Genomic DNA, 72,089 nt, shown 5'->3' on the forward strand with positions numbered 1-72,089 from the left:
GATTCCGCCATTACAACTCCCTCGGGCAGGGAATTCCAAAAACGTATTGTCCTTACCGTGAAAAAGCCTTTACGACGTATTGTGCAGAATCTCCTCTCCTCTAACCTGAGCGAGTGTCCACGAGTCCTCTGTGTTGATCTAACCAAAAACAGGTCCCGCGCAAGCTCTGTGTATTGTCCCCTTATATATTTGTAGATGTTGATCATATCCCCTCTTAGTCTCCGCTTTTCCAATGTAAACATGCCTAGTCTTTCAAGCCTTTCCTTGTATTCCATCGTCTCCATGCCCTTAATTAGTTTGGTCGCCCTCCTCTGTACCTTTTCTAGCTCCAGGATATCCTTTTTGTAGTACGGTGCCCAGAATTGTACACAGTATTCAAGGTGTGGCCTCACTAGTGATTTATATAATGGGAGTATAATACTCTCGTCCCTAGCATCAATACCCCATTTTATGCATGCTAATATCTTATTAGCCTTCTTTGCTGCAGTCCTACTTTGGGTACTACTGCTTAGCTTGCTATCTATGAGGACACCTAAGTCCTTTTCCAGTACAGAATCCCCTAATTTTACCCCATTTAGTAGGTAGGTGTAATTTTTGTTCTTGTTACCACAGTGCATTACCTTACACTTGTCTGTGTTGAAGCGCATTCTCCATTTGGCTGCCCATGCTTCTAATTTAACTAAGTCGTTCTGAAGAGACTCGGCATCCTCCTCTGTATTTATAGCCTTACACAATTTGGTATCATCTGCAAAAATTGACACCATGCTCTCTAGACCTTCTGTTAGGTCGTTAATGAAAATATTGAACAATAGCGGTCCTAATACTGAGCCTTGCGGCACACCACTTAGCACTTCAGTCCAAGTTGAAAAAGATCCATTAACCACAACGCGCTGCTCCCTATTATCTAACCAGTTTCTGACCCAAGTGCATATTGTGCTTCCTAGCCCTGATTCTTGTAGCTTGTAGATAAGTCTCATGTGTGGTACAGTTTTGAACGCTTTGGCAAAGTCTAAAAAGATTACATCCACGTCTTTACCCTGATCTAGGTTTGCGCTTACTGTTTCATAAAAGCCAAGTAAGTTGGTTTGACAGGATCTGTCCTTCATAAACCCATGTTGATTCCTTTTAATGACCTTATTGACTTCAAGGAACTTCTGAATACTATCTCTTAGAATACCTTCCAATACTTTTCCCACTATAGATGTAAGACTAACTGGTCTATAATTATCTGGTTCAGCTTTACTTCCCTTTTTGAATATAGGCACTACTTCCGCTATACGCCAGTCTTTGGGAACCATACCTGATATAACTGAATCCTTAAAGATCAAAGATAGCGGTTTTGCCAGTTCAGAGTGAAGCTCCATTAGAACCCTTGGGTGAATACCATCGGGCCCTGGTGATTTATTAATCTTTAAATGTTTTAATTGGTCACAGACTACTTCCTCGCTTAAATAAGTACCTATCAGTGGGATATTCTCATTATTGAGATTGTGTGTCAGTCCCTGAATTGGGTCCTCTCTAGTGAATACTGTTGAAAAAAACTCATTTAGTGTGTCCGCTATGTCATTATCATTTTTGCTTAAGACTCCCAACTTGTCTTTTAAAGGGCCTATACTCTCCTTCTTTAATCTCTTGCTATTAATGTATTTAAAGAATTTTTTGGGATTCGCTTTGCTTTCCTTTGCTACTAGTTTTTCAGTTTCTACTTTAGCCGCTCTTATTTCCTTTTTGCAAATTTTGTTACATTCCTTATAGTGCTGAAATGACTCTGCTTCCCCGTCAGATTTGTATTTTTTAAATGCTCGCCTTTTCTTGCCCATAAGTTCCTTAATCTTTTTGTTAAGCCACATCGGTTTATGATTTTTATTCCTTTTTTTGCTGCTCATGGGAATAAATTTGAGTGTATTTTTAGCTAGCAGGAATTTTAGTACCTCCCATTTCTCCGTAGTATTTTTTCCTAAAAACAAACCTTCCCATTCAATATCCCTGAAAAATACCCTCATCTTTTCAAAATTTGCTTTGCTAAAGTTTAGAGTCCTAGTTGAGCCAGTATAGGGCTGTTTATGGAAACTGATATTGAATGTGACCATATTGTGGTCGCTGTTTCCTATGGGTTCCCCTACTATAATACCTGATACCAAATCCCCATTGTTTGTTAATACCAGGTCTAAGATTGCATTGTACCTAGTTGGTTCCTCAATTAGTTGGACTAAGTAGTTATCATTAAGTGTGTTTAAAAACATATTGCCCCTAGCAGTATCACATGAATCGTTTTTCCAGTTTATCTCTGGATAGTTAAAATCTCCCATCACTACTATGTCTCCTACTCCTGCTGCTCTTTCAATTTGCTTTAGTAACAATTCCTCATCAGATGCGTTGATACCAGGCGGCCTATAGCATACACCCAATACTAACTTTTGTATTCCTTTTTCCCCGCATGCAATTTCTACCCATAATGTCTCGACAGTGTCTACAGTCCCCTTCTGAATATCTTCCCGTATATCAGGTTTTAAAAACGGCTTTACGTAAAGACACACCCCTCCACCCTTTTTATTTAGTCTGTCTCTCCTAAACACTGTATAGCCCTCTAGATTGACTGTCCAATCATGAGATTCATCCCACCAAGTTTCAGTAATGCCTATAATATCATACTGTTTGCTTGCTGCAAGTATTTCTAGTTCACCCTTTTTACCAGTAATGCTTCTGGCGTTTACATACATACAACTAAGATAAGTATTTTCCCTTGCGTTAGGGACATCTTTCACCTTATGTAGCAATGATGACCTGTAATCGTCATTGTTTAGTGCTTTGGTAAAATCTCTTTTAGTACCCATGTTAGTAACCTTACCGCCTGCTCTTACCCTCCCCCCAACTTCTCCCCCATTTCGTTTACTACCGCCATCCCCACTATTCTCACTGCATGACCCGTAGTTTCTAGCTAAACCCTCCCCCCAGGCTCCTAGTTTAAAATCTCCTCCAACCTTCTAACCATCCTTCCCCCCAGCACCGCTGCCCCCTCCTCAGTCAGGTGCAATCCGTCACGACAAAAGAGATGGCGCCTGACTGAGAAGTCCGCCCAGTGTTCCAGGAACACAAACCCCTCTTTCCTGATTCTATTGAATAAAAATTACTTTATTTAAAAAAAAAGAAAACCTTTCACTTTGAGGGAGTTCTACATTCTGGCCACACAAGCCAAAATAAAAAATACATCAAGGCAACATGTAAAACATGGGTGCTGCCCATCTGGAGAGACATCACTTTCTCTTTTTTTTTCCCGCCTGATGTTCTTCTTGGCTTGGTCTGCGGAGCGACCTTCGAGTGCCCTGCCCAGTGGGATGTTCTTCCTGGGCAGGGTGAGGGGAGGGAGCCGATGTGGCTGGCTCTCTGCCACTGTGGGCAAGGGAGACAGCGATGTCCTGGAGCCCTTGCCGAATGGAATTGGCAAGTTCATGGAAGGAGGAGGCGAGTTGATCTTGTCCCTGCCTGATCTCTGCCAGACCTTGGCAGAGTTCAGCTACACCTTGCTCCACACTGGTTCTGTGCTCAGTGAGCCGGACAGGTATTTGGCTTACCTCCCGGAGCATCCTGTCCTGAAAAGCATTCAGGCTCTCACCATACCTGGCTATTTCAGTCAGGATTTCCGGGATAGCAGAGGGTTGGATGGGGGGGCCAGTTGGAATCTGGATGGGTGGGATTTGTGGTCCCACACTGCCAGACACACTAGGTCCCTCCACCTCAGCCTCAGCCACATAACCCTCTGTGACTCTACCTGCTCACCCCCCTGTGCTGTGTTATGTGCAAAGCAAATAGAAGAATGAGTGGAAAAAGAGTAGATAAAAACAATATGAGACTTTTGTATCCAAAAAAAAATAAAAATATGTGTGTAAACTTACCTGGCAAGTCATGTGCATGGAGTATTTCAGGCAGGTCCATGTCCATATAAGACACCCCAACCTCCTCCTCGTAGCTCACACAGTCCATCGCTATCTCCTATAGATCTGTGTATTCCACAGTGGCAGCTGGTCCTCCCCCTGTTGCCCGCGAGGCATTCCACTCCGCAGACCTCTTGCCCTTCAGGCGGGATTTGAAGTCGGCCCAACTACATATGTGGGGAAAAATAGGGGCAAGGTAGTGTTAAATTTTGAAAACATGCTTTAATATATAGTACACATGCTATGCATTTGGTTGCTATAGGCAACATCACATCTAAGTTACTTTTTAATAATACTTGGCACAGAAAATGGACTGGCAAGATACACTTACCGTCTTCGAACTTCCTGCGAGGTGCGGACTATTGAGCCGACTTCATTAATAGAATTAGTGATGTACCTCCAAATTCTGTCTTTGGTTGCAGCACCCATGTTTTTGGGTCCTCGATGTATTTTTTGCATGGCCTGTGTGACCAAAATCCGTAACTCCCTCTTAGTGAAGGCGGGCTGTTTTTTCTTTTTTTTGGCAGTAGCCTGTGAGCTATCATCCTGACCTTCATCACCATCTTCCTCTTCACTAGCTGCTTGTGTAGTTTGTGTTTGAGCTACTAGTCCAGAATCACCCTCAGTTTCCCCACTAGCTATGTCTGGCAGCGGATTCACTCCTAACTCCTGGGTAGCAGAAGAAGGAGATTGTATAGTACTGGGTCCTGCTATTTCAGAGTCAGCATTGGAAAACTCAAGCATCTGCCTCCGCAGTGCTAAGCTTCTGTGTGCTAAAGCTGCCATCTGCTTCTGCACCCCGTCCATCTCTGCTGCCGTCTGCTCACGAGTAGCCATGTTGCTGGTAGCATGTGTGTATGCACGAGTGTTCAGCTATTTATAGCTGCTTGCGTTTTCCGGTGCGGAATTCCGTGCAGGTGTATATTATGCTAATTGGTCCAGTAATTGCTGCACTGGCTATATGAACGCCCTGCATGCAGCCTGTGCGTGGGTGTATGCGGAAAATTACTGAAGCAAGGTGGACATTTCTGAGTGAGCACATTTCTGAGTGAGTTTTGAGAGTATTTTATATTGTTTCAGGACATTTTTATTATGTAATATTCTCCTTTTCATGTATGTTGTGTAAGATTGTTGTATCCAATGGTTATTTTTTTTTTTAAATGTTTTTATTTTATATATATGTGAAGACTAATATGTTTATGATTTTAAGCCATATTGGAATGATATGTGTGTGTTTGTGTGTGTGTGTGTGTGTGTCCGCGGGTGCGAATAACCGCCCATGAGAACTAAACAAACTGTCCTGCACATCAATGTACACATATCAATAAAGTTTATTACAGATGACACCATATATTTCCAACCAATCACATGCAACCACAAACTATAAATATAAGCCCATATATGGAAAACGCCATTGCCATGATGCGCGCAGCTGCATTCACGCGCCGCGAGCTGCTCGTCCTGGTGGCAGTGATGGACCGCCGCGTAGGCCGCGCAGGGCCCTTTGTCCCAAATAGGGTAAAGCGCGAGGCCTACGCGGAGGTACGCCGTTTATTGAGGTCCAGCGTCCGCAGCAGGTGGACCATCATACAGCTGGAGAGATGGTGGAGCGACCTCCGCAGGCGTACGCCGGACCTGTTAACGGAGCTCCGCCAACAAATCCGTAACTTACGTAGGCGCAGTAAGTAAAATATTACAGTACATAACAGATTTTTGCCATAAACTTTGCCTACTTTCACTAAGTGAGAGTGTGAAAATTAGCACACTTACAATAAACTATTGTAGAATACACATGACAGTGTGTGTGGGTAGGGCAAGCAGTACTGACTGTGTATCAAGGTGCTTCTGCAAAAGTGAATGCCTCTCCAGCCCACACCCCCTCTCCAGCCCACACCCCCTCTCCAGCCACCTCACCCTCTCCAGCCCACTCCCCCTCTCCAGCCACCTCACCCTCTCCAGCCCACTCCCCCTCTCCAGCCACCTCACCCTCTACAGCCCACTCCCCCTCTCCAGCCACCTCACCCTCTCCAGCCCACTCCCCCTCTCCAGCCACCTCACCCTCTCCAGCCCACTGCCCCTCTCCAGCCACCTCACCCTCTAGGGCCCACACCCCCTCTTTCCCAATCCCCCTCTCCGGCCCAATCCCACTCTCTTTCCCAATCCCCCTCTCCAGCCCAATCCCACTCTCTTTCCCAATTCCCCTCTCTGCCCCCCTCCCCCTCTGTTTCCCAAAAAACCACTCCACCGCCCTCACCCTATCATTCACAAACCCCCTCTGTAAGGACCTCCCCCTTCCATACGCTTACACAATTAGACCCTCCCCCCATCCTGCCTCCTTCCCCCATCCCCCATCCAGCCAACCTCACCCATCCAGCCTCCATCCCCCAGCCAGCCACCTTCGCCACCATGTGAATGGGCAGCAGAGGCCCCGGAGCCACTTGAGGGAGGTGGGCAAGTGGCAGAGGAGAGTAAGTTCACACACATTCCTTAATTTTTATTTTGGTTCAAAAACGACACATTCAAATAAATGCAGTGTTGTACTGTGGCCAATCTTTTATCAAGGTTAAATGCTTGTCTTCTTCATCATGGTATGGATGATGCATTTACATTTGTGTAAGGAACATTATATGTACAATGTCTACATCTGCAATGTTGAGGATGGCCACTCTGGGTCGCCAATCACTATGTCGACAGGTTTGGCTTCACAACAGGGTTTGTATGTGATACATTATATGCAAAACATTTAGACCTGAGTGGTACTTTTTGTGTGGTTTGACTTTTACAACTGTGCATGGGTATTGCAAGATTTTCAAATTAAAGTCGCAGGAGTCACTTTGTTAGGCAGGCTAAGGACACAGTGATTTGTGTTGTGAAAGTTACACTCCTACTATTTAGGATTTATACATTTATAAAGCTGTTTGACCTTATGTTGTAAGGCAGGCTTTCATGGAGTGTGGGCATGCTACGATATGTGGTCCTTCTGAAGATGTTGATATGCAGTGTGATGATGCAGGGCAAACACCTAAAAATACAAGTCTGCTTCACTCCAGATGTGAATTAATCCCAGCATGGGGTTACATTTACTAAAATGGGAGTTTTAATCCAGATGCGATGTTGCCCATAGCAACCAATCAGATTCAACTTCTCATTTATTGAGCAACTTCTAGAAGATATGTGTAATCTGATTGGTTGCTATGGGCAACGTCCCATCTTAAATAGAACTCCCATCTTAGTAAATGTACATCATGGTGTGGTACACTTTCTAACTTTGTAAATTAACAATAACAAACATTGCTGAGCATGCTTGTGTGTTGGTATGGTACTGTTTTAACATTCAAACATCCATGATGTAGTCCCTTTGCCATTAAAGTGTGCTTTGTGCCTTGCTTGTATAATAGGTAATGTGAGTAAGTTTGTAATGTTTATTTTGCCTCTTCATTTCAGATGTTGCAGTTGGAGATCCCACAACTTTGCCAGGAATTGTGGCCAGGATTCAAAACAATTTGAGGGCCGTGCTGGCCAATTTTGAATTGTTAGAATAATTTTTCTAAAAATTTATTTTACATTTTTGTTTTATACCAAAAAAGTTATTTTTCGTTAAAAAAATAAAAAAATAAAAATAAAAAAAAATGTTGTTCAAGTTATGCGGGTGTTGTGTTTATTAATGCTATAAAAGAACAGCAGATTGGCGTGCAGAAATTGGTGACGTAAAACAGTTCACACATCTTACTTAAGATTAGTATTTTAAATGACACCAAAACAAAATAATTTATGACAGTTAGGAGCTTATTGATTTGAAAAACATGTAAACACATTTATTCACACAATACACCTCTACACCAAAAAACTAAAAAAAAAATAACATTAGCCCAGGCACATTTACATCTATTTCTTTTAAATCAAAGCAAAAAAATGTTGATGGCCAATTATGCCTACAAAGTGTTCTGCAGGTATTCTTTGAATACTTAATTGGTCATGACCATTATCATTCATTACACTAATTGGATTCGTAATTGAGGAAGGTTTGTGGAGTTTAAACTGAAAGGTGTAATTTAACTTTAAAGGAAAAAAAACCCATTGCTGTGCGTTTTTTTAGCTAAAGCGTGTGCAATTTTAACAGGAATGTGTAAATCTACGATAAGTTAGGATTTTTACGATGAGGCTGGTGGTAATGCGATGGGTACGCATTAGTGCGATGTAATTTGGCATACGCCTACTTTATGTAATACTGCGTACGAAAAAACAGACGCACGTTGAGGGCGGATATTCGCTATTTTGCTACATGTTCGCAATTTTGCTCATACCTTGTGAAAACGAAAAAAATAGCGAACAACTCGGAATGAGGGCCATGGCTTTGCCCAATTGCTAACAGAATTCCTGCTGCGATCAACTTGGAATTACCCCCCATGTGCACTGCAGGGGGTGCAGATATAACATGTGCAGAGAGAGTTAGATTTGGGTGGGGTGTATTCAAACTGAAATCTAAATTGCAGTGTAAAAATAAAGCAGCCAGTATTTACTCTGCACAGAAACAAAATAACCCACCCAAATCTAAGTCTCTCTGCAAATGTTATATCTGCCCCACCTCCAGTGCACATGGTTTTGCCCAATTGCTAACAAACTTGCTGCTGCGATCAACTCAGAATTACCCCCTACATACCATATATGCTACACTACATCAGTGCACTACATGTCCCTACATACTGCAATACATTATTACATTACATACCCTATAAAGTACACTGCATCACTACACTACATCCCCCAATAAGGTACACCACATCAGTGCACCACATGCCCCTATATACTGCAGTACATTACTACACTACATACCATATATGGTACACTACATTACTAATACCCTTATATGCTACACCACATTAGTGCACTACATGCCCCTATATACTGCAATACATTACTACACTACATACTCTATATGGTACACTACATACCCCTATAAGCTACACCAAGTCCCCCCATCTGGGAGGCAAAGCCGAGGTTGATACTGCTAACTGGGAGCCCAGTGCCGATAATGAAGTCTGTCTTTAAACTCCCCACAAAGCTGCTGCAGTGATACTCGGTGAGAGTTGGAGGTTGTCCAGGCTCTTAGTTTCCACTATCGAGTGGATAGCTAGCAAAGTGAGCCTTTGATATCTGTAACATCGGTGACTGCACCTGTTAACAAGCTAAAGACTTTTGTTCATCTTGGATGACATCTCGCCACCTCAAACTTAATATTTCCAAAATAGAGTTAATTATATTTCCACCGGACAATAGCAGTTACCAACCTGATATCTCTATCACTGTTGATAACTCAGCAATCATTCCTACCGAGGTGTCATACTTAACTCTGAACTGTCCTTTGTTCCCCACATTCAATCTGTCTCAAAATCATGTTACATGCATCTGAGAAACATATCCAAAATATGACCATATCTTACATAAGACACAGGAAAAACCCTAATCCATGCTCTCATTATCTCCCGCATTGATTATTGCAATAGTCTTACTGGTCTTACTAAGAAGAGACTCTCACCACTACAATCCGTTCTGAATGCAGCTGCGAGGCTAATCTTCCTCGCTAGACGTTCATTGTCTGTAGATCCACTCTGTCAGTCCCTCCATTGGCTACCTGTATTCTACCGTATTCAATATAATATACTGTACTTACACACAAGGCTATTAACCAAACTACACCAACTAGGGCAGTACAGATGTGTAATGGTTAGCATTACTGCCTCACAGCACTGAGGTCAAGGGTTCGATTCCCACCATAGCCCTAACTGTGGGAAGTTTGTATATTCTTCCCGTACTTACGTGGGTTTCCTCCGGGTACTCTGGTTTCCTCCCATAATCCAAAAATAATAAGAATTTACTTACCGATAATTCTATTTCTCATAGTCCGTAGTGGATGCTGGGGACTCCGTAAGGACCATGGGGAATAGCGGCTCCGCAGGAGACTGGGCACATCTAAAGAAAGCTTTAGGACTATCTGGTGTGCACTGGCTCCTCCCCCTATGACCCTCCTCCAAGCCTCAGTTAGGATACTGTGCCCGGACGAGCGTACACAATAAGGAAGGATTTTGAATCCCGGGTAAGACTCATACCAGCCACACCAATCACACCGTATAACCTGTGATCTGAACCCAGTTAACAGCATGATAACAGAGGAGCCTCTGAAAGATGGCTCACAACAATAATAACCCGATTTTTGTAACAATAACTATGTACAAGTATTGCAGACAATCCGCACTTGGGATGGGCGCCCAGCATCCACTACGGACTATGAGAAATAGAATTATCGGTAAGTAAATTCTTATTTTCTCTAACGTCCTAAGTGGATGCTGGGGACTCCGTAAGGACCATGGGGATTATACCAAAGCTCCCAAACGGGCGGGAGAGTGCGGATGACTCTGCAGCACCAAATGAGAGAACTCCAGGTCCTCCTCAGCCAGGATATCAATTTTGTAGAATTTTACAAACGTATTTGCTCCTGACCAAGTAGCTGCTCGGCAAAGTTGTAATGCCGAGACCCCTCGGGCAGCCGCCCAAGATGAGCCCACCTTCCTTGTGGAGTGGGCATTTACAGATTTTTGGCTGTGGCAGGCCTGCCACAGAATGTGCAAGCTGAATTGTACTACAAATCCAACGAGCAATAGTCTGCATAGAAGCAGGAGCACCCAGCTTGTTGGGTGCATACAGGATAAACAGCGAGTCAGATTTCCTGACTCCAGCACTCCTGGAAACATATATTTTCAGGGCCCTGACAACGTCTAGCAACTTGGAGTCCTCCAAGTCCCTAGTAGCCGCAGGCACCACAAATAGGTTGGTTCAGGTGAAACGCTGAAAACCACCTTAGGGAGAAACTGAGGACGAGTCCTCAATTCCGCCCTGTCCGAATGGAACATCAGATAAGGGCTTTTTCAGGATAAAGCCGCCAATTCTGACACGCGCCTGGCCCAGGCCAGGGCCAACAGCATGACCACTTTCCATGTGAGATATTTTAACTCCACAGATTTAAGTGGTTCAAACCAATGTGACTTTTGGAACCCAAAACTACATTGAGATCCCAAAGTGCCACTGGAGGCACAAAAGGAGGCTGTATATGCAGTACCCCTTTTACAAACGTCTGAACTTCAGGGACTGAAGCTAGCTCTTTTTGGAAGAAAATTTACAGGGCCGAAATTTGAACCTTAATGGACCCCAATTTCAGGCCCATAGACACTCCTGTTTGCAGGAAATGTAGGAATCGACCCAGTTGAATTTCCACCGTCGGGCCTTACTGGCCTCGCACCACGCAACATATTTTTGCCAATTGCGGTGATAATGTTTTTGCGGTAACATCCTTCCTGGCTTTGATCAGGATAGGGATGACTTCATCCGGAATGCCTTTTTTCCTTCAGGATCCGGCGTTCAACCGCCATGCCATCAAACGCAGCCGCGGTAAATCTTGGAACAGACAGGGTCCTTGCTGGAGCAGGTCCCTTCTTAGAGGTAGAGGCCACGGATCCTCCGTGAGCATCTCTTGAAGTTCCGGTTACCAAATCCTTCTTGGCCAATCCGGAGCCACGAATATAGTGCTTACTCCTCTCCATCTTATCAATCTCAGTACCTTGGGTATGAGAGGCAGAGGAGGGAACACATACCCTGACTGGTACACCCACGGTGTTACCAGAGCGTCTACAGCTATTGCCTGAGGGTCCCTGGACCTGGCGCAATACCTGTCGAGTTTTTTCCAACGGTTTATAATCATGTGGAAGACTTCTGGGTGAAGTCCCCACTCTCCCGGGTGGAGGTCGTGCTGAGGAAGTCTGCTTCCCAGTTGTCCACTCCCGGAATGAATACTGCTGACAGTGCTATCACATGATTTTCCGCCCAGCGAAGAATCCTTGCAGCTTCTGCCATTGCCCTCCTGCTTCTTGTGCCACCCTGTTTATGTGGGTGACTGCCGTGATGTTGTCCGACTGGATCAACACCGGCTGACCTTGAAGCAGAGGTCTTGCTAAGCTTAGAGCATTGTAAATGTCCCTTAGCTTCAGGATATTTATGAAGTGATGTCTCCAGGCTTGACCATAAGTCCTGGATATTCCTTCCCTGTGTGACTGCTCCCCAGCCTCGCAGGCTGGCATCCGTGGTTACCAGGACCCAGTCCTGAATGCCGAATCTGCGGCCCTCTAGAAGATGAGCACTCTGCAACCACCACAGGAGGGACACCCTTGTCCTTGGTGACAGGGTTATCCGCTGATGCATCTGAAGATGCGACCCGGACCATTTGTCCAGCAGGTCCCACTGGAAAGTTCTTGCGTGGAATCTGCCGAATGGGATTGCTTCGTAGGAAGCCACCATTTTACCCAGAACCCTTGTGCATTGATGCACTGAGACTTGGCTCGGTTTTAGGAGGTTCCTGACTAGCTCGGATAACTCCCTGGCTTTCTCCTCCGGGAGAAACACCTTTTTCTGGACTGTGTCCAGGATCATCCCTAGGAACAGAAGACAAGTCGTCGGAACCAGCTGCGATTTTGGAATATTGAGAATCCAACCGTGCTGCAGCAACACTACCTGAGATAGTGCTACACCGACCTCCAACTGTTCCCTGGATCTTACCCTTATCAGGTAATTGTCCAAGTAAGGGATAACTAAAATTCCCTTCCTTTGAAGGAATATCATCATTTCGGCCATTAACTTGGTAAAGACCCGGGGTGCCGTGGACCATCCATACGGCAGCGTCTGAACTGATAGTGACAGTTCTGTACCATAAACCTGAGGTACCCTTGGTGAGAAGGGTAAATTTTAACATGAAGGTAAGCATCCTTGATGTCCCGAGACATCATGTAGTCCCCTTCTTCCAGGTTCGCAATCACTGCTCTGAGTGACTCAATCTTGAATTTGAACCTCTGTATGTAAGTGTTCAAAGATTTTAGATTTAGAATCGGTCTCACCGAGCCGTCCGGCTTCGGAACCACAACAGTGTGGAATAATACCCCGTTCCCTGTTGCAGGAGGGGTATCTTGATTATCACCTGCTGGGAATACAGCTTGTGAATGGCTTTTCCCTGTCAGAAGGAGACATCGGTAAAGCCGACTTTAGGAAACGGCGAGGGGGAGACGTCTCAAATTCTAATTTGTACCCCTGAGATATCACCTGAAGGATCCAGGGGTCTACTTGCGAGTGAGCCCACTGCGCGCTGAAATTCATTGAGACGGGCCCCCCACCGTGCCTGATTCTGCTTGTAAAGCCCCAGCGTATACTGAGGGCTTGGCAGAGGCGGGAGAGGGTTTCTGTTCCTGGGAACTGGCTGATTTCTGCAGCCTTTTTCCTCTCCCTCTGTCACGGGGCAGAAATGAGGAACCTTTTGGCTGCTTATCCACGAAAAGACTGCGCCTGATAATACGGCGTCTTCTCATGTTGAGAGGCGACCTGGGGTACAAACGTGGATTTCCCAGCTGTTGCCGTGGCCACCAGGTCTGAAAGACCGACCCCAAATAACTCCTCCCCTTAATAAGGCAATACTTCCAAATGCCGTTTGGAATACGCATCACCTGACCACTGACGTGTCCATAACCCTCTACTGGTAGAAATGGACAACGCACTTAGACTTGATGCCAGTCGGCAAATATTCCGCTGTGCATCACGCATATATAGAAATGCATCTTTCAAATGCTCTATAGGCAAAAATATACTGTCCCTATCTAGGGTATCAATATTTTCAGTCAGGGAATCCGACCACGCCAACCCAGCACTGCACATCCAGGCTGAGGCGATTGCTGGTCGCAGTATAACACCAGTATGTGTGTAAATACATTTTAGGATACCCTCCTGCTTTCTATCAGCAGGATCCTTAAGGGCGGATAGAGCCCTTACAAGCGTGTGAGCGCTTTATCCACCCTAGGGAGTGTTTCCCAACGCACCCTAACCTCTGGCGGGAAAGGATATAATGCCAATAACATTTTAGAAATTATCAGTTGTTATCGGGGGAAACCCACGCATCATCACACACCTCATTTAATTTCTCAGATTCAGGAAAACTACAGGTAGTTTTTCCTCACCGAACATAATACCCCTTTTTGGTGGTACTCGTATTATCAGAAATGTGTAAAACATTTTTCATTGCCTCAATCATGTAACGTGTGGCCCTACTGGAAGTCACATTTGTCTCTTCACCGTCGACACTGGAGTCAGTATCCGTGTCGGCGTCTATATCTGCCATCTGAGGTAACGGGCGCTTTATAGCCCCTGACGGCCTATGAGACGTCTGGACAGGCACAAGCTGAGTAGCCGGCTGTCTCATGTCAACCACTGTCTTTTATACAGAGCTGACACTGTCACGTAATTTCTTCCAACAGTTCATCCACTCAGGTGTCGACCCCCTAGGGGGTGACATCACTATTACAGGCAATCTGCTCCGTCTCCACATCAATTTTTCTCCTCATACATGTCGACACAAAAGTACCGACATACAGCACACACACAGGGAATGCTCTGATAGAGGACAGGACCCCACTAGCCCTTTGGGGAGACAGAGGGAGAGTTTGCCAGCACACACCAGAGCGCTATATATATACAGGGATAACCTTATATAAGTGTTTTTCCCCTTATAGCTGCTGTATAGTTAATACTGCGCCTAATTTGTGCCCCCCTCTCTTTTTTAACCCTTTCTGTAGTGTAGTGACTGCAGGGGAGAGCCAGGGAGCTTCCCTCCAACGGAGCTGTGAGGGAAAATGGCGCCAGTGTGCTAAGGAGATAGGCTCCGCCCCTTTATCGGCTGCCTTATCTCCCGTTTTTTTATGTATTTTGGCAGGGGTTAAATGCATCCATATAGCCCAGGAGCTATATGTGATGCATTTTTTGCCATCCAAGGTGTTTATTATTGCGTCTCAGGGCGCCCCCCCCAGCGCCCTGCACCCTCAGTGACCGGAGTGTGAAGTGTGCTGAGAGCAATGGCGCACAGCTACCTTGTTGAAGACAGGACGTCTTCTGCCGCCGATTTTCCGGACCTCTTCTGCCTTCTGGCTCTGTAAGGGGGCCGGCGGCGCGGCTCTGGGACCCATCCAAGCTGGGCCTGTGATCGTCCCTCTGGAGCTAATGTCCAGTAGCCTAAGAAGCCCAATCCACTCTGCACGCAGGTGAGTTCGCTTCTTCTCCCCTTAGTCCCTCGATGCAGTGAGCCTGTTGCCAGCAGGTCTCACTGAAAATAAAAAACCTAAACTAAAACTTTCACTAAGAAGCTCAGGAGAGCCCCTAGTGTGCACCCTTCTCGTTCGGGCACAGAGATCTAACTGAGGCTTGGAGGAGGGTCATAGGGGGAGGAGCCAGTGCACACCAGATAGTCCTAAAGCTTTCTTTAGATGTGCCCAGTCTCCTGCGGAGCCGCTATTCCCCATGGTCCTTACGGAGTCCCCAGCATCCACTTAGGACGTTAGAGAAATACTGGTAGGTTAATTGTCTTCCAATGAAAATTAACCCTAGTGTGAATGTGTCTGTGTGTACATGTGATAGGGAATATACAGTATAAACTCCACTGGGGCATGGACTGATGTGAATGGACAAATAATCTCTGTACAGCGCTGCGGAATATGGGTGCACTATATAAATAACTGGTACGTAATAATAAATAATAACATGCATCTCTTCGCTTATCTCAAAATATCTCCCAACCCGGCCCCTTCGCTCTTCACAAGATCTGCGTCTCTCATCCACACTCATTACTCGCTCCCATGCACGATTACAGGACTTTCTTCGGGCTGCAACCACTCTGTGGAATGCCCTACCACATACAATAAGACTCTCCTCTAGTCTTCAAACCTTCAAGCGTTCCCTGAAAACTCACCTATTCAGACAAGCCTATCAAATTCCAGAACCGCTCACATTACCTTCATAGCTCTCCTATCCAATAATATCCCCACAGTACAGTACACACATATCATCCACATATTTTCTTTCTTTACTCTCCCTTCCTCCTGACCCTGGCTCATCAATGCTGTGATGTGATATCGGGGGTAATTCTAAGTTGATCGCAGCAGGAAATTTTTTAGCAGTTGGGCAAAACCATGTGCACTCTCTCAATGGTGTGTAGCCGGCAGCTTGTTATCGGTTGGTGCTGGGCAGGCAGCCAGAATCATAGCCTGCTGAAAAACACAGCACCAACAGCTCACTTCTATAGCTTGCTTCTATAGCTTGCGCGGTGCACCGCACGCTAGTCGCAGAACTGCGTGTCAAAGAAGAGAGTTTAAGACAGTAGCTGGCAGGTTCTGGAGCTCATCCGCACAACGTCGGAGCCAGCTGCTGGCAGACAGGTGAATCAGAGACACTGCCCCGGGAGCCATCTGCCGTCTCACTGGAGCAGCACAGCACTGCTGATAAAAAAACAAAAAACCCTGCTCCTCTGTTACTCTTCGGTGCCCCCTCAAATCCAGCACCCGGGGCGTTAACGCCCCCCCCCCCCCCCCCCCCCTAGTTGCAGCCCTCCTTAACGTGACCTTTATTAAATGTAAAAAAAATTCATTATGTAGGAAATAACTATTATGTAAGTGCAGATTAAAAAAAGAAAATTATTTTAATCGGAGGCTTTTTAGCAGAGGAGGGGACCCCCTCCTCTCCACGGCATTGTGCCGGAGTCTACAGCGCATTCGCAGGTCTCCGTAAACATGGCAATCACTGACATATATGTATCCTGAGGACGGAGCTCTGGTAGCATAGAAACGTTGATAGGTAAATAAATTATCACTATATTTAAGAGGAGTCCCAGAGTGCTGTGTTGTGTATTTGGGAACCTGCACGTCGCCAACAGCACCAACATGCACCAGCACACCTATCTATTCATCACAAAGGCACCCAGGCAGCTGAAGCAGCATAAGTGAGTGCCGATCCTTACCACTGCTATAGGTATATAGGTGTATATATATATATATATATATAGTTAAGGACATGGCCGCACTCGCACGACACCCATAGAGGGAGAATAAATCATGTGGCGAGTACAGCGAGCCACCTTGCCTTCAGCGTGGCGAGCGCAGCAAGCCTGAAATGGGCTTGCGAGCACTCGCCCCGCTGCCGGCATACCCGTGGTCAAGATCCCGCTGTCGGTATACTGGCGGCCGGGATCCCGGGTTTACATACTGATCCCCCTCACAGCACTCACTGTCTCATTTACTGCCCTCTTCACAGCACCCATTTCCCCCTTCAAAGTCCACCTCACAGCATTCCCCTATCCTTCACTATACACCTCACAGCACTCCTAGCCCTCGCTGCACCCCCTGGCACCTTCAGTGTCCACCTCACAGTACTCCCAGCAGCCCATTCACTTCCACCTCACAGCACTGGCCATGATACCCGAGCCCTGCTCCAGCCTCTTCTGGTGGGGAGTGAGGGCTGCATGGTATCTACTGTGCGGTGTTCAGGTCTAGGTACTGGGGAGTGCAGAGCAGGTGAGACTCTCCCCGGAGTAATGGTGCCCATACACTTGTGAGATATCTGGTACAACCCTTCGATTTCTACCGCATCGGTGCGATAAATCGCAGGATTGTATGCACATAGAATGTGTCCCCCGATGCGATGCGCGGGTACGCTGGTCGAATCTCGCATCTCAAGATATTATGTGCTGCTTTTAATATTTATCGGATCACACGTGCAATCGCATGCTGTTTTTACCACATTCGATTTATCACACTGTGATGTGAGATCTGTAAGGTATTTAGCTCACTTCCTGGACACTCCCCTCCACCCATTTCTGGTCACACGATTTCTGGTTGCAAGCAGCATGCGATAAATCGCATGATTGTATGTGCATCGAATACACCAAAAAGCACTTTCCATGTGATTATCGCATGGGGAGTTTCAAGGGAAATCGAAGCGCGATATCGCACAAGTGTATGGGCACCATAAGAGTGGCTTGGTGAGGGGATACAGGGATGGGGTGGGGGAGCTGGGAATGCAGCATGGAGTCATTGGGGAGAGACACACTGTGGTGTGTGTGGGATGAAGGAGAGAGGGAGACAAAGTCTGTGGGGTGTGTGGGGGAGGAAGGAGAGATATACATATTCATATATGTGTATAGATAAATAACTACATATTTATTAACAGTTTATTATACTGTGCAGAAAATTCCATTGCGCTTTAATATATATATTGCCAGCCCTGGCTGAGAGGTGTAGTTTCCAGCACCAGAGGCACTATTAAATGGCCCATTGTGCTGCTGACTCCTCCTACACTGTAACTGGGGTTGGCATCGTTATACCGGTGCCCGTCATTGGCGGTCAGAATCACCACCTCGGGTGCCGGAATGCCAGCAGCTGGGGCGAGCACAACAGAGCCCCTTGCAGGCTCGCTGCGCCACGGGCACGGTGACGCGGGGTGTCGTGGACATGCCAAGTGGGAGAATAGGTGTCGGTATCCTGGCTGTCGGGATCCCGTCGGCGGTATGCTGTGCGCCAGGATCCCGACAGCCAGGATATTGCATGCGTCCCCTCTAACTGCAATCCAAGACCTACTCCTAGGAGACAAGTGTCCATTTGAAAATGATCAGAGGCTTTGCAGAAAAGCAATGTCCGTTGATGTTGTTTATGACCACTACTAATAAATGTGATAAAAGCCACACCTTCCAATGTTTACACGATGGTGTGATTATGCATCTATAGACATGGATACATTACCCCTAATATGGCTTAGCTAAGGATTGTTCCCCTGTGAATGTGCAACAGTTGTCTGAGAATAAGGGGGTGATGTAGCAGTGACAAGAGTGAAGACATTGACCAATCAAGAAGTTGCCTATAGCAACCAATCAGCTTTGAGGTAGCAAATATCAAGTACTTCTATAAAATGATGCTTAGAAGATCATTGGTTGGGCAGCTTCTGCTTCTCCACTGGTCCTTCACTCTTTTTGCAGTTTGATACATCAGCCCGTGAAGTCTTTGCTGTTAACATTCTAATTGGCTAGATGTGTTTCTAGTCCCGCCCACTTCCTGCCTTGTTGCTTATGCCTAGGTTTGCAGAACAGTACAATAGGCAACTATGACCCAAGTCATGAAAATCATGCTGTCAGTAACAGAAGCATCACTTACAGTAACAGAAGAATCATTACAATAATAAAATAAAATAAAATAAAAATGACATATTATTACATCTCACATCGTGATTCCAGAGAAAAGTGAGAGTACTTCCCAGGACAGAGCCGCTGACTGGCTGGAATAACAGATAAATACATGTGAAACAACTCACGTCCTGCGCTACAGGAACAATACATCACCTTTATATATGCACGTTTTTTCCACAGTTACAATATGTATATTTTTTTTATTTTATTAAAAGTGGGAGTTCATCTGGTATTTAATTAGAATCATATCCTCAACAAGTTAACATTTCAAAAGCTGTTAAGATGACAGATGGCACATATTCGCATGACTACTGCTATTACTGTCAAACAGTGGGCTTTTGATGTAGGCTGAAGGTTACATATGGGTAGGAGCCATGTCAATTTTCCTGAGAAGGGACCACTTGGTAAGCTTGCTATGGAATGCCTCCATTGGCTGAAGATCTATAGATGTCTTGTCCACAGCTGTGTACAAAGGGACCCCTGAGGACATTTTCTGTGTTCCTCCAATAACTGTGATGCTATAAACTCCAGGTGGTTTGGGATTTATTCCACTTCTTTTCCTGAATAACGTGTATGTTTTCTGTGACTTTACTTGCCAAGGAGAAAATGAAGCAGACATGTACTGTAGGAACATATTTAAATAGACTTAGCTGAGAGTTTATGTCTGTTTAATGATTTTCACATTGGCTGTATTGGTAAAGAATAACAGTAAATACAGAGTACACTGCTGGTGTAGCCTGAAGAGCACTGTATGTGATGCTTGAGAATGGCAGAAAATGTTGACATCTCACAGTGTAGGTACAGTATGTGACAACGCTGAATCAGATGGTCCACGTCTTTCAGCTCCTATGCCCACATAATGCCCCTGTACCACTAATGGGCCCTACACACTAGGCGATCTGCCACCAAGCTGCCCGACGGCGGATACGGCCGGCGAGCTACACGGCGGCGGGGGAGTGAAGGTTCTTCACTCCCCCCGTCACCTGGCTCCATAGCACTGCATGCTAATATGGACGAGACTGTCCGTATTGGCCTGCATGTCTAAGCAACGGGGCACCAACGATTAACGAGCGCGGGGCGGCGCATAGTTAATCGTTGGTGCATACACACTGCACGATATGAGTTCTCGTTCATTAATGAACGAGAACGTTCATATCGTGCAGTGAGATCAGAGCCGGCGCTAACCGCTCAGCAGCTCCTGCAAGGCAGGGAGGCGCAGGTCGGAAGAGGCGCTCTCCCCGCTCTGCTGTTGCTGCTGGCTCCTGCGTCTGTCACACTGTATGACAGACGCAGGCAACGTGAAGTGCGGCTCCGGCTCCCTCCCTCCTGTTTCCACCACCTCATGGCCGTGGCTAGGGGGGCATGTCACCTGGGCGCCTGATAGGAGAGGGCGCTGATCCCCCCTAACGCTCCCCTCCCTATGCAGCAGCCGTCGAGATGAAACTGAACAAAAACTACATCTCCCAGCTAGAGATGAGCGGGTTCGGTTTCTCTGAATCCGAACCCGCACGAACTTCATGTTTTTTTTCACGGGTCCGAGCGACTCGGATCTTCCCGCCTTGCTCGGTTAACCCGAGCGCGCCCGAACGTCATCATGACGCTGTCGGATTCTCGCGAGACTCGGATTCTATATAAGGAGCCGCGCGTCGCCGCCATTTTCACACGTGCATTGAGATTGATAGGGAGAGGACGTGGCTGGCGTCCTCTCCATTTAGATTAGGAGAGAGAGAGAGAGATTGACCTGAGGCTGATACTGTAGAAGAGAGTGCAGAGTTTAGTGACTGACCACAGTGACCACCAGCAGTGCAGTTGTTTTATTTAATATATCCGTTCTCTGCCTGAAAAAAACGGTACACACAGTGACTCAGTCACATACCATATCTGTGTGCACTGCTCAGCCCAGTGTGCTGCATGCCTGCATCATCTATGTATATATTATATATCTGACTGTGCTCAGCTCACACAGCTTATAATTGTGGGGGAGACTGGGGAGCACTGCAGTGCCAGTTATAGGTTATAGCAGGAGCCAGGAGTACAAGACAGTCACATACCATATCTGTGTGCACTGCTCAGCCCAGTGTGCTGCATCATCTATGTATATATTATATATCTGACTGTGCTCAGCTCACACAGCTTATAATTGTGGGGGAGACTGGGGAGCACTGCAGTGCCAGTTATAGGTTATAGCAGGAGCCAGGAGTACATATTATATTAAAATTAAACAGTGCACACTTTTGCTGCAGGAGTGCCACTGCCAGTGTGACTGACCAGTGACCTGACCACACTGACCACCAGTATAGTTAGTAGTATACTATATTGTGATTGCCTGAAAAAGTTAAACACTCGTCGTGTGACTTCACTTGTGTGGTGTTTTTTTTTTTATTCTATAAAAAACTCATTCTGCTGACAGACAGTGTCCAGCAGGTCCGTCATTATATAATATATATACCTGTCCGGCTGCAGTAGTGATATATATATATTTTTTATATCATTATTTATCATCCAGTCGCAGCAGACACAGTACGGTAGTTCACGGCTGTAGCTACCTCTGTGTCGGCACTCGGCAGTCCATCCATAATTGTATACCACCTACCCGTGGTTTTTTTTTCTTTCTTCTTTATACATACATACTACTACATCTCTTTATCAACCAGTCTATATTAGCAGCAGACACAGTACAGTACGGTAGTTCACGGCTGTGGCTACCTCTGTGTCGGCACTCGGCAGTCTGTCCATAATTGTATACCACCTAACCGTGGTTTTTTTTTCTTTCTTCTTTATACATACATACTACGACATCTCTTTATCAACCAGTCTATATTAGCAGCAGACACAGTACAGTACGGTAGTTCACGGCTGTGGCTACCTCTGTGTCGGCACTCGGCAGTCCGTCCATAATTGTATACCACCTAACCGTGGTTTTTTTTCTTTCTTCTTCATACATACATACTACGACATCTCTTTATCAACCAGTCTATATTAGCAGCAGACACAGTACAGTACGGTAGTTCACGGCTGTGGCTACCTCTGTGTCGGCACTCGGCAGTCCGTCCATAATTGTATACCACCTAACCGTGGTTTTTTTTTCTTTCTTCTTTATACATACATACTACGACATCTCTTTATCAACCAGTCTATATTAGCAGCAGACACAGTACAGTACGGTAGTTCACGGCTGTGGCTACCTCTGTGTCGGCACTCGGCAGTCCGTCCATAATTGTATACCACCTACCCGTGGTTTTTTTTTCTTTCTTCTTTATACATACATACTACTACATCTCTTTATCAACCAGTCTATATTAGCAGCAGACACAGTACAGTACGGTAGTTCACGGCTGTGGCTACCTCTGTGTCGGCACTCGGCAGTCCGTCCATAATTGTATACCACCTAACCGTGGTTTTTTTTTCTTTCTTCTTTATACATACATACTACGACATCTCTTTATCAACCAGTCTATATTAGCAGCAAACACAGTACAGTACGGTAGTTCACGGCTGTGGCTACCTCTGTGTCGGCACTCGGCAGTCCGTCCATAATTGTATACCACCTACCCGTGGTTTTTTTTTCTTTCTTCTTCATACATACATACTACGACATCTCTTTATCAACCAGTCTATATTAGCAGCAGACACAGTACAGTACGGTAGTTCACGGCTGTGGCTACCTCTGTGTCGGCACTCGGCAGTCCGTCCATAATTGTATACCACCTAACCGTGGTTTTTTTTTTCTTTTTTCTTCATACATACATACTACGACATCTCTTTATCAACCAGTCTATATTAGCAGCAGACACAGTACAGTACGGTAGTTCACGGCTGTGGCTACCTCTGTGTCGGCACTCGGCAGTCCGTCCATAATTGTATACTAGTATCCATCCATCTCCATTGTTTACCTGAGGTGCCTTTTAGTTGTGCCTATTAAAATATGGAGAACAAAAATGTTGAGGTTCCAAAATTAGGGAAAGATCAAGATCCACTTCCACCTCGTGCTGAAGCTGCTGCCACTAGTCATGGCCGAGACGATGAAATGCCAGCAACGTCGTCTGCCAAGGCCGATGCCCAATGTCATAGTACAGAGCATGTCAAATCCAAAACACCAAATATCAGTAAAAAAAGGACTCCAAAACCTAAAATAAAATTGTCGGAGGAGAAGCGTAAACTTGCCAATATGCCATTTACCACACGGAGTGGCAAGGAACGGCTGAGGCCCTGGCCTATGTTCATGGCTAGTGGTTCAGCTTCACATGAGGATGGAAGCACTCAGCCTCTCGCTAGAAAAATGAAAAGACTCAAGCTGGCAAAAGCACAGCAAAGAACTGTGCATTCTTCGAAATCCCAAATCCACAAGGAGAGTCCAATTGTGTCGGTTGCGATGCCTGACCTTCCCAACACTGGACGTGAAGAGCATGCGCCTTCCACCATTTGCACGCCCCCTGCAAGTGCTGGAAGGAGCACCCGCAGTCCAGTTCCTGATAGTCAGATTGAAGATGTCAGTGTTGAAGTACACCAGGATGAGGAGGATATGGGTGTTGCTGGCGCTGGGGAGGAAATTGACCAGGAGGATTCTGATGGTGAGGTGGTTTGTTTAAGTCAGGCACCCGGGGAGACACCTGTTGTCGGTGGGAGGAATATGGCCGTTGACATGCCAGGTGAAAATACCAAAAAAATCAGCTCTTCGGTGTGGAGGTATTTCAACAGAAATGCGGACAACAGGTGTCAAGCCGTGTGTTCCCTTTGTCAAGCTGTAATAAGTAGGGGTAAGGACGTTAACCACCTCGGAACATCCTCCCTTATACGTCACCTGCAGCGCATTCATAATAAGACAGTGACAAGTTCAAAAACTTTGGGTGACAGCGGAAGCAGTCCACTGACCAGTAAATCCCTTCCTCTTGTAACCAAGCTCACGCAAACCACCCCACCAACTCCCTCAGTGTCAATTTCCTCCTTCCCCAGGAATGCCAATAGTCCTGCAGGCCATGTCACTGGCAATTCTGACGATTCCTCTCCTGCCTGGGATTCCTCCGATGCATCCTTGCGTGTAACGCCTACTGCTGCTGGCGCTGCTGTTGTTGCTGCTGGGAGTCGATGGTCATCCCAGAGGGGAAGTCGTAACTACTTCCACCAAGCAATTGACTGTCCAACAGTCCTTTGCGAGGAAGATGAAATATCACAGCAGTCATCCTACTGCAAAGCGGATAACTGAGGCCTTGGCATCCTGGGTGGTGAGAACCGTGGTTCCGGTATCCATCATTACTGCAGAGCCAACTAGAGACTTGTTGGAGGTACTGTGTCCCCGGTACCAAATACCATCTAGGTTCCATTTCTCTAGGCAGGCGATACCGAAAATTTACACAGACCTCAGAAAAAGAGTCACCAGTGTCCTAAAAAATGCAGCTGTACCCAATGTCCACTTAACCACGGACATGTGGACAAGTGGAGCAGGGCAGGGTCAGGACTATATGACTGTGACAGCCCACTGGGTAGATGTATGGACTCCCGCCGCAAGAACAGCAGCGGCGGCACCAGTAGCAGCATCTCGCAAACGCCAACTCTTTCCTAGGCAGGCTACGCTTTGTATCACCGGTTTCCAGAATACGCACACAGCTGAAAACCTCTTACGGCAACTGAGGAAGATCATCGCGGAATGGCTTACCCCAATTGGACTCTCCTGTGGATTTGTGGCATCGGACAACGCCAGCAATATTGTGTGTGCATTAAATATGGGCAAATTCCAGCACGTCCCATGTTTTGCACATACCTTGAATTTGGTGGTGCAGAATTATTTAAAAAACGACAGGGGCGTGCAAGAGATGCTGTCGGTGGCCAGAAAAATTGCGGGACACTTTCGGCGTACAGGCACCACGTACAGAAGACTGGAGCACCACCAAAACTACTGAACCTGCCCTGCCATCATCTGAAGCAAGAAGTGGTAACGAGGTGGAATTCAACCCTCTATATGCTTCAGAGGTTGGAGGAGCAGCAAAAGGCCATTCAAGCCTATACAATTGAGCACGATATAGGAGGTGGAATGCACCTGTCTCAAGCGCAGTGGAGAATGATTTCAACGTTGTGCAAGGTTCTGATGCCCTTTGAACTTGCCACACGTGAAGTCAGTTCAGACACTGCCAGCCTGAGTCAGGTCATTCCCCTCATCAGGCTTTTGCAGAAGAAGCTGGAGACATTGAAGGAGGAGCTAACACGGAGCGATTCCGCTAGGCATGTGGGACTTGTGGATGGAGCCCTTAATTCGCTTAACAAGGATTCACGGGTGGTCAATCTGTTGAAATCAGAGCACTACATTTTGGCCACCGTGCTCGATCCTAGATTTAAAGCCTACCTTGGCTCTCTCTTTCCGGCAGACACAAGTCTGCTGGGGTTGAAAGACCTGCTGGTGAGAAAATTGTCAAGTCAAGCGGAACGCGACCTGTCAACATCTCCTCCTTCACATTCTCCCGCAACTGGGGGTGCGAGGAAAAGGCTCAGAATTCCGAGCCCACCCGCTGGCGGTGATGCAGGGCAGTCTGGAGCGACTGCTGATGCTGACATCTGGTCCGGACTGAAGGACCTGACAACGATTACGGACATGTCGTCTACTGTCACTGCATATGATTCTCTCACCATTGAAAGAATGGTGGAGGATTATATGAGTGACCGCATCCAAGTAGGCACGTCACACAGTCCATACTTATACTGGCAGGAAAAAGAGGCAATTTGGAGGCCATTGCACAAACTGGCTTTATTCTACCTAAGTTGCCCTCCCACAAGTGTGTACTCCGAAAGAGTGTTTAGTGCCGCCGCTCACCTTGTCAGCAATCGGCGTACGAGGTTACATCCAGAAAATGTGGAGAAGATGATGTTCATTAAAATGAATTATAATCAATTCCTCCGCGGAGACATTGACCAGCAGCAATTGCCTCCACAAAGTACACAGGGAGCTGAGATGGTGGATTCCAGTGGGGACGAATTGATAATCTGTGAGGAGGGGGATGTACACGGTGATATATCGGAGGGTGATGATGAGGTGGACATCTTGCCTCTGTAGAGCCAGTTTGTGCAAGGAGAGATTAATTGCTTCTTTTTTGGGGGGGGTCCAAACCAACCCGTCATATCAGTCACAGTCGTGTGGCAGACCCTGTCACTGAAATGATGGGTTGGTTAAAGTGTGCATGTCCTGTTTTGTTTATACAACATAAGGGTGGGTGGGAGGGCCCAAGGACAATTCCATCTTGCACCTCTTTTTTCTTTTATTTTTCTTTGCGTCATGTGCTGTTTGGGGAGGGTTTTTTGGAAGGGACATCCTGCGTGACACTGCAGTGCCACTCCTAAATGGGCCCGGTGTTTGTGTCGGCCACTAGGGTCGCTAATCTTACTCACACAGTCAGCTACCTCATTGCGCCTATTTTTTTCTTTGCGTCATGTGCTGATTGGGGAGGGTTTTTTGGAAGGGACATCCTGCGTGACACTGCAGTGCCACTCCTAAATGGGCCCGGTGTTTGTGTCGGCCACTAGGGTCGCTAATCTTACTCACACAGTCAGCTACCTCATTGCGCCTCTTTTTTTCTTTGCGTCATGTGCTGATTGGGGAGGGTTTTTTGGAAGGGACATCCTGCGTGACACTGCAGTGCCACTCCTAAATGGGCCCGGTGTTTGTGTCGGCCACTAGGGTCGCTAATCTTACTCACACAGTCAGCTACCTCATTGCGCCTCTTTTTTTCTTTGCGTCATGTGCTGATTGGGGAGGGTTTTTTGGAAGGGACATCCTGCGTGACACTGCAGTGCCACTCCTAAATGGGCCCGGTGTTTGTGTCGGCCACTAGGGTCGCTAATCTTACTCACACAGTCAACTACCTCATTGCGCCTCTTTTTTTCTTTGCGTCATGTGCTGATTGGGGAGGGTTTTTTGGAAGGGACATCCTGCGTGACACTGCAGTGCCACTCCTAAATGGGCCCGGTGTTTGTGTCGGCCACTAGGGTCGCTAATCTTTCTCACACAGTCAGCTACCTCATTGCGCCTCTTTTTTTCTTTGCGTCATGTGCTGATTGGGGAGGGTTTTTTGGAAGGGACATCCTGCTTGACACTGCAGTGCCACTCCTAAATGGGCCCGGTGTTTGTGTCGGCCACTAGGGTCGCTTATCTTACTCACACAGTCAGCTACCTCATTGCGCCTCTTTTTTTCTTTGCGTCATGTGCTGATTGGGGAGGGTTTTTTGGAAGGGACATCCTGCGTGACACTGCAGTGCCACTCCTAGATGGGCCCGGTGTTTGTGTCGGCCACTAGGGTCGCTAATCTTACTCACACAGTCAGCTACCTCATTGCGCCTCTTTTTTTCTTTGCGTCATGTGCTGATTGGGGAGGGTTTTTTGGAAGGGACATCCTGCGTGACACTGCAGTGCCACTCCTAAATTGGCCCGGTGTTTGTGTCGGCCACTAGGGTCACTAATCTTACTCACACAGTCAGCTACCTCATTGCGCCTCTTTTTTTCTTTGCGTCATGTGCTGATTGGGGAGGGTTTTTTGGAAGGGACATCCTGCGTGACACTGCAGTGCCACTCCTAGATGGGCCCGGTGTTTGTGTCGGCCACTAGGGTCGCTAATCTTACTCACACAGTCAGCTACCTCATTGCGCCTCTTTTTTTCTTTGCGTCATGTGCTGATTGGGGAGGGTTTTTTGGAAGGGACATCCTGCGTGACACTGCAGTGCCACTCCTAAATGGGCCCGGTGTTTGTGTCGGCCACTAGGGTCGCTAATCTTACTCACACAGTCAGCTACCTCATTGCGCCTCTTTTTTTCTTTGCGTCATGTGCTGATTGGGGAGGGTTTTTTGGAAGGGACATCCTGCGTGACACTGCAGTGCCACTCCTAAATGGGCCCGGTGTTTGTGTCGGCCACTAGGGTCGCTTATCTTACTCACACAGTCAGCTACCTCATTGCGCCTCTTTTTTTCTTTGCGTCATGTGCTGATTGGGGATGGTTTTTTGGAAGGGACATCCTGCGTGACACTGCAGTGCCACTCCTAGATGGGCCCGGTGTTTGTGTCGGCCACTAGGGTCGCTAATCTTACTCACACAGTCAGCTACCTCATTGCGCCTCTTTTTTTCTTTGCGTCATGTGCTGATTGGGGAGGGTTTTTTGGAAGGGACATCCTGCGTGACACTGCAGTGCCACTCCTAAATGGGCCCGGTGTTTGTGTCGGCCACTAGGGTCGCTAATCTTACTCACACAGTCAGCTACCTCATTGCGCCTCTTTTTTTCTTTGCGTCATGTGCTGATTGGGGAGGGTTTTTTGGAAGGGACATCCTGCGTGACACTGCAGTGCCACTCCTAAATGGGCCCGGTGTTTGTGTCGGCCACTAGGGTCGCTAATCTTACTCACACAGTCAGCTACCTCATTGCGCCTCTTTTTTTCTTTGCGTCATGTGCTGATTGGGGAGGGTTTTTTGGAAGGGACATCCTGCGTGACACTGCAGTGCCACTCCTAAATGGGCCCGGTGTTTGTGTCGGCCACTAGGGTCGCTAATCTTACTCACACAGTCAGCTACCTCATTGCGCCTCTTTTTTTCTTTGCGTCATGTGCTGATTGGGGAGGGTTTTTTGGAAGGGACATCCTGCGTGACACTGCAGTGCCACTCCTAAATGGGCCCGGTGTTTGTGTCGGCCACTAGGGTCGCTTATCTTACTCACACAGTCAGCTACCTCATTGCGCCTCTTTTTTTCTTTGCGTCATGTGCTGATTGGGGAGGGTTTTTTGGAAGGGACATCCTGCGTGACACTGCAGTGCCACTCCTAGATGGGCCAGGTGTTTGTGTCGGCCACTAGTGTCGCTTAGCTTAGTCATCCAGCGACCTTGGTGCAAATTTTAGGACTAAAAATAATATTGTGAGGTGTGAGGTATTCAGAATAGACTGAAAATGAGTGGAAATTATGGTTTTTGAGGTTAATAATAATATGGGATCAAAATGACCCCCAAATTCTATGATTTAAGCTGTTTTTTAGTGTTTTTTTAAAAAAACACCCGAATCCAAAACACACCCGAATCCGACAAAAAAAATTCGGTGAGGTTTTGCCAAAACGCGGTCGAACCCAAAACACGGCCGCGGAACCGAACCCAAAACCAAAACACAAAACCCGAAAAATTTCAGGCGCTCATCTCTACTCCCAGCAGCCCTTGCTGCCGGGAGCTGTAGTTTACTTTCAGTTTCATCTTGCAGTGATCAGCTGAACAGGATTGAGGGGGCAGAGGTAGGGGACAAGTTACCCCAGCCTTTCACCACCCCCCTCTTCCAGCAGTGCACTGTAAACTAAGAAGTTACCCAAGGTCCGAAAAGGGGGCGTGGCTAGACGGCACTGTACTACAGAGTGCCTTGCCACTGCCAGTTGCCAGCAGCATGGGAGAATGGAGGGGATGCGAGCAGCAGCATGGCCAAAACAGTGAGTGTGACTCAGGGAAGGGCACTGTATGTGTGTGTGACTGCTATATGTGTGTATAAATGTTTGCTTGTGTGTGACTGTATGTGAATAGGTGTGTGACTACATAGCTGTATGTGTGCTGGTATGTCACTGTATGTATATGTGTCACTATATATGTATACAGGTGTGTGATTATATGTATGTATGTGAGAGAATGTATGTGTGCGTGTATGTTTTTAGGTGTGTGACAGCATGTATTTGTATAGGTGTGTGATTTCATGTATGTATCAATGTACGGGTTATTATTGTATACCCCTTTTACACCGCCAGCTAGTAACACGGGTTATTGGACATGAGCACGCATAACCCATGTTGCTGGTTGCTGTAAAAGGGCCCAGTTGGAATAATCCGGGTCGATTGACCTGGTATTCCAACTCAGGTAGCTTGCAGGGTTGAACACGGGTTCAACCCGGCAAGCTGTGCTGTGCAAACTGGGAGCCGGGTCGATGCAACCCGGCTCCTGTTCACAGTGTATGTACAAGCAGCGCTTGGAGATCATGTGATCTCCAAGTGCCGCCCCCGCTGCGTCACCAGCAATGTCACCAACCCGGCAATATGCCAAGTTGGAATCTGCGGTGGGAAAAGGGCCTGAGGCGGGTCGCACGCGGGAAGCATCCGTGTCAGGCTCCCAGGTGCGATCCACCTCAGATAATATAACAGAGGTATTATTTTATCTTTATCTGTAGCCCAAATAAATAAAAAAATACAAGTAAAAAGTGTGAAAATGCCTACAGTAGCTATCCCCTTTACCCTTGTGGAGTTATATATATTTGCACACACAACAAGTTAATGGCTTACCCCGAGTGACAAAACTCCTGGTTTCGGGCCTGCCCTCCTCCCCACTGCACTTTAGGCAGCGGCGCCAGCAGCACTCTCCCGCACAGAGCCGGTGCTCTCCAGCTCAGCACCGTGAAGCGCGTCTCCGGCTTGGTCACTCCGGCTCCCTTCCTCCTCCCCACTGCACTTTAGGCAGCGGCGCCGGCAGCACTCTCCACGGATCTGTGTGCGGTATGTACCGCACACCACCTCTATCTCCCCTCCGGTTTACTTAAGTGTAAGGTTCATTAATTGTTGCACTACTTCTGTGGGCATTCTATGTGGCACTAGTACTGTGGGCGCTTTGTGGATCACTACTGTTGTGGGCATTATGTGTGGCATGTCTACTGTGGGTGCTCTGTGGGGCACTACTGCTGTGGGCGCTCTGTGTGGCACAACTACTGTGGGCGCTCTGTGGCACGACTACTGTGAGCGTTATTTGTGGCACAACTACTGTAGGCGTTCTGTGTGGCATGACTACTGTGGGCTCTCGGTGTGGCACGACTACTGTGGGCGTTCTGTGTGGCATGACTACTGTGGGCGCTCGGTGTGGCACTACTACTGTGGGCGTTCTGTGTGGCACAACTACTGTGGGCGTTCTGTGTGGCACGACTACTGTGGGCGTTCTGTGTGGCACTACTGCTGTGGGCGTTCTGTGTGGCACGACTACTGTAAGCATTGTGTGTTAGGCACGCTATCATTGTGGGCATTTTGTGTGGCACTACTACTGCGGGTGTTATTTGTATAAGGGACACTACTGTGGGTATTGTGTATAAGGAGCACTACTGTGTATCGTAATGTGAATTAGGTACACAACTATCGGGTGCAATATGAATCAGGCACTACGTGTGGTATAATGTGAATACGATTGTGATACTTTGTGACGTAATTTGAATTGGGGATACTATTATGTGGCCACGCCCCTTCCATATGAGACCACGCCCCTTTGGTGGGCACTGTCCCTTTATTCCATATGGGAGGGCGCAAATGTATTGTTTGCAGGAGGGCGCCGGACACCCTAGCACCGGCCCTGAGTGAGATCTACCAGTGTGTAGGGCTTATAACATTACATGAATGGACACACTGGTCTCCTCAGCCCTCACACTCCTGTGAACATTCTGATTGGCTAAAGACAAAGCACATAACCAATGGCGAATCGGAGCGGTTCAGCACAGGAGCTGTAGCCAATCAGAACACAGAGGAAAAGAAAGCCGCATGGCCTTTTACATTTCACTCATTTTTCCTCAGCTCATTCATTTGCCTCTATAGAGAAAAAAAATCAATACAGGTTTTACTGCATGTTGTGTATTTAAATAATAATGTATTTTGTACTGTAGAAGTCAATGATAATTGAAATAATCATAAGCTCTGTTAACATTTAGAGGCAAATCTTTAACTTCTATTATTATGTCCATTCCAGGCAGAACACATTATTCATGAGGACGCAGTGGGAAAGATGTATCAAACTGTGGAGAGAAATACAGTGGAGATAAATAAAGTATCAACCAATCAGCTTCTGTCATTTTTCAAACAGCCTGTAATATGGCACTTAGGATTTCATTGGTTGGTACTTAGGGGTCTATTTCCTGAGCCTTGGGTGGAGATAAAGTGGACGGAGCTAAAGCACCAGCCAGAGGCGGATTGGCCATAGGGTGTACAGGGAAGATTCCCGGTGGGCCGACGCACCTGTGGGGCCTGTTTTGTTTGAGGACATGTGGTACTATTTATAGACATAATGAATAAGATGCAGAATAATTTGCATATATGAAAATTACTGCCACTTAGCCTGTGATTGCAGATGATCTAGTGTATGCTCTGTCTGCCTGCTTGGCTGACATATAAGATTGAGTGAATAGTGATTGGGATACGGTTGGTGTAATAAGCAAGAAAATATATATTTCTAAAGAATGATATCGTTTCCTAAATTCTGAAGGTGTATCATATAATGTGCTCATAATATTTAATTTTATTTCTTTTTAACTTCCCCCTTGATGCTGGACATGCCCACTATCTGGAAAGTCTTGGGGGGAGGGTGCTGCTGCCATGGCCCATGGCTAGACCTTACACCTCTGGTCCGATGGGCGATATTGCAGAAGAGGGCCATACTGTTGAATGCAGTATGCCCCCCCCCCCCCTTGCTCCCAACTTCGGCAAGTCTGTATGCACATGGCTGTGTCAGGGCCTGTCGCGGACGACATCACATTGTTTGCGATGTCGTCCTAGAAGCAACATACCAATTTCTGTCAATTGTTACGCAGATTTGAAGTCACTTCAGATTTCTGTTATGTGTCTGGTGGCCTTGTGCATTATATACAGGTACGGCCACAAGACTCCATAGTTAGACGTCTAACAGCTAGATCTTCGATAGAGCAGTTTTGTTACTAGCCTTGCGTGTTGGAAGTACAGTATTTTATTATATATTATTCTGTTATTAATAGGAACTGACAGAACATCAAGCAATCCTTAAAAACTCATCCCTCTTTAGGCAAGCTTATATTGTCATATTATCATTTCACACGTCTACACAGTTAACATAAAAATTAATAATAATACATTTCTAAATACATTTTAATAGGGGATTTATCCTATAAATCTTTAGTACATTTTGACATCAGAATGTTATTATTATAAGGTTATTTTTCACAGAAATTAAGCTCCGGTACTAGATAAGGGTGTGGCTAACTGCAGGGTAATGGTCAAACCATATTTTGAATATTGTTGTTAGGGCAGCATGGATGGTGTAATGGTTAGCATTGCTGCCTCACAGCACTGAGGTCATGGGTTTGACTCCCACCATGGCCCTAACTGTGTGGAGTTTGTATCTTCTCCCTGAGCCTGCACTGGTTTCCTCCAGGTACTTCGGTTTCGTTAGTGTGTATGTGTACTGTATATGGGCAGACTGGATGGGCCAAGTGGTTCTTATCTGCCGTCACATTCTTTGTTTCTATGTTGTTACGTCTCCCTGATTGGCTCAGGCCTCACCATGCCCCAGACAGGCCCTTGCAGGGTACTCTGTACCTGCCTTACTTCCTCGGGCTTATTCATTTACAGGAGCCATGTGTAAAAAAAAATGCTCAGGTAGGAGGGGTACTGAATGAAAGACACCTATTTAAGATGTAGTTTATTGATGGCTGACAACCTATCGCTATTTTAGAATTTAGAACCTTGTAAAGAAACTTGTATATAAGGCATTGACTAAAGAAGTAAATGTAATACAAATTAAAATAGTCAATTAGAAAATTGCCTTTGATGTTTTCCCACTAGACCACCATGGTGCAGCGGCGTCACTGTACCGGGTGTCACCCAGTTTGGGTTGGGGCGTGCTGAGATTGCGCACCAACAAAAGGGGGTTGTGAACACAAGTCCAAAATGCCACACCCCTGGAATTTGGTGTTTTGTGCAGGGACGGGCTCCCGAAGCGCTGGTCATGCCCACATCATGACAAGAATGGGGGCGTGACACATAGTTGAGCCCTAGTTCTTGTCTCGCTGAGGGCTTGCCCAGTGCTCTGGGAACCTCTCCCTACACAGTGTGTCATTCATACGGCTGCTTGGTGACAACATCCGATGTGGTGACACAAAAATAGCAAAGCAGCTCTGACAGTTTGGTTTCACACTATCAGCCAGTATCACCAGGTGCGGTCTGCACCCCTCCAGTGACGCCACTGCAATAGTTTGTGTGTACAGTATGTGTGTGTGTGTCACACAATTACAAGTAAGAATATATGTACATCTAGCAATGTACACAGTATATCGCTTGTGAGTTATTGTTATGTAGTATTGTTCGCTGTTTGAAGTTGGATTAGAGGCTCCTGTTCTTTTCCGTCCACGACAATTTCTTGCCATGTGTCAGAAGAACACTGTTGTTTTATCTCTGCAGATATGTAATGTGACTCCTGATAGCGGGATAGCAGATTACATTCTCCTATAAAAGAACGTTTCCGAGGAACTTGGCAAACAAATTGTTATTGCATGTCTGCAGGTGTTTAGTAATTGGATTAATACAAAGCAGAGGAATGTCTGCCGCCCCGGCAGTGACGAGCGCTGAGGAAAGACAAACTCATCTCTGGCAATAACCTGGAATGCTCGATGACAGCCCGTTCACACACACAAAGTCACATCTAAGCCTGCCAGTTTCAAATGAACTGCTGTGCGCAATCACCTTTCAGAGCTGAGTTTATCTAAAGCTGAATGCAATAGCAGCAGCCTCCACTGTAAGAGTGTGTAGGCAGCTTGAACCTAGCATTCTGATCCCATTCCAGAGGCAACCTCTGTTTTCTGAGCCAAGTCTTAATATCATATGAATCATCGGCCCCAGCTAATCAGATGTCTGAAGCATGAAAGCGTTTGCAAGATGCACTAGATATGTGTGGTATGTTGTGTGTGATGCAATAGGCGTTTCTGTTCATGGTACAGATGCATCAGCGCTTGGAAAGTGATAAAATGGAGAGTGAAAAAGTACCGGCCAATCAGCTCCTAACTGACATTTTTCAAACACTGCTTGTCACATGGCAGTTAGGAGCTGATTGGCTGCCACTTTTTCACTCTCCATTTTATCACTCTCCAAGCGATGATGCATCTAGCCCAATACCTTAAAATTGACATCAGTTGGGATTTAATTGAGGGAATGATTAGCCCAATGGTAGAATACAGGAATATAGATATGGGTTAATCAGTTAATAGTTCATAAAGACCTGTGTCTCGGGGGCAGTTTAAGAGGGTCCGAGTGCAGGCTTTGTGCTGGCCCCTCCTCTCTGCCAGTGCAGTGGACTCTGGGGGCTGATTCAGACCTGATTGCTGGGCTGATAACTTTGCTGTCCTGCAATCAGATAGTCGCCGCCTCCAGGGGGAGTGTAAATTCGCCGTGCAAGTGTGCGATCCTATGTGTACGCCGAGCTGCAAAAATCCACTGTGTGCAGTCTCTGCGCAGCCCTGGACTTACTGCCCCAGTGCGATGAGAACAGGCTGATCGGAGCCGGAGCTGACATCAGACACCCTCCCTGATGGGCATGGGCACGCCTGTGTTTTTCCAGACACTCCTAATAAACGGTCAATTACCACCCACAAATGGCCTCTTCCTGTCAATCACCTTGCGAACACCCGTGCAAATGACATTTTTTGCACCATCCTGACTGGCAATGCCCTTCATTGTTATTTGACGCGCATGCACATTGTGGTGCATGCGCACCATACGCATGAGCAGTTATGTATGACCTGATCGCCTGCTATGCGAAAACACACAGCAGCGCTCAGGTCTGAATCAGGCCCTCTGGCTTTGTGCCAGAATAAGGACTATTGCAAGATCAAGGACTATTGTGCCAGGAACGGGTAAGTATAGAGGTGAGGGAATGGGGCAGAGAGAGAAGAGGCGAGCTGAGGGGGCATGGGTATAATTTACTAGTATATATAAAAATAGAGGGGGGCGGGGGGATGATGACAAAAGTTACTATTGGTCTACTGGGTAACACAGTGGTTCTGTTCTAAGCAGACTAGTGTATGTTTATATGGTAGAGAATATAGCTCGTAATGTAATATGCTGGCACTATGGGGGTCATTCCGAGTTGATCGCTAGCTGAAAATGTTCGCTGCACTGAGAATAACTAAAAAGCCGGCTTTCCTGCGCATGCGTATGCAGCGCAGTGCGCACACGCGACTTACTTTCACAACGAACAATGTAGGTCTAGCGAAGCTTTTCAGTTGCACTGCTGACCGCAGAGTGATTGACAGGAAGAGGGCGTTTCTGGGTGGCAACTGACCGTTTTCAGGGAGTGTTCTAAAAAACGCAGGCGTGCCAGGAAAAATGCAGGCGTGGCTGGGCAAACGCAGGGCGTGTTCATGACGTCAAAACGGGAACTGAACAGTCTGAATTGATCGCAAGCGCTGAGTAGGTCTGGAGCTGCTCTGAAACTGCACAATTTATTTTTGTAGCCGCTCTGCGATCCTTTCGTTCGCGCTTCTGCTAAGCTAAAATACACAACCAGAGGGCGGCGGCATAGCGTTTGCACGGCTGCTAAAAACTGCTAGCGAGCGATCAACTCGGAATGACCCCCTATATACATATAACATATAACAAGAAAATTGATGAAATTCTCAGTATACTGCTATTCCAAAGGAGATCACAGGTGGGAAGGAGAAGAATGTAAGTATATGGTATGAAAGAGATATTTCACACCTGGGTGTACAACCTTCTGTAAATCTGCAGACGATCCATTTGTTTAAAGTGGAGTATGCTACTGTACAGACTCCATGATTCTATTCCTCCAGGGAAGATTCATTCTCTGTACCAAGATGTCTGCCAAGGCTGCTACTGAGCATGTGTAGAGCCACCTTGGCACTGTGGGGGTCATTCCGAGTTACTTTTAGCAGCCGTGCAAACGCATAGTCGCCTCCCACGGTGGAGTGTATTTTTGCTTTGCAAGTGTGCGAATGCCTTTGCAGCCGAGTTGTGCAAAAACATTTTGTGCAGTTTCAGAGTAGCTTTGGACTTAACTCAGCCCTTGCGATCACTTCAGTCTTTTTGGTGGCGGAATTGACGTCAGACACCCGCCCTGCAAACACCTGGACACACCTGCGTTTTCCCAAACACTCCCAGAAAACAGTCAGTTGCCACCCACAAACGCCCTCTTTCTGTCAATCACCTTGCGTTCGGATGTGCGAATGGAATCTTCGCTAAATCCATCGGCCAGCACCGATCCTCTTTGTACCCGTACGACGCGCCTGCGCATTGCGGTGCATACGCATGTGCAGCTTTGCCATTTTTTTACCTGATCGCTGCGTTGCGAAAATCGTCAGTGAGCGATCAACTCGGAATGATCCCCTGTGTGAGAGTACCACAATGGAAGACAGTAATCTTCCACTTAGCTCCAGTGAGCCCTGAGATATAGACACTGTTCCAGTGTTACATAGTTACATAGTTGTTGAGGTTGAAAAAAGACAAACGTCCATCGAGTTCAACCTACTATACATTACATTTTTTTTTTTCAATTCATTAAATGCTGTATCCCTGGATATTTTTTCCCGCTAGGAATTTATCTAATCCATTTTTAAACTTATTGATTGAGGCCACCATTACTACCTTCTCTGGCAGAGAATTCCAAATCCTTACTGCTCTTACTGTGAAGAATCCTTTTCTCCGTTGGGTATGGAATTTTTTCTCCTCTAACCTCAGTGGGTGTCCTCGTGTCCTATGTAGTGTTTTTTTGGTAAACAAATCGTTTGATAGATCCTTGTATTGTCCCTTAATGTATTTATAAATATTAATGATGTCCCCTCTCAGTCGCCTCTTTTCCAGTGTAAACATATCAAGCCTTTTAAGTCTTTCCTCATAGTCCAGTGCCTCTAACCCCTTAACCAGTTTAGTAGCTCGCCTCTGAACCCTTTTGAGTTCCAAGATATCTTTTTTATAGTATGGTGCCCAAAACTATACACAATATTCGAGGAGTGGTCACACCAATGATTTATACAGTGGCAGGATTACACTCTCATCCCTTGGGGTAAATTTACTAAGGTCCCGATTTTGACCGAGATGCCGTTTTTTCATCAAAGTGTCATCTCGGTAATTTACTAAGCAATAATCACGGCAGTGATGAGGGCATTCGTAATTTTTTGGAAGTCCAACAAAAAAATTACGAATGAATACACCATCGGTCAAAACGCGGCTGTTTAACTATGAATCTCGGTAATTTACTAAGAAGTGCAAAGCAAAAAAAAAACAAACACTGCCGTGAAAAATTACAACTCGTAAAAAAGTGCTTAAAAAAAACAGACCTGCTTTTTTTTACCGTGATTGTATAGGCATGCACGGATCCATGAGATCCGTGCATGTATATCAGTGGGAAGGGGTGGGAAAGTGATTATTTTCTTTAAAAAAATTGCGTGGGGTCCCCCCTCCTAAGCATAACCAGCCTCGGGCTCTTTGAGCCGATCCTGGTTGCAGAAATATGGGGAAAAAAATGACAGGGGTTCCCCCATATTAAAGCAACCAGCATCGGGCTCTGCGCCTGGTCCTGGTTCCAAAAATACGGGGGACAAAAAGAGTAGGGGTCCCCCGTATTTTTAAAACCAGCACCGGGCTCCACTAGCTGGACAGATAATGCCACAGCCGGGGGTCACTTTTATATAGTGCCCTGCGGCCGTGGCATCAAAAATCCAACTAGTCACCCCTGGCCGGGGTCCCCTGGGGGAGTGGGGACCCCTTCAATCAAGGGGTCCCCCCCCCAGCCACCCAAGGGCCAGGGGTGAAGCCCGAGGCTGTCCCCCCCCATCCAATGGGCTGCGGATGGGGAGGCTGATAGCCTTTGTTGTAAATGAAAAGATATTGTTTTTAGTAGCAGTACTACAAGTCCCAGCAAGCCTCCCCCGCATGCTGGTACTTGGAGAACCACAAGTACCAGCAAGCGGCGGAAAAACGGGCCCGCTGGTACCTGTAGTACTATTACTAAAAAAATACCCAAATAAACACAAGACACACACACCGTGAAAGTAAAGATTTATTACATACATCCACACAAACATACATACATACTTACCTTATGTTCACACGAGGGTCTGTCCTCTTCTCCAGTAGAATCCAAGGGGTACCTGTTGAATAAATTCTACTCACCAGATCCCGGGTCCCAGGGTCCTCGGGGCAACCATTTGTAATCCAGGTACTTGAATAAAATAACAAAACGGAGAGCCGAGCCACGAACTGAAAGGGGACCCATGTTTTCACATGGGACTCCTTTCCCCGAATGCCAGAAACCCACTCTGACTGATGTCAAAGTGGGTTTCTTCAGCCAATCAGGGAGCGCTACGTTGTAGCACTCTCCTGATCGGCTGTGTGCTCCTGTACTGACTGACAGGCGGCACACGGCAGTGTTACAATGTAGCGCCTATGCGCTCCATTGTAACCAATGGTGGGAACGTTCTGCTCAGCGGTGACGTCACTTTAGGTCAACCGCAGGGCAGAAAGTTCCCACCATTGGTTACAATGGAGCGCATAGGCGCTACATTGTAACACTGCCGTGTGCCGCCTGTCAGTCAGTACAGGAGCACACAGCCGATCAGGAGAGTGTTACAACGTAGCGCTCCCTGATTGGCTGAAGAAACCCACTTAGACATCAGTCAGAGTGGGTTTCTGGCATTCGGGGAAAGGAGTCCCATGTGAAAACACGGGACACCATTCAGTTCGTGGCTCGGCTTTCCGTTTTGTTATTTTATTCAAGTACCTGGATTACAAATGGTTGCCCCGAGGACCCTGGGACCCGGGATCTGGTGAGTAGAATTTATACAACAGGTACCCCTTGGATTCTACTGGAGAAGAGGACAGACCCTCGTGTGAACATAAGGTAAGTATGTATGTATGTTTGTTTGTGTGCATGTAATACTATGTAATAAATCTTTACTTTCACGGTGTGTGTGTCTTGTCTTTTTTTGGGTATTTTTTTAGTAGTAGTACTACAGGTACCAGCGGGCCCGTTTTTCCACCGCATGCTGGTACTTGTGGTTCTCCAAGTACCAGCATGCGGGGGAGGCTTGCTGGGCCTTGTAGTACTGCTACTAAAAACAATATCTTTTCATTATCACAAAAGGCTATCAGCCCCCCCATCCGCAGCCCAATGGATGGGGGGGGACAGCCTCGGGCTTCACCCCTGGCCCTTGGGTGGCTGGGGGGGGGGACCCCTTGATTGAAGGGGTCCCCACTCCCCCAGGGTACCCCGGCCAGGGGTGACTAGTTGGATATTTGATGCCACGGCCGCAGGGCACTATATAAAAGTGACCCCCGGCTGTGGCATTATCTGTCCAGCTAGTGGAGCCCGGTGCTGGTTTTAAAAATACGGGGGACCCCTACTCTTTTTGTCCCCCGTATTTTTGGAACCAGGACCAGGCGCAGAGCCCGATGCTGGTTGCTTAAATATGGGGGAACCCCTGTCAATTTTTTCACCATATTTCTGCAACCAGGATCGGCTCAAAGAGCCCGAGGCTGGTTATGCTTAGGAGGGGGGACCCCACGCAATTTTTTTTTTGGATTTTACAGTGTTTAATTTAAAAAAAAAAAAAAAAAAAAGAAACCCCAGCACGGATCACACAGATCCGGCCGAGATTCATTGTAAAAAAGTCGGCAGTGTTTTGCTAATCACTGCCGTAAAAAACAGAAAAAAAAAACGAATGACATCGACATCGGAAAACCCGAAAAGGCTAAATACGGCAGCTTAGTAAATTAGACGTAATCAATTCAAAAAGTTGCAATTTTACACTGTCGATGTCATTCGTGATTGAACTTTGACCTGAAACGGGAAAATACGAATCTTAGTAAATTTACCCCCTTGTCTCCATACCCTGTTTTATGTATGATAACACCTTATTAGCCTTTGCTGCTGCATTTTGACATTGCGTACTGCTACCAAGTTTATTATCGATGATCACTCCCAAATCCTTTTCAACTACCATTATTCCTACATTTTCCCCATTTAGTTTATAGGCTGCCTGACTGTTCTTAGTCCCAAAGTGCATAACGTTATATTTGTCTATATTGAACCTCATTCTCCATTTGTCTGCCAAGGCCTCCAGTCTAGATAAGTCATTCTGTAGAGACTCAACATCCTTGTCTGAATTAATTATTCTACATAATTTAGTATCATCTGCAAAAATTGACACTGTGCTTTCCAGTCCCTCACCTAGGTCATTAATGAATATATTAAACAGCAATGGCCCGAGTACTGAGCCCTGCAGTATTCCACTGAGTACTGAAGCCCACTCAGAGTAGTGTTCCCCTCTCCACTTCATCTACCACTGTGTATAACAGTGAGTACGGCTGTACCTGCTTTATATTCAATAAAGCCATTGTACTAGTTATCTACTTGTTCGCAGTTGTAAGGCATCTGCTGGTGTGTACATAAACTCTGCTACATCCTCAAGCCTGTTCACACATGTTTCCAATAGTGATGTGCACCGGAAATGTTTCGGGTTTTGTGTTCTGGTTTTGGATTCGGTTCCGCGGCCGTGTTTTGGATTCGGACGCGTTTTGGCAAAACCTCCCTTAAATTTTTTTTTCGGATTCGAGTGTGTTTTGGATTCTGTGTTTTTTTTCAAAAACCCCTCAAAAACAGTTTAAATCATAGAATGTGGGGGTAATTTTGATCCCATAGTATTATTAACCCCAATAACCATAATTCCCACTCATTTCCAGTCTATTCTGAACACCTCACACCTCACAACAATATTATTTTTAGTCCTAAAATTTGCACAGAGGTTGCTGGATGACTAAGCTAAGCGACCCAAGTGGCCGGCACAAACACCTGGCCCATCTAGGAGTGGCACTGCAGTGTCAGACAGGATGGCACTTAAAAAAATTGGCCCCAAACATCACATGATGCAAAGATAAATAAATAAATAAATAAAAGAGGTGCAAAATGGAATGTCCTTGAGCCCTCCCATCCACCCTTATGTTGTATAAACAGGACATGCACACTTTAACAAACCCATCATTTCAGCGACAGGGTCTGCCACACGACTGTGGCTGAAATGACTGGTTGGTTTGGGCCCCCACCAAAAAAGAAGCAATCAATCTCTCCTTGCACAAACTGGCTCTACAGAGGCAAGATGTCAACCTCATCATCATCCTCCGATTCCTCACCCCTTTCACTGTGTACATCCCCTTCCTCACAGAGTATTAATTCGTCCCCACTGGAATCTACCATCACAGGTCCCTGTGTACTTTCTGGAGGCAATTGCTGGTAAATGTCTCCACGGAGGAATTGATTATAATTAATTTTGATGAACATCATCTTCTCCACATTTTGTGGAAGTAACCTTGTACGCCGATCGCTGACAAGGTACCGGCTGCACTAAACACTCTTTCGGAGTACACGCTGGAGGGGGGGCAACTTAGGTAAAATAAAGCCAGTTTGTGCAAGGGCCTCCAAATTGCCTCTTTTTCCTGCCAGTATATGTACGGACTGTCTGACGTGCCTACTTGGATGCTGTCACTCATATAATCCTCCACCATTCTTTCAATGGTGACAGAATCATATGCAGTGACAGTAGACGACATGTCAGTAATCGTTGGCAGGTCCTTCAGTCCAGACCAGATGTCAGTTTTCGCTCCTGACTGCCCTGCATCACCACCAGCGGGTGGTTTTACAAATTTGATCCTTTTCCTGGCAGCTCCAGTGGCGGTAGAAAATGAAGGTGTTGCTGTTGGCGGGTCACGTTCCACTTGACTTGACAATTGTCTCACCAGCAGGTCTTTGAACATCTGCACACTTGTGTCTGTCGGAAAGAGAGATACAACGTAGGCTTTAAACCTAGGATCGAGCTCGGTGGCCAAAATGTAGTGCTCTGATTTCAACAGATTGACCACCCGTGAATCCTGGTTAAGCGAATGAAGGGCTCCATCCACAAGTCCCACATGCCTAGCGGAATTGCTCCGTTTTAGCTCCTCCAATCTCTCCAGCTGCTTCTGCAAAAGTCTGATGAGGGGAATGACCTGACTCAGGCTGGCAGTGTCTGAACTGACTTCACGTGTGGCAAAGTCAAAGGGTTGCAGAACCTTGCACAACGTTGAAATCATTCTCCACTGTGCTTGAGTCAGGTGCATTCCCCCTCCTTTGCCTATATCGTAGGCAGGTTGTATAGGCTTGAATGGCCTTTTGCTGCTCCTCCATCCACTGAAGCATATAGAGGGTTGAATTCCACCTCGTTAAAACCTCTTGCTTCAGCTGATGGCGGGGAATGTTCAGGAGTGTTTGCTGGTGCTCCAGTCTTCGGCACGCGGTGGCTGAATGCCGAAAGTGGCCCGCAATTCTTCGGGCCACCGACAGCATCTCTTGCACGCCCCTGTCGTTTAAAAAAAAATTCTGCACAACCAAATTAATTGTATGTGCAAACCATGGGACGTGCTGGAATTTGCCCAGATGTAATGCACGCACGATATTGGTGGCGTTGTCCGATGTCACAAATCCACAGGAGAGTCCAATTGGGGTAAGCCAATCTGCTATGATGTTCCTCAGTTTCCGTAAGAGGTTTTCAGCTGTGTGCCTCTTATGGAAAGCGGTGATAAAAAGCGTAGCCTGCCTAGGAACGAGTTGGCGTTTGCGAGATGCTGCTACTGGTGCCGCCGCTGCTGTTGTTGCTGCGGGAGGCAATACATCTACCCAGTGGGCTGTCACAGTCATATAGTCCTTAGTCTGCCCTGCTCCACTTGTCCACATGTCCGTGGTTAAGTGGACAGTGGGTACAACTGCATTTTTTAGGACACTGGTGACTCTTTTTCTGACATCTGTGTACATTCTCGGTATTGCCTGCCTGGAGAAGTGGAACCTAGATGGTATTTGGTACCGGGGACACACTACCTCCATAAATTCTCTAATTCCCTGTGAACTAACGCCGGATACCGGACGCACGCTTAACACCAACACAGCTGCCAAGGCCTGAGTTATCTGCTTTGCAACAGGATGACTGCTGTGATATTTCATCTTCCTCGCAAAGGACTGTTGGACAGTCAATTGCTTACTGGAAGTAGTACAAGTGGTCTTCCGACTTCCCCTCTGGGATGACGATCGACTCCCAGCAGCAACAACAGCAGCGCCAGCAGCAGTAGACGTTACAATCAAGGATCCATCGGAGGAATACCAGTCAGGAGAGGACTTGTCAGACTTGCCAGTGACATGGCCTGCAGGACTATTGGCGTTCCTGTCTAAGGAAGAAATTGACACTGAGGGAGTTGGTGGTGTGGTTTGCACTGGGAGCTTGGGTACAAGAGGAAGAAGGGATTTAGTTGTCAGTGGACTGCTTCCGCTGTCACCCAAAGTTTTTGAACTTGTCAATGACTTCTGATGAATGCGCTCCAGGTGACGTATAAGGGAGGATGTTCCTAGGTGGTTAACGTCCTTACCCCTACTTATTACAGCTTCACAAAGGCAACACACGGCTTGACACCAGTTGTCCGCATTTCTGTTGAAATAATTCCACACCGAAGAGGTGATTTTTTTGGTATTTTGACCAGGCATGTCAATGGCCTTGTTCATCCCACAGAGAACAGGTGTCTCCCCAGGTGTCTGACTTAAACAAACCACCTCTCCATCAGAATCCTCCTGGTCAATTTCCCCCTCAGCGCCAGCAACACCTATATCCTCATCCTGGTGTACTTCAACAGTGACATCTTCAATTTGAATATCAGGAACTGTACTGTGGGTGCTCTTTCCAGCACTTGCAGGGGGCGTGCAAATGGTGGAAGGAGCCACCTCTTCCCATCCAGTGTTGGGAAGGTCAGGCATCGCAACCGACACAATTGGACTCTCCTTGGGGATTTGTGATTTAGAAGAACACACAGTTCTTTGCTGTGCTTGTGCCAGCTTAACTCTTTTCATTTTTCTAGCGGGAGGATGAGTGCTTCCATCCTCATGTGAAGCTGACCCACTAGTCACGAGGCACATAGGAGAGGGCCTTAGCCGTTCCGTGTTGTAAATGGCATATTGGCAAGTTTACGCTTCTCCTCAGATGCTTTTAATTTAGATTTTTGGGTCATTTTACTGAACTTTTGTTTTTTGGATTTCACATGCTCTCTACTATGACATTGGGCATCGGCTTTGGCAGACGACGTTGATGTCATTTCATCGTCTCTGCCATGACTAGTGGCAGCAGCTTCAGCACTAGGTGGAAGTGGATCTTGATCTTTCCCTATTTTACCCTCTACATTAATGTTCTCCATTTTTTAATGTGTGGAATTATATGCCAGCTGCAAGATACAGCAATGGACTACTGTACTGTACTACTATATACTGGTGGTCACCACAATGCAGCACAGATATTGAGCACTGATCTGGAGAATAGAACTGAGTCTGACACGGAGCTGCAAGATAATGCTATGGCCTACTGTACTGTACTACTATATACTGGTGGTCACAATGCAGCACTGTACTACTATATACTGGTCCTCACAATGCAGCACAGATATTGAGCACTGATCCGGAGACTAGAACTGAGTCTGACACGGAGCTGCAAGATACAGCAATGGACAACTGTACTGTACTACTATATACTGGTGGTCACAATGCAGCACTATACTACTATATACTGGTCCCCACAATGCAGCACAGATATTGAGCACTGATCCGGAGAATAGAACTGAGTCTGACACGGAGCTGCAAGATACAGCAATGGACAACTGTACTGCACTACTATATACTGGTGGTCGCAATGCAGTACTGTACTACTATATACTGGTCCCCACAATGCAGCACAGATATTGAGCACTGATCCGGAGAATAGAACTGAGTCTGACACGGAGCTGCAAGATAATGCTATTGCCTACTGTACTGTACTACTATATACTGGTGCTCAGCACAATGCAGCACTGTACTACTATATACTGGTCCCCATAATGCAGCACAGATATTGAGCACTGATCCGGAGAATAGAACAAGTCTGACACGGAGCTGCAAGATAATGCTATGGCCTACTGTACTGTACTACTATATACTGGTGGTCACAATGCAGCACTGTACTACTATATACTGGTCCCCACAATGCAGCACAGATATTGAGCACTGATCCGGAGAATAGAACTGAGTCTAAAACGGAGCTGCAAGATACAGCAATGGACAACTGTACTGTACTACTATATACTGGTGGTCACAATGCAGCACTGTACTACTATATACTGGTCCCCACAATGCAGCACAGATATTGAGCACTGATCCGGAGAATAGAGCTGAGTCTGACACGGAGCTGCAAGATACAGCAATGGACAACTGTACTGTGCTACTATTTACTGGTGTTCTCAATGCAGCACTGTACTACTATATACTGGTGACCACAATGCAGCACAGATATTGAGCACTGATCCGGAGAACAGAACTGAGTCTGACACGGAGCTGGAAGATAATGCTATGGCCTACTGTACTGTACTACTCTATACTGGTGGTCACAATGCAGCACTGTACTACTATATACTGGTCCCCACAATGCAGCACAGATATTGAGCACTGATCCGGAGAATAGAACTGAGTCTGACACGGAGCTGCAAGATACAGCAATGGACAACTGTACTGTACTACTATATACTGGTGGTCACAATGCATCACTGTACTACTATATACTGGTCCCCACAATGCAGAACAGATATTGAGCACTGATCCGGAGAATAGAACTGAGTCTGACACGGAGCTGCAAGATAACGCTATGGCCTACTGTACTGTACTACTATATACTGGTGGTCACCACAATGCAGCACTGTACTACTATATACTGGTCCCCACAATGCAGCACACTGAGAACAGATATTGAGCTTTTCAGGCAGAGAATGTATCCACGTCCTCTCCGCTCAATCGACAATGCACGAGTGAAAATGGCGGCGACGCGCGGCTCTTTATATGTAATCCGAATCTCGCGAGAATCTGACAGTGGGATGATGACGTTTTCCCCTGTTCGGGTTTTGCGTGTTAGGTGGGAAGAACCGAGGCTGCCTCGGACCCGTATAAACCACGTGAAGTTCGGGGGGGTTCGGATCTCGACGAACCGAACCCGCTCATCTCTAGTTTCCAACATCATAAAGGTACATTAATATGATAATAAGATAGCAGGCAGTGTAGTGCCTGTATATATGACCACCGGTATATCAGTAATGACAAGTACAAAGTCATGCTTGGTTGCATTGCGAGAGGAATCAGCAGCAGGAAAAAAGAAGTAATAATGCCACTGTATAGGTCATTGGTACGGCCTCGTCTAGAATATTGTGACCAGTTCTGGAGACCATGGGGTCATTCTGACCCGTTCACTCACTGCGTTGTAACGCAGCAGAGCGAACGGGTCCCTACTGTGCATGCGCTGGCGCTGTACTGCTCCGGTGCATGCCAGACGGCCAAAGGCCGTAGCAGGGATACGATCGCCTCTGCCTGACTGACAGGCAGAAGCGACCGCTGGGCGGGAGGGGGCAAACGGCGGTGTTTGGCTGCTGTTTCGTGGGTTTGGTCTGGCCAACGCAGGCGTGGCCGTCCGAACGGGAGGCAGGCCGCAGCGGCTGCGTGACGTCACACGCAGCCGCTGCGGGCTGGGGAGCGATGAGTAGCTCCCGGCCAGCACGCTAAAGCTGCGCTGGCCGGGAGCTACTCTTGAAGTGCAAAGGCATCGTCGCTGTGCGATGCCTTTGCACTTCTGCGGGGGGGCATCACGGACACGCGGGGCGGACTAGCCCTGTGCTGGGCATCCCCCCGCATGTCAGTGTGAATGATCGTAGCTGTGCTAAATTTAGCACAGCTACGATCAACTCGGAATGAACCCCCATATCTCCAGAAGGATATAAATACATTAGAGGGTGTACAAAGAAGGGCAACTAAAATGGTGCATGGCCTGCATCACAAAACATACCCAGAAAGACTAAAAGATCTTAACATGTATAGTTTGGAGGAGAGAAGGGAAAGGGGGGACATGATAGAAACTTTCAAATATATCAAGGGTTTTAACAAAGTTCAGGAGGGAAACATTCTTCAAAGGAAGTGGTGTATTAGAACTCGAGGACATACCCTGAAACTGGAGGGAGGCAGGTTCAAGGGAAATTTAAGGAAAAATTACTTCACAGAAAGGGTAGTGGATAAGTGGAATAGCCTCCCATCAGACGTGGTAGAGGCTAAGGCCCTCATTTCCGAGTTGATCGCTCGCTAGCTACTTTTAGCAGCTGTGCAAACGCATAGTCGCCGCCCACGGGGGAGTGTATTTTCACTTTGCAAGAGTGCGAACGCCTGTGCAGCCGAGCGGTACAAAAACATTTTGTGCAAAACAAGACCAGTCCTGTAGTTACTTATCCTGTGCGCTGATGGCTGCGACGAAGGTACCCGCCCTGCAAACACCTGGACGCGCCTGCGTTTTTCAAAACACACCCAAAAACGGTCAGTTGACACCAATAAACTCCCACTTCCTGTCAATCTCCTTGCGATCGGCTGTGCGAATGGTATCGTCGCTAGATGCAATGCAAAACAACAATGCTTTTTGTACCCATATGCCGCACGTGCGCATTGCAGCCCATTCGCATGCGTAGTTTTGTCGTTTTTTTAAATGATCACTACGCAGCGATCAACGGCAGCTAGCGAACGACTTGGAATGAGGGCCTAAGACTGTAGAGCAATTTAAACATGCATGGGATAGGCATATGAATAGCCTTACAAAGAATTAAGGTTCAAAAAGAGTTGATACTACCTAAAGGATCAAAAAAAAGGGGCAGACTAATACCGCTTTCACATCGCAAATGCCGGATCCCACCCGGTAAGAGAAACGTGTCCTTACCGGGTGGGATTCGGCATTTGGTCTCCTTTGATGGCTTTCCGACCCGGCAATATACTGGGTCGGTTGCCATAGCAGCGGGGGGTGCAGCAGCAGCAGGGGCGGGGGTGGAGGCGGCGCTGGGAGATGAGCTCATCTCCTGTGCCGCCTCTGCCTATGCTGTGAATGGGAACCGTGTCGCATCGACGCGGCTCCCATTCACACTGCGCCTGACCCGGTATTCAACCCGGATATAATCCTTCTTTTATACCGGGTTGAATTACCGGGTCAGGCGACCCGCTAATTTGCCGAAAGTGCTTTCACATCGCACACTGACCCATGTCGACACGGCAATATGCCGTGTCGATACCGGGTTATTTGTGCGATGTGAAAGGGGTATAGATGGGCCAAGTGGTTCTTATCTGCAATCTAATTTTATGTTTCTATGTAAACACACAATGAGAATGGCAGGAATTGCACTAATGGATGATAGGGGGTAATTCCAAGTTGATCGCAGCAGGATTTTTGATAGCAACTGGGCAAAACCATGTGCACTGCAGGGGAGGCAGATATAACATGTGCAGAAAGAGTTAGATTTGGGTGGGTTATTTTATTTCTGTGCAGGGTAAATACTGGCTGCTTTATTTTTACACTGCAAATTAGATTGCAGATTGAACACACCCCACCCAAATCTAACTCTCTCTGCAAATGTTATATCTGCCTCCCCTGCAGTGCACATGGTTTTGCCCAGTTGCTATCAAAAAATCCTGCTGCGATCAACTTGGAATTACCCCCATAGTTCTATGGTTTTTTCCCTTTCATAGTAAACATAAATATACCACTTAACTTAAAAAGTTGGAGTTGGCTACACAATGGGGGTAATTCCGAGTTGATCGCAGCATCAAATTTGTTAGCAGTTGGGTAAAACCATGTGCACTGGGGGGAGGGGGGGCAGATATAACATTTGCAGAGAGAGTTAGATTTGGGTGGGTTATTTTGTTTCTGTGCAGGGTAAATACTGGCTGCTTTATTTTTACACTGCAATTTAGATTTCAGTTTGAACACACCCCACCCAAATCTAACTCTCTCTGCAAATGTTATATCTGCCACACCTGCAGTGCAAATGGTTTTGCCCAACTGCTAACAAATTTGATGCTGCGATCAACTTGGAATTACCCCCATTAGGTCAAATTTTGAGGCTTATTTATCAACGAGTGATAACACTCATTGTGAATGATAGAGTTCAAGCCAATCAGCTACAGACTGTCATGTGTTCAGCTCCTAAGGGGTAAATTTACTAAGGTGGGAGTTTTTTAGAACTGGTGATGTTGCTCATAGCAACCAATCAGATTCTACTTAACATTTATCTAGCTGCTTTTAGAAGATAATAGATAGAATCTGGTTGGTTGCTATGGGCAACATCACCAGTTCTAAAAACTCCCACCTTAATAAATGTATCCCTAACTGTCAAGTGTTTAAAAAATGACAGTTGGGAGCTGAACACTATTTATCATACGCAACAAATTTTATAATTCACAACGAGTTTTATCACTCATTGATACTTTATTTGATATTTATGAGATGAAATGTATTACTTAAAGTTAGTATAGTGGTGTTAGTATGGTGATGTTAGTATAGTGGTATTAGTATAGTTGTGTTAGTATGGTGATGTTAGTATGGTGATGTTAGTATAGTGGTGTTAGTATGGTGATGTTAGTATAGTGGTGTTAGTATGGTCATGTTACTTAGTATAGTGGTGTTAGTATAGTGGTGTTAGTATGGTGGTGTTAGTATAGTGGTGTTAGTACGGTGGTGTTAGTATAGTGGTGTTAGTATGGTGATGTTAGCATAGTGATGTTAGTATAGTTGTGTTAGTATGGTGATGTTACTTAGTATAGTGGTGTTAGTATAGTGGTGTTAGTATGGTGATGTTAGTATGGTGGTGTTAGTATGGTGGTGTTAGTGTGGTGGTGTTAGTATAGTGGTGTTAGTGTGATGTTAGTATAGTGGTGTTAGTATAGTGGTAGACAACAAGAATGGACAACACTAAACATGAAACATTCCTGCAAACCTCACTGCAGTATGCACCAATTATTAAAGTACTAGGTTAAGCAGAAAATAGATGAGATGTGAAGTGTTCTACAATTCGAAACCCACACACATATCTACACTAATGGGCTGATAGTTGCTAAAGCTGAGTACACACTTGTCCAATCCTCAGGGATCCAACTTCAGACCAGATTGTTCATACAATCCTACTGTAGGGCCTAATTCAGACCTGATCGTAGCAGCAAATGTGTTAGCAGATTGGCAAAACCATGTGCACTGGAGGTGTGGCAGATATAACATGTGCAGAGAGAGTTATGGTGTGTGCACACGGTGAGATTTTTTCTTTCGATTTTGACTATATAGTCAAAAGCGCAAGAAAAGTTAGTGCAAGGTGTTATGCCGCTTGCGATCCTGATTCGACCCCGATGCGCGGTCCACCAGGTCGGTATCGCAAGAAAAGATAGACTGTGTAGACAAGTCAATCCTTGCTAGATCGGTGTACTATCTAGTTCATCTCACATAACTCAGTTACATCACACATAAGCCAAAATCTCATATAAGCCAAAATCGTAAGCACACATAGTCCATATCTCAAGAAAAGTTAGTCAAAATCGGTGGTGCTGGGCTCCGGGGAGTTCAGGGGAAATCGCAAAGTGAAAATCAGGCATAGCAAGGATCTCACCGTGTGTACACACCATTTGATTTGGGTGGGTTATATTATTTCTGTGCCGGGTAAACACTGGCGGCTTTATTTTTACACTACAATTTAGATTTCACACCCCACCCAAATCTAACTCTCTCTGAACATGTTATATCTGCCCCCCCTCCCTGCAGTGCACATGGTTTTGCCCATCTGCTAACAAATTTGCTGCTGTAATCAGGTCTGAATTAGGCCCCTAGTTGTAGATATCATTCAGCAGAAATCATGAGTGCAAGAGCTGATCTTATGCTAGACCGTACTTACCGACTTTTCAGCTGCTTTCTCTGGGAGAGAGCAGCCAGATCAGATCAGCAGGGGGCGGGAAAGGGTAGTGACAAGTAGAGGGTGTGTATCAGAGGTGGAACGGGGGCGTGGCGGAGGCGGGGTAGGGGCATTGCTGAGGTATTGTCATTTAAGTCACGCCCCCCACTGCATAATACCACTATTACCGGCATTATACCACAGGGGGCGTGGCTACGACGATGCGATTCAACAAGATTCGCATCATTGACTGCCCGACCGCCCACTTTACTCACTAAATGGGCGGCCGGGCAGGATGGGGGGGAGCACAGGAATCGGGAGACTATCCTGCTTTTCCGGGTGGCCGGGAGGGTCACCCGATTTTTGGGAGCCTCCCGGCCATTCCAGGAAAGTAGGCAAGTATGTGTTAGACTGTCTCTTCTATAAAAGAAGTACCCCCATTAGTTTGGAAAGAAACAAAGGAGTTGTTGTTTTTTAAGGCAACCCACCTTTCTCATACGTCCTAGAGGATGCTGGGATCCACTTCAGTACCATAGGGTATAGACGGTTCCGCAGGAGCCATGGGCAGTTTAAGACTTTTCTAGAGTGTGAACTGGCTCCTCCCTCTATGCCCCTCCTCCAGACCTCAGTTTAGAAAATGTGCCCAGGCAGACTGGTCGCACTCCAGTGGAGCTCTACTGAGTTTCACTGAAAAGACTTTATGTTCGTTTTTTTATTTTCAGGGAGACTGCTGGCAACAGTCTCCCTGCTTCGTGGGACTTAGGGGGAAGAAGTAGGAACCAACTTCCTAAATAGTTTCATGGATCTGCTTCTTGCTGACAGGACACCATTAGCTCCTGAAGGGTACTGAACACTAGCTGCGGCTATGCGCTCACTCCCACAGCACGCCGTCACCCCCTAACAGAGCCAGAAGTCAGAAGACGCATGAGTATTATTACCGGGGATCTGCAAGAGGGACCTCCGGTCATCGTGACGGCTCAAGGTACGGTGCAGCGAGCGGGAACGCTGCGTGGACATGCTACCCATATACAGCGCACAGCAGGGTGCAGGGCGCCGGGGGGGGGGGGGGGGGGCGCCCTGGGCAGCATGAAAACCTACTCTTACACTGGCAAAAGTAGTATATTATGCAGTGGCACAATCCTACACCCCCGCCAGTATAAATATTTTAGTGAGAAATTCTGAGGGGAAACGCGCCATTACAGGGGGCGGGGCTTCCTCCTCAGTCAGCTAGCACACTGCTCAGTGCCATTTTCTCCACACAGGCTGCCGGGGAAGAAACGCTGGTCCTCCTCCACTTCTGAACCAAGTATCAGGGTGTAAATAAGGGGGGCACAGTGTATTTGGTGCTGTATTGTATAATTTGACACTATAAAAGCGCTACAGGTCTCTGTGGACATTTTATATTACACAGGGATTTTATATTGGCACTGAGTTGTGAACTGGCAAGTCCCTTTCTGTGTCCTTCTGACAGATTTTACTCTGGGTCTGTCCCCTATAAGCCCCGGAGTGTCTGTGGTGTGTTTGTGCATGTGTGGTGACATGTCTGAGGCAGGGAGCTCTTCCCCTGAGGGAGCCATTTTAGGGACACAGAGCTGTAATGTGGTGGTGCTGCCGGCACACCACAAGCCTGAATGGGTGAAAGAATTACGTGATAGTGTGAATCATATCAGTAAGAGATTGGATAAGTCTGAGTCTCATGCAGAAACCTGGAGAAAATCCGTGGAAGATGTGATTTTTAATAGTTCTGCTTTTTCATCCACAAGGGACCCCTCTGGGTCACATAAAAGGTCATTTGCACAAGTACTACAAACTGATACCGACACGGACTCTGATTCCTGTGTCGACACTAGTGATTCCAGGGGAATAGATCCAAAATTAGCACAAAACATTCAGTACACCATTGTTGCTATAAAGGAGGTCTTTGAAGTTACAGAACCCCCTCCTTTACCTCAGGAGAAGGCTTACTTTTATAAAGAAAAGAAAATTAACGTAACTTTTCCTCCATCTCATGAGCTGAACACTGTCTTTGAGGGAGTCTGGGTAAACCCTGAAAAGAAATTTCATATTCGCAAAAGAATTCAGGTAGCTTATCCTTTCCCGGCAGAGGACAGGAAAAGGTGGGAGTCACCCCCCGTTTTAGACAGTGCCCTGTCATGACTAACAAAAAAGGTGATTCTCCCTGCGCCTGGGACGGCTTCCCTAAAGGAACCGGCAGACCGCAAGTTAGAGACTACGTTAAAATCTATTTATGTGGCCAATGGGATATTACTCAGACCTACCATTGCCTGTGCGTGGGTGAGTAGTGCTATTGAAAAGTGGTCAGAAAACTTGTCATCAGAGATTGACACAATAGATAGAGACGAGATTCTCCTAACGTTGGGTCATATCAAAGATGCTACTGCGTATATGCTAGAAGCCATGAAAGATATTGGGCTCTTGGGATCAAAAGCCGCTATCATGGCTATTTCATCAAAGAGAGCTTTGTGGATTCGCCAATGGAATGCTGATGCAGATTCTAATAAGAATATGGAGGCTCTCCCATATAAAGGTGAGGCCTTGTTTGGAGATGGGCTGGATGCTTTAGTTTCTGCGGCTACCGCAGGTAAGTCGACATTCTTGCCTTATGCTTCTGCGCCGGCGAAAAAGACACATCACTCTGAGATGCAGTCCTTTCGGCCCAATAAATACAAAAAGGGTAAAGGTTCCCCTTTCTTTGCGGGTAGAGGAAGGGGAAAAGGAAAAAAAGTCTGCAGCTTCTCCAGGATCACAGGAGCAGAAATCAACCCCTGCTTCTGCCAAATCTTCAGCATGACACTGGGGCTCCCTTGCGGGAGTCCGCTCAGGTGGGGGCACGTCTGAAACGTTTCAGTCAGTTCTGGGTTCAATCTGGCCTGGACCCGTGGATCTTACAAATTGTGTCCCACGGGTACAAACTGGAGTTTCAAGACGTTCCCCCATGCCGATTTTTCAAATCGGCCATACCAGATTCTCTTCCAGACAGGGAAGTAGTAGCAGCAGCAATACAAAAATTATGTCAGGATCAAGTCATTGTCCTGGTTCCCTTGTCACAACAAGGAGAAGGGTTTTATTCAAGCCTCTTTGTAGTTCCGAAGCCGGACGGCTCGGTCAGACCGATTCTAAACCTGAAATCTCTGAATCTCTAATTAAAAAGGTTCAAGTTCAAGATGGAGTCTCTGAGGGCAGTGATTTCCAATCTGGAGGAAGGGGAGTTCATGGTGTCAGTGGACATAAAGGATGCCTACTTACATGTTCCCATCTATCCTCCTCATCAAGCTTATCTGAGATTCGCGATACAGGAGTGTCATTACCAATTTCAGACGTTGCCGTTTGGACTCTCCACGGCACCGAGGGTGTTCACCAAGGTGATGGCGGAGATGATGGTCCTCCTTCGACAGAAAGGAGTCAATATAATTCCTTACCTGGACGATCTCCTGATAAAAGCGAGGTCCAGGGAAAAGTTGGTGCAGAAAATTGCACTCTCCCTGACAGTACTTCAACAACACGGTTGGATCATAAATTTTCTAAAGTCACAGCTGGAACCGACGACAAGATTATCCTTTCTCGGGATGATACTGGACACAGAAGTACAGAGGGTATTTCTTCCAGTGGAAAAGGCTCTGGAAATGCAGTGAATGGTCAAACAAATTCTGAAACCAACAAGAGTGTTGATTCATCAATGCATTCAGTTGTTGGGAAAGATGGTAGTGGACTACGAGGCCATACAGTTTGGCCGGTTCCATGCCAGAGTATTCCAGTGGGACCTGTTGGAAAAAGTGGTCCGGATCCCACCTACACATGCGCCGGAAGATAATCCTGTCATCCAAAGCCAGAATTTCGCTCCTGTGGTGGCTACACAGTTCTCATCTACTAGAGGGACGCAGGTTCGGGATTCAGGACTGGGTCCTAGTAACCACGGATGAAAGTCTCCGAGGCTGGGTTGCAGTCACGCAGGGAGAAAGCTTCCAAGGAAGATGGTCAAGTCAGGAAACCTGTCTTCACATAAATGTTCTGGAGATGAGAGCCATTTACAATGGCCTTCTACAAGCGGGGCATCTACTTCAAGATCAACCCGTACAGATCCAGTCGGACAATGTAACAGCAGTCGCATACATAAACCATCAGGGCGGAATGAAAAGCAGAGCGGCGATGGCAGAGGTGACAAAGATCCTCCTCTGGGCAGAAAGACATGCAAGAGCTCTGTCGGCAATTTTCATTCTGGGAGTGGACAACTGGGAAGCAGACTTCCTCAGCAGACACGATCTCCATCCAGGAGAATGGGACCTCCACCAAGAAGTCTTCACAGAGGTGACAGGTCTTTGGGGAGTTCCTCAAGTAGACATGATGGCATCTCGTCTCAACAAGAAGATATTGTTCCAGGTCGAGAGACCCTCAAGCAATAGCAGTGGATGCACTGGTGACCCAGTGGGTGTTTCGGTCGGGTATGTCTTTCTTCCACTTCCACTAATACCAAAAGTGCTCAAGATCGTGAGAAGAACAAGGGTTCGAGCGATCCTCATTGTCCCAGACTGGCCAAGGAGAGCTTGGTATCCAGATCTTCAGGAGTTGTTAATAGAAGATCCTCGGCCTCTTCCTTTTCGCGAGGACCTGCTGCAGCAGGGGCCGTGCGTGTGTCAAGACTTCTCGCGGCTACGTTTGATGGCATGGCTGTTGAGCGCCATATCCTAGCCCGAAAGTGTATTCCAAAAGAAGTAATTCCCACTCTGATTCAGGCCAGGAAATGAGTAACGTCTAAACATTACCACCGTATTTGGAGAAAATATGTGTCTTGGTGTGAATCCAAGAAGGCTCCTACGGAAGAGTTTCATTTAGGACGTTTTCTCCATTTTCTGCAGGCAGGTGTAGATGCGGGCCTAAGATTGGGTTCAATCAAGGTTCAGATTTCGGCCTTGTCCATTTTCTTTCAGAAACAGTTGGCCTCCCTTCCAGAAGTTCATACGTTCATGAAAGGGGTTCTGCACATCCAACCTCCATTTGTGCCTCCAGTGGCACCATGGGATCTTAACGTGGTGTTGCAGTTCCTTCAGTCAGATTGGTTTGAACCTCTTCAGGAGATAGAGTTGAAGTTTCTCACTTGGAAAGTGGTCATGCTGTTGGCCTTGGCATCCACAGGGAGGGTGTCTGAGTTAGGGGCCTTGTCTCACAAGAGTCCTTACTTGATCTTTCTCACAAGAGTCCTTACTTGATCTTCCATGAAGATAGGGCTGAGTTAAGAACTCGTCAGCAATTTCTTCCGAAGGTGGTTTCTTCTTTCCATATAAACCAACCTATTGTGGTGCCAGTAGCTACTGACACCTTCGCTGCGTCAAAGTCTCTGGATGTGGTCAGAGCTTTGAAAATTTATATCGCAAGAACAGCTCAGATACGGAAAGCAGAGGCTCTGTTTGACCTGTATGCTCCCAAAAAGATTGTGTGTCCTGCTTCTAAGCAGACCATTGCGCGATGGATCAGAGGTATGATTCAGCACGCTCATTCCACGGCAAGATTGCCGATACCGAATTTGGTGAATGCCCATTCTACTAGAAAGGTGGGCTCATCCTGGGCGGCTGCCCGGGGGGGTCTCGGCGTTACAACTTTGCCGAGCAGCTATTTGGTCAGCGGCAAACACGTTTGCTAAGTTTTACAAGTTTGACACCTTGGCCGATGAGGACCTCAAGTTTGGTCAATCGGTGCTGCAGGGTCATCCGCTCTCTCCCGCCCGTACTGGAGCTTTGGTATAACCCCATGGTACTGAAGTGGACCCCAGCATCCTCTAGGACATATGAGAAAACAGTATTTTAATACCTACCGGTAAATCCTTTTCTCCTAGTCCGTAGAGGATGCTGGGCACCCAGCCCAGTGCGTACTTTACCTGCAGTTGTTATTTTGTTAAAATTGTTTTCAACACGGTTGCTGTAATGTTCATGCCCGTTGCATGTGTTTTGCTGAATGCCATGTGTGCGGCATGGTTGAAGTGTGAGCTGGTATGAATCTCACTGTTAACTTAAAAGTAAATCCTTTACTCGAAATGTCCGTCTCCCTGGGCACAGTTCCTATACTGAGGTCTGGAGGAGGGGCATAGAGGGAGGAGCCAGTTCACACTCTAGAAAAGTCTTAAAGTGCCCATAGCTCCTGTGGAACCGTCTATACCCCATGGTACTGAAGTGGACCCCAGCATCCTCTACGGACTAGGAGAAAAGGATTTACCGGTAGGTATTAAAATCTTGTTTTTACACTGTTGCTGTTCGCACAATTGATTAGGGAATCTCCATTAATTTGTCATCCCAATTAATATCATCATCCCAATTAATATCTGTAGCCCTGGTTACCGTTGATGAGTAGATCAGGAACTGTGAAACTTTCGTAAACTGCTGAGGCTGATATAACACTATGTTATATCAGCGCCTGGAGTTTATGAGAGATATCAAATCAACTGTGTTCACTGTATGTTCTGACTGAATTGTTTCTTGGAAACCTACTGTATGTGCATAGGCAATTGCGGGGGGGGGGGGGGGGGGGGTTTCCGTTCGCTCGGAAACCCCCACTCCTCTTGGCAAGTGGCTCAAATTACAACAGCAATAGCAATGGTATATAATACGATTACTAGAGCTGCCGCCACATCATGCAGTGTAAGGGATAGAGCAGAGCTGCTGCACATGCCCAGTGGTAGCAGCTTCTTCTACCAAGTTTGCTTGTGTGCAGTCCTCACTCAGTGCACTGGACCAGAGATTAGCTATCAAGAAGTAGAGACAGGAGACTTACCATGAGGTGGGAGAATGTGTGCTTAGAAAGTGTAGAACTGGTTCATATTTTTTTTATGTATGTATTGATTATAGTATGTTTAACCTTTTCCTGACCACTTTATCTTATTTATATAATTTAAATAAGTTTGATACAGCCTATACTATAGACCATATATAGTATTACATATTAATACTGTACAGGTTGAGTATCTCTTATCCAAAATGCTTGGGACCAGAGGTATTTTGGATATCGGATTTTTCCGTATTTTGGAATAATTGCATACCATAATGTGATATCATGGTGATGGGACCTAAATCTAAGCAAAGAATGTATTTATGTTACATATACACCTTATACACACAGCCTGAAGGCAATTTTATCCAATATTTTTTTATAACTTTGTGCATTAAACAAAGTGTGTGTACATTAACACAATTCATTTATGTTTCACATACACCTTATACACAGCCTGAAGGTCATTTAATACAATATTTTTGATAACTTTGTGTATTAAACAAGGTTTGTGTACATTGAGCCATCAAAAAACAAAGGTTTCACTATCTCACTCTAAGTCAAAAAAGTCCGTATTTCGGAATATTCCGTATTTCGGAATATTTGGATATGGGATACTCAACCTGTATTCCATGTTCCACAGAGTGGGAGATTTTGGAATGCATTTGGAAACCCCACTCTAGAAATACCTGCGTTTGCCACTGATGTGCTACACATACAATCCCAGGTTTGCTCCTTAGGAAGTGCATCAACATTGACCAGTCAAATACCTATTTTTATTATGGGATATTAATAAACTTGTAACGAGTACGGTGGTTTACTATGCAGATTAACAATAGATGTTAATTCATAAGGCGTAAGTAGTTAGAAAACAATAGAAAAACCTCAGGGTAATATTTTGAAACACCCATTGCTTGGAATTTATTTAGATAAATTTGTAAAAATGTATGTATATAATTTGCATAATGTCTTGGAATTGGCAGTTCATCCAAATAGATCAGTGGTACAGGTCCTTGCAGCTAAGCACTGAAGTATTGTAACTGGGGAGGTTAGGCTGTGTAAATATAAAAGAGAATGGACCCCAACTTGCCCGTTCCCGTGTCTTGGTTGTGCGATGACTGGCTTCTGGAATATTCTGCACTCCTTTCCGTGAGCATCCTTACCATTTAGACTGTCAGATATTTGGGATATCACAAAATTGTAGAAGACATTTGTGCAAATCGAAATTCATAGATGTAAAATTTATGACTAAAGCAGGGACAACGTTGCTGAAAGCTTATTAGTAGAAAAAATATATTCCATTTATGTCTGTCAAAAATAATTTTCAGATGTATTGATGTCCATAGCTGTTCTTGGAGTTTCCCGTGGAAACACTTAAGATTCCAAACTGAGCATCAGCTGAAGGTTAGGTGTTACCTGCTAAACTACTGTACATTCTCCAGATGGCAGACCCCGGGCCTAGCCCATAACAAGGGAGCCCCTCATACCTTTGTGGCCGGGGCTGATGATGAACTCAGATTGATTCAACATTTGCTCATATCATTAAACGTCTTATATTTAGCTTTTTACATTAAGGCAGCGGATAATGTGCTAAAAGCCTTGTGTAGTTTACACAATTTTGTGTGAGATCATGAGCCTAAATATCAGATTAAGGATGTGGAGTGGTGTGTACTCGGCAACAGAGACATTACTGCAGATGATTTTGTTACTCCCCAGCGAAGTTTCCATAGCAACCAAACTCTATACAAAGTCTCATTTTACAAAAGAAGAGTATGACATGATTTTTACTGTACATTTAATGCTTTTTCACTTAAAGCAAGTGCTGTGTTTAATTTTGATGTTAATAAACACAAAGTTTGGTTCTTTACTGTTTTATTTTTCCAAACCCTTTCGTAGTGTGGGTAACAAATTTGGCTAGGATAGTGTTGGAATGTGTGTTGCATACCTCCCAACTGTCCCGATTTTCGCGGGACAGTCCCGTTTTTTGGGGACTGTCCCACCCGCGGGCCGCAGTGTCCCGCGGTGGGGGGGGGGGGCAGATGGGAGGCTCTGTCTGTCGCTGCCCTGCTTAGCAGAGCAGTGGTGAATATACGCTGTGCGCATGCGCACAGCGTCTATTCACTGAAGTCAGAGGGAGAGGGGGCATGCCAGCGGCTCACAGAGCGCTGGGCATGCCCCCTCAGTGATGAAAACGGGGCGTGGCTCACGATCGCGGGTCCTACCGATAGCCACGCCCTTTTCCTTAGGCCGCGCCCCTTTCCGGGGGCACGCGGCTTTGCCGCGCGTGTGTCCCGCTTTATACAGAAGAAATGTTGGGAGGTATGGTGTTGTGCTGTTGGCGATGGTATAGCAGAGTAAGGCCCAGATTTATCAATCCTTGGAAAGGATTGCAAGGTGATCAAGTACTAACCAATCAGCTCCTAACTGCCATGTTACAAGTAGTGATGAGCGGGTTCGGTTCCTCAGAATCCGAACCCCCCCGAACTTCAGCCTTTTTACACGGGTCCGAGGCAGACTCGGATCTTCCCGCCTTGCTCGGTTAACCCGAGCGCGCCCGAACGTCATCATCCCACTGTCGGATTCTCGCGAGGCTCGGATTCTATCGCGAGACTCGGATTCTATATAAGGAGCCGCGCGTCGCCGCCATTTTCACACGTGCATTGAGATTGATAGGGAGAGGACGTGGCTGGCGTCCTCTCCGTTTAGAATAGAAATAGATAGAGAGTGAGAGTGAGACACTTGATTTACTGGAGCTTAGGAGTACTCAGAGAGTGCAGAGTTTACTAGTGACTGACCAGTGACCACCAGTGCAGTTTTATTATTATTTAATATAATCCGTTCTCTGCCTGAAAAAAAACGATACACAGTGACACAGTAACAGTATACCATATCTGTGCTCAGCCTCAGTGTGCTGCATCATCTATGTATATCTGACTGTGCTGAGTGCTCACTGCTCACACAGCTTAATTGTGGGGGAGACTGGGGAGCAGTTATAGCAGGAGTACATTAACAGTGCACACTTTTGCTGCCAGAGTGCTACTACCAGTGTGACTGACCAGTGACCACTGACCACCAGTATATTGTGATTGTCTGCCTGAAAAAGTTAAACACTCGTCGTGTGGTGTTTTTATTCTATAAACGCATTCTGCTGACAGTGTCCAGCAGGTCCGTCATTATATAATATATACCTGTCCTGCAGTAGTGATATATATATATTTTTTATATCATTATCATCCAGTCTATATTAGCAGCAGACGCAGTACAGTAGTCCACGGCTGTAGCTACCTCTGTGTCGGCAGTCGCTCGTCCATCCATAATTGTATACCACCTACCTGTGGTGTTTTTTTTTTTTCTATCTTCTTGATACTAGTAGCTTACTTTAGGAGTCTGCAGTGCTGACAGTGTCCAGCAGGTCCGTCATTATATAATATATACCTGTCCGGCTGCAGTAGTGATATATATATATATATTTTATATCATTATCATCCAGTCTATATTAGCAGCAGACGCAGTACGGTAGTCCACGGCTGTAGCTACCTCTGTGTCGGCAGTCGCTCGTCCATCCATAATTGTATACCACCTACCTGTGGTGTTTTTTTTTTTTTCTATCTTCTTGATACTAGTAGCTTACTTTAGGAGTCTGCAGTGCTGACAGTGTCCAGCAGGTCCGTCATTATATAATATATACCTGTCCGGCTGCAGTAGTGATATATATATATTTTTTATATCATTATCATCCAGTCTATATTAGCAGCAGACGCAGTACGGTAGTCCACGGCTGTAGCTACCTCTGTGTCGGCAGTCGCTCGTCCATCCATAATTGTATACCACCTACCTGTTGTGTTTTTTTTTTCTTCTATCTTCTTGATACTAGTAGCTTACTTTAGGAGTCTGCAGTGCTGACAGTGTCCAGCAGGTCCGTCATTATATAATATATACCTGTCCGGCTGCAGTAGTGATATATATATATTTTTTATATCATTATCATCCAGTCTATATTAGCAGCAGACGCAGTACGGTAGTCCACGGCTGTAGCTACCTCTGTGTCGGCAGTCGCTCGTCCATCCATAATTGTATACCACCTACCTGTTGTGTTTTTTTTTTTTCTATCTTCTTGATACTAGTAGCTTACTTTAGGAGTCTGCAGTGCTGACAGTGTCCAGCAGGTCCGTCATTATATAATATATACCTGTCCGGCTGCAGTAGTGATATATATATATTTTTTATATCATTATCATCCAGTCTATATTAGCAGCAGACGCAGTACGGTAGTCCACGGCTGTAGCTACCTCTGTGTCGGCAGTCGCTCGTCCATCCATAATTGTATACCACCTACCTGTGGTGTTTTTTTTTTCTATCTTCTTGATACTAGTAGCTTACTTTAGGAGTCTGCAGTGCTGACAGTGTCCAGCAGGTCCGTCATTATATAATATATACCTGTCCGGCTGCAGTAGTGATATATATATATTTTTTATATCATTATCATCCAGTCTATATTAGCAGCAGACGCAGTACGGTAGTCCACGGCTGTAGCTACCTCTGTGTCGGCAGTCGCTCGTCCATCCATAATTGTATACCACCTACCTGTGGTGTTTTTTTTTCTTTCTATCTTCTTGATACTAGTAGCTTACTTTAGGAGTCTGCAGTGCTGACAGTGTCCAGCAGGTCCGTCATTATATAATATATACCTGTCCGGCTGCAGTAGTGATATATATATATTTTTTATATCATTATCATCCAGTCTATATTAGCAGCAGACGCAGTACGGTAGTCCACGGCTGTAGCTACCTCTGTGTCGGCAGTCGCTCGTCCATCCATAATTGTATACCACCTACCTGTTGTGGTTTTTTTTTTTTCTATGTTCTTGATACTAGTAGCTTACTTTAGGAGTCTGCAGTGCTGACAGTGTCCAGCAGGTCCGTCATTATATAATATATACCTGTCCGGCTGCAGTAGTGATATATATATATTTTTTATATCATTATCATCCAGTCTATATTAGCAGTAGACGCAGTACGGTAGTCCACGGCTGTAGCTACCTCTGTGTCGGCAGTCGCTCGTCCATCCATAATTGTATACCACCTACCTGTGGTGTTTTTTTTTTTCTATCTTCTTGATACTAGTAGCTTACTTTAGAAGTCTGCAGTGCTGACAGTGTCCAGCAGGTCCGTCATTATATAATATATACCTGTCCGGCTGCAGTAGTGATATATATATATTTTTTATATCATTATCATCCAGTCTATATTAGCAGCAGACGCAGTACGGTAGTCCACGGCTGTAGCTACCTCTGTGTCGGCAGTCGCTCGTCCATCCATAATTGTATACCACCTACCTGTGGTGTTTTTTTTTTCTATCTTCTTGATACTAGTAGCTTACTTTAGGAGTCTGCAGTGCTGACAGTGTCCAGCAGGTCCGTCATTATATAATATATACCTGTCCGGCTGCAGTAGTGATATATATATATTTTTTATATCATTATCATCCAGTCTATATTAGCAGCAGACGCAGTACGGTAGTCCACGGCTGTAGCTACCTCTGTGTCGGCAGTCGCTCGTCCATCCATAATTGTATACCACCTACCTGTGGTGTTTTTTTTTCTTTCTATCTTCTTGATACTAGTAGCTTACTTTAGGAGTCTGCAGTGCTGACAGTGTCCAGCAGGTCCGTCATTATATAATATATACCTGTCCGGCTGCAGTAGTGATATATATATATTTTTTATATCATTATCATCCAGTCTATATTAGCAGCAGACGCAGTACGGTAGTCCACGGCTGTAGCTACCTCTGTGTCGGCAGTCGCTCGTCCATCCATAATTGTATACCACCTACCTGTTGTGGTTTTTTTTTTTTCTATCTTCTTGATACTAGTAGCTTACTTTAGGAGTCTGCAGTGCTGACAGTGTCCAGCAGGTCCGTCATTATATAATATATACCTGTCCGGCTGCAGTAGTGATATATATATATTTTTTATATCATTATCATCCAGTCTATATTAGCAGTAGACGCAGTACGGTAGTCCACGGCTGTAGCTACCTCTGTGTCGGCAGTCGCTCGTCCATCCATAATTGTATACCACCTACCTGTGGTGTTTTTTTTTTTCTATCTTCTTGATACTAGTAGCTTACTTTAGAAGTCTGCAGTGCTGACAGTGTCCAGCAGGTCCGTCATTATATAATATATACCTGTCCGGCTGCAGTAGTGATATATATATATTTTTTATATCATTATCATCCAGTCTATATTAGCAGCAGACGCAGTACGGTAGTCCACGGCTGTAGCTACCTCTGTGTCGGCAGTCGCTCGTCCATCCATAATTGTATACCACCTACCTGTGGTGTTTTTTTTTTTCTATCTTCTTGATACTAGTAGCTTACTTTAGGAGTCTGCAGTGCTGACAGTGTCCAGCAGGTCCGTCATTATATAATATATACCTGTCCGGCTGCAGTAGTGATATATATATATTTTTTATATCATTATCATCCAGTCTATATTAGCAGCAGACGCAGTACGGTAGTCCACGGCTGTAGCTACCTCTGTGTCGGCAGTCGCTCGTCCATCCATAAGTATACTAGTATCCATCCATCTCCATTGTTTACCTGAGGTGCCTTTTAGTTGTGCCTATTAAAATATGGAGAACAAAAATGTTGAGGTTCCAAAAATAGGGAAAGATCAAGATCGATTTCCACCTCGTGCTGAAGCTGCTGCCACTAGTCATGGCCGAGACGATGAAATGCCATCAACGTCGTCTGCCAAGGCCGATGCCCAATGTCATAGTACAGAGCATGTAAAATCCAAAACACCAAATATCAGTAAAAAAAGGACTCAAAAATCTAAAATAAAATTGTCGGAGGAGAAGCGTAAACTTGCCAATATGCCATTTACCACACGGAGTGGCAAGGAACGGCTGAGGCCCTGGCCTATGTTCATGGCTAGTGGTTCAGCTTCACATGAGGATGGAAGCACTCAGCCTCTCGCTAGAAAAATGAAAAGACTCAAGCTGGCAAAAGCACAGCAAAGAACTGTGCGTTCTTCGAAATCACAAATCCACAAGGAGAGTCCAATTGTGTCGTTTGCGATGCCTGACCTTCCCAACACTAGACGTGAAGAGCATGCGCCTTCCACCATTTGCACGCCCCCTGCAAGTGCTGGAAGGAGCACCCGCAGTCCAGTTCCTGATAGTCAGATTGAAGATGTCAGTGTTGAAGTACACCAGGATGAGGAGGATATGGGTGTTGCTGGCGCTGGGGAGGAAATTGACCAGGAGGATTCTGATGGTGAGGTGGTTTGTTTAAGTCAGGCACCCGGGGAGACACCTGTTGTCCGTGGGAGGAATAGGGCCATTGACATGCCTGGTGAAAATACCAAAAAAATCAGCTCTTCGGTGTGGAAGTATTTCAACAGAAATGCGGACAACATTTGTCAATCCGTGTGTTGCCTTTGTCAAGCTGTAATAAGTCGGGGTAAGGACGTTAACCATCTCGGAACATCCTCCCTTATACGTCACCTGCAGCGCACTCATCATAAGTCAGTGACAAGTTCAAAAACTTTGGGCGACAGCGGAAGCAGTCCACTGACCAGTAAATCCCTTCCTCTTGTAACCAAGCTCACGCAAACCACCCCACCAACTCCCTCAGTGTCAATTTCCTCCTTCCCCAGGAATGCCAATAGTCCTGCAGGCCATGTCACTGGCAATTCTGACGAGTCCTCTCCTGCCTGGGATTCCTCCGATGCATCCTTGCGTGTAACGCCTACTGCTGCTGGCGCTGCTGTTGTTGCTGCTGGGAGTCGATGGTCATCCCAGAGGGGAAGTCGTAAGACCACTTTTACTACTTCCACCAAGCAATTGACTGTCCAACAGTCCTTTGCGAGGAAGATGAAATATCACAGCAGTCATCCTGCTGCAAAGCGGATAACTGAGGCCTTGGCATCCTGGGCGGTGAGAAACGTGGTTCCGGTATCCATCATTACTGCAGAGCCAACTAGAGACTTGTTGGAGGTACTGTGTCCCCGGTACCAAATACCATCTAGGTTCCATTTCTCTAGGCAGGTGATACCGAAAATGTACACAGACCTCAGAAAAAGACTCACCAGTGTCCTAAAAAATGCAGTTGTACCCAATGTCCACTTAACCACGGACATGTGGACAAGTGGAGCAGGGCAGGCTCAGGACTATATGACTGTGACAGCCCACTGGGTAGATGTATGGACTCTCGCCGCAAGAACAGCAGCGGCGGCACCAGTAGCAGCATCTCGCAAACGCCAACTCTTTCCTAGGCAGGCTATGCTTTGTATCACCGCTTTCCAGAATACGCACACAGCTGAAAACCTCTTACGGCAACTGAGGAAGATCATCGCGGAATGGCTTACCCCAATTGGACTCTCCTGTGGATTTGTGGCATCGGACAACGCCAGCAATATTGTGTGTGCATTAAATCTGGGCAAATTCCAGCACATCCCATGTTTTGCACATACCTTGAATTTGGTGGTGCAGAATTATTTAAAAAACGAGAGGGGCGTGCAAGAGATGCTGTCGGTGGCCAGAAGAATTGCGGGACACTTTCGGCGTACAGGCACCATGTACAGAAGACTGGAGCACCACCAAAAACGCCTGAACCTGCCCTGCCATCATCTGAAGCAAGAAGTGGTAACGAGGTGGAATTCAACCCTCTATATGCTTCAGAGGTTGGAGGACCAGCAAAAGGCCATTCAAGCCTATACAACTGAGCACGATATAGGAGGTGGAATGCACCTGTCTCAAGCGCAGTGGAGAATGATTTCAACGTTGTGCAAGGTTCTGCAACCTTTTGAACTTGCCACACGTGAAGTCAGTTCAGACACTGCCAGCCTGAGTCAGGTCATTCCCCTCATCAGGCTTTTGCAGAAGAAGCTGGAGACATTGAAGGAGGAGCTAACACAGAGCGATTCCGCTAGGCATGTGGGACTTGTGGATGGAGCCCTTAATTCGCTTAACAAGGATTCACGGGTGGTCAATCTGTTGAAATCAGAGCACTACATTTTGGCCACCGTGCTCGATCCTAGATTTAAAACCTACCTTGGATCTCTCTTTCCGGCAGACACAAGTCTGCTGGGGTTCAAAGAACTGCTGGTGACAAAATTGTCAAGTCAAGCGGAACGCGACCTGTCAACATCTCCTCCTTCACATTCTCCCGCAACTGGGGGTGCGAGGAAAAGGCTCAGAATTCCGAGCCCACCCGCTGGCGGTGATGCAGGGCAGTCTGGAGCGACTGCTGATGCTGACATCTGGTCCGGACTGAAGGACCTGACAACGATTACGGACATGTCGTCTACTGTCACTGCATATGATTCTCTCCCCATTGAAAGAATGGTGGAGGATTATATGAGTGACCGCATCCAAGTAGGCACGTCAGACAGTCCGTACTTATACTGGCAGGAAAAAGAGGCAATTTGGAGGCCCTTGCACAAACTGGCTTTATTCTACCTAAGTTGCCCTCCCACAAGTGTGTACTCCGAAAGAGTGTTTAGTGCCGCCGCTCACCTTGTCAGCAATCGGCGTACGAGGTTACATCCAGAAAATGTGGAGAAGATGATGTTCATTAAAATGAATTATAATCAATTCCTCCGTGGAGACATTCACCAGCAGCAATTGCCTCCACAAAGTACACAGGGAGCTGAGATGGTGGATTCCAGTGGGGACGAATTGATAATCTGTGAGGAGGGGGATGTACACGGTGATATATCGGAGGATGATGATGAGGTGGACATCTTGCCTCTGTAGAGCCAATTTGTGCAAGGAGAGATTAATTGCTTCTTTTTTGGTGGGGGTCCAAACCAACCCGTCATTTCAGTCACAGTCGTGTGGCAGACCCTGTCACTGAAATGATGGGTTGGTTAAAGTGTGCATGTCCTGTTTATACAACATAAGGGTGGATGGGAGGGCCCAAGGACAATTCCATCTTGCACCTCTTTTTTCTTTCATTTTTCTTTGCGTCATGTGCTGTTTGGGGAGTAGTTTTTGGAAGGGCCATCCTGCGTGACACTGCAGTGACACTCCTAGATGGGCCAGGTGTTTGTGTCGGCCACTTGGGTCGCTTATCTTAGTCACACAGCTACCTCATTGCGCATCTTTTTTTTCTTCTTTGCGTTATGTGCTGTTTGGGGAGTAGTTTTTTGAAGGGCCATCCTGCGTGACACTGCAGTGCCACTCCTAGATGGGCCAGGTGTTTGTGTCGGCCACTAGGGTAGCTTAGCTTAGTCACACAGCTACCTCATTGCGCCTCTTTTTTTCTTTGCGTCATGTGCTGTTTGGGGGGTGTTTTTTGGAAGGGCCATCCTGCGTGACACTGCAGTGCCACTCCTAGATGGGCCAGGTGTTTGTGTCGGCCACTAGGGTCGCTTATCTTAGTCACACAGCTACCTCATTGCGCATCTTTTTTTTCTTCTTTGCGTCATGTGCTGTTTGGGGAGTAGTTTTTGGAAGGGCCATCCTGCGTGACACTGCAGTGCCACTCCTAGATGGGCCAGGTGTTTGTGTCGGCCACTAGGGTCGCTTAGCTTAGTCACACAGCTACCTCATTGCGCATCTTTTTTTTCTTCTTTGCGTCATGTGCTGTTTGGGGAGTAGTTTTTTGAAGGGCCAGCCTGCGTGACACTGCAGTGCCACTCCTAGATGGGCCAGGTGTTTGTGTCGGCCACTAGGGTCGCTTAGCTTAGTCACACAGCTACCTCATTGCGCCTCTTTTTTTCTTTGCGTCATGTGCTGTTTGGGGGGTGTTTTTTGGAAGGGCCATCCTGCGTGACACTGCAGTGCCACTCCTAGATGGGCCAGGTGTTTGTGTCGGCCACTAGGGTCGCTTAGCTTACTCACACAGCTACCTCATTGCGCCTCTTTTTTTTCTTCTTTGCGTCATGTGCTGTTTGGGGAGTAGTTTTCGGAAGGGCCATCCTGCGTGACACTGCAGTGCCACTCCTAGATGGGCCAGGTGTTTGTGTCGGCCACTAGGGTCGCTTAGCTTAGTCACACAGCTACCTCATTGCGCCTCTTTTTTTCTTTGCGTCATGTGCTGTTTGGGGGGTGTTTTTTGGAAGGGCCATCCTGCGTGACACTGCAGTGCCACTCCTAGATGGGCCAGGTGTTTGTGTCGGCCACTAGGGTCGCTTAGCTTACTCACACAGCTACCTCATTGCGCCTCTTTTTTTTCTTCTTTGCGTCATGTGCTGTTCGGGGAGTAGTTTTTTGAAGGGCCATCCTGCGTGACACTGCAGTGCCACTCCTAGATGGGCCAGGTGTTTGTGTCAGCCACTTGGGTCGCTGAGCTTAGTCATCCAGCGACCTCTGTGCAAATTTTAGGACTAAAAATAATATTGTGAGGTGTGAGGTGTTCAGAATAGACTGAAAATGAGTGGAAATTATGGTTATTGAGGTTAATAATACTTTGGGATCAAAATGACCCCCAAATTCTATGATTTAAGCTGTTTTTTAGGGTTTTTTGAAAAATACACCCGAATCCAAAACACACCCGAATCCGACAAAAAAAATTCGGTGAGGTTTTGCCAAAACGCGTTCGAACCCAAAACACGGCCGCGGAACCGAACCCAAAACCAAAACACAAAACCCGAAAATTTTCCGGTGCTCATCACTAGTTACAAGCTGTGTTTTAAAAAAAGGACAGTTAGGAGCTGATTGGTTGGTACTTTGGGGTCTATTCATGAAGTGAAAAGAGAGTGGAGAAGTGAGCCTGTGGAGAAGTTGCCCATGGCAACCAATCATCTGCTCTGTACAATTGTATAGTATGCAAATGATAAATCTTACTTCAATGCTGATTGGTTGCCATGGGCAACTTCTCCACAGGCTCACTTCTCCACACTTTTCACTGCTTCATGAATAGACCCCGTTATCACTGTGCAATGTATCACTCTCCAAGACTTGATAAATGTGATCCTAAATGTACACACCAACAGATGCCCTGATGTCAACAGGCCAGTACTTTACCAGTGAGGTGGTTTATTTAGCAGTAACCTGAATGTACAGCTGTACTCACAGTTATGCATGTAACAGACCCTATGCATGGGGCACCACCAGCTGGTGGCTGTATTATGTTGGTAGTGGTGCAGGATGCAAGCGTCAAACAACGCTGCAGGTACGGTGTATTGCAGGGTCTCACCGAACTAAGTGGAACACGTCTGTGTCCCACTGTGACGTTCTAACACAGTGAAATGATGGCGCCATTCATGCGCAGAAGTACAGGCTGCGGCAATCTTGGTTAGGTATTGAAGCCTCCTTAAAGTAACCAACATGGAGACTGTGCATTGGCATACAGTTTCCACTTCCATATACAGTCAGAGGCGTGGCGTGGAGACATGACACCTGGAGCAGGGTCATGTCACGGCGCCCCCATTCACCACCACCACACACACACATACATACATACATAGATTCACACACATTTAGGCACAGACATAAATAAACACACAAATACAGTATACACAGATATATATACACACACAGACATACATAAACACACATATACTCACACATACTATATACAAAGATATATATACACAAACACACACATACATATATACACATTAGAACAGACATATACACACAAATACATTTACACACAGACATATACACACAAACACACAGTATACACAGACATAAACACACAGTATACTCACAGTAATTCTCACCAAGAGGCCAGCAGCAGAGCAGCTCCTCGTTACAGCCTGGAGGGGCGGAGCTTCTATGTGATTGACAGGAAAGGACTGAGGAAAGGGAAGGGGTGGCCTCCACACTGCCTGCATGTTCCAGATCACTGAATGCAGATCCCTGACAGCCAGGAAAGTTCTTCTGACAACCCTCCAAACCATACTTGCCTACCTGACCCTCTCCATGAGGGAGAAAATGCTCTGTTCCTGGACTTTCCTGGTAATGTATGATTGCCATCACCTGTGGTGAGCTAGTTAATTGATAAGAAAGGTGTTTCACCACAGGTGATGGCAATCATACATTACCAGGAAAGTCCAGGAATAGAGCATTTTCTCCCCCATGGAGAGGGTCAGGTAGGCAAGTATGCTCCAAACCTCTCCTCTTCCCTAACAACACACCACACTGCACTGCACTGCACTGCACTCTCTGCACTGCATACCTCCCAACTTTGTCCCGTCGGCAAGAGGGACACATGCACGGCGAAGCCGCGCGCGCTCCTGAAAAGGGGGCGTGGTATATGGAAAAGGGGGCGTGGCTTCGCGGAAGGACCGCGATCGCGAGCCACACCCCCGTTTTCGTCTCTGAAGGGGCATACCCAGCGCTCTGTGAGCCGCTGGCAGGCCCCCTCTCCCTCTGTCTGCACTGAATAGACGCTGTGCGCATGCGCATAGCGTCTATTCACCGCTGCTCTGCTAAGCAGGGCAGCGAGAGATGGAGCCTCCCAACTGCCCCCCCCCACCGCGGGACACTGCGGCCCGCGGGTGGGACAGCGGGACAGTCCCCAAAAAACGGGACTGTCCCGCGAAAATCGGGACAGTTGGGAGGTATGGCACTGTGCAATCAGTGATCTGCAACATGCAGGCAATGCATACTTGCCTACCCTCCCGGAATGGCCGGGAGGCTCCCGAAAATCGGGTGACCCTCCCGGCCCCCCGGAAGAGCAGGCAAGTCTCACGATTACCCCCTTAGCGAGTGAAGTGGGCGGTCCGGGCAGGCGATGACGCGATTCTTTTTGAATCGCGTCATGCAAGCCACGCCCCCCACTGTATAATGCCGGTAATTGCGGC

Source organism: Pseudophryne corroboree, chromosome 4, assembly GCF_028390025.1.
Source record: "Pseudophryne corroboree isolate aPseCor3 chromosome 4, aPseCor3.hap2, whole genome shotgun sequence".
NCBI lineage: Eukaryota > Metazoa > Chordata > Amphibia > Anura > Myobatrachidae > Pseudophryne > Pseudophryne corroboree.